Here is a 72,089-nt window from a genome sequence, read left to right as displayed (position 1 = left end):
AGTTGTTTTTTACATGCAACTGGGAAATAAGATATACAAGCAATGGGGTATAGAAATCTATCTTGCCCTACAAGAAAGTAAGGGGAAAGGGGATAAGGCAGGGATTGGGTGACAGAAAGGAGGGCAGACTGGGGAATATATGCCATCTTGGGGTGGGAGGGTAGAAATGGGGAGAAAATTTGTAACTCAAAATCTTGTGGAAATCAATGTTGAAAACTAACAAATATTAAATAAAGAAATAAAGAAAAAACTACATAATCAAAAATGTTTATAGTAGCACTTAATGCTAGATTAAAGAACTGGAAAAATAAGAAGGGGGTGTCTAATTAAGAACTGGTTAAACAAATTACACCAAGTGAAATTAATTTATTGTGCAATAAGAAATGATGAAAAGAATGGATTCAGAGAAAACCGGAAAACATATTAATTGATACAGAGTGAAGTGATCAGAACCAATAGAACAATGTTTCCAATAACCAGAACATTGTAAAGAAAAGAGACTTAAGAACTCTGATCAGTGCAAAGACCACTACTCCAGAGAACCCATGGTGAAGCATGATGCCAACCCTTTGATAGAGGGTGGGGGAGATCAAAGGGGAAAAATGAGATACACATTTCAAGACATGACCAATTTATGGGTTTGTTTAGCTTGATTGTGCTTGTTTATTAATAGGGGAAGAGAGGAAAGATTTGAGAGAAGAACTATGGATAAGGAATCCAAAATAAAGAAAAAAGGGATCATTGTAGCATTTTTAAGTACACAGAAGAGAACAGAAGGAGATACAAACAGGTCAGCTTTGCAATTAATGTGTTGAATTTATTATACTTCCTTTTTTAATGTAGACTGTACATAATAGATTCAGAGTTTCAAATATAATTCTCTTTTCCCTTTCTTCCATATATGTAGATGTATTTGTGAGTGATGGTATTTGTCAGATACAGAACAATAAAAAAACAATACGTATTTTTTAAAATAATAATCTCAAACCACTGACAGGAGAGAGAACACACAAGGAGGACTGTCACAGTCAGGAGCACTCTGGCTCCTAGAGCTAAATCCCAGTTGTGACCTGGGATGCTCCTCTTTGCTTCCTGTGAAGCTGCTGGTGTCATCTGCTGATCTGATGATGCCATCAGTCTGTGGATTGCCTTTTCTGCTGATTCGTACCTGGTCATTCACTCTGCTGCAGTGCCATCTGCTAGTGTCTCTTCAGAGCTATCTATAGAGGTCTTCCAATGCTGCCACCTTGTGGGGTTTTTTTTACTGAATTGTTGCAACTTTGAGCCCCATTTCCATAGTGAGAGATGTATTAGCTCCTTCAGTTCACAGTTTCAAGGACTATCTCTGCTCTTTTGAGATTCAGACCCAGAGCCAACCAGAAAAAGTCTTCAGTATTTCCATCATTTTAACTCCTTTGCTTCTGTCTCAACTGCTACTACCCTCACAATTCAATCAATTTGGTAAGTGAGAAAATTACTTTCAATTCCAGTCACTTCCTGGTCCATGCAGATCACTCTGAAAGCCTCCCTTAGCAAGACTCAAAGGGGCTGGGTAGAACCGATAACTTCTGCCCTGTCTTCCTGATGACAGCAACAAACAAAAAAATACTGTCTTCCTTATATGAGAATATTTTATTTGGTATGGAATGAAGAATCACTGAAGATTTAGTCAATTTAGTCAATTCAAGTATTTATTATACCTACTATGTACCAGGCATTGTGCTAAGCACTGGGGATACAGAGAAAGAAGAAGAAAACAATTCCTACCCTAAAGATCACCAATTGAAAGGATTGTTTTGGAAGAAGTATATTGGTGAGGCAACAGACTAGGGGCAAGAAAATTAGCTAGAAGGTTATTATTATAATCTAGGTGGGGAAAGAGGAGATCCCAAGCTATAGTAGTGACAGGTGAGTGGAGAAATGGTTTTGGATATCTAACATGAAGGAACTGCTGCTGTGTCCAGGAGACTGGAGACACTCTACCCATTTCTTTTCCACTAAAGGGGCTCTCTACTCTTGACATATACATACATAAGAGGTGGGGGGGGGGGAAGATGTACCAGCTACTATTTCTTCCTTGTGTTCCCCATTCATGGTACTGGCACAGGACCACCCACCATGGCACTCACACAGCAAAGAAGGTGCTGTGCTCCATGATAGAAGCAGGATCACAGTAGCTCAAAAGAAACACGAGATGCACAAATTTAGAGCCATCTCCCCTCCAAATACAGATTATTTGTGCCCAACCTGTGGTAGAGCCTTCTGTGCTTGTATTGGTCTGATGAGCCATAGTCAGACGCACTGTACTTTGACCCCAACATAATGATGCTATTGTGGTTCTCTTCAAGCATAAAGGACAACAACCAACATACAGTCCAGACTGGTTTCACTCCTAGGTGAGCTTCGCCTCTGAAGTGTCTTAGGTTCCCTATTCCAACACTGACTCATTAAGTCTCCCACCCCTTCTCCTCAAGAATGACTTAAAACTTAGATTTTAATTCTTATCCAAGGTATCTCAAAAAAGGGAATAGAAGAACAGTTAATGTGCAATATGAATCAGGTATAGGACAGGTATTTATTTCTTACGCATAAAACAGACAGCAAAACACAAAGATTCTCAGAAACACACATTAATAAGAAGTAAGCAATCTATAACCTATAATTATTCCTATATTCTACCTTTAAGTCATGTCTCAAACATTAGAAAAGGATTCTGCTTGATGGAGTGCTGAATAGGTTACATTTCACCTCACTTCTGTGCTTTACAAACAACCCTGGAGCATTCCCCTGCTGGTGGTCAGCTTCTCCAGTGAAGAAACTACCCTTGTCACCAGTCAACTCCACTTGATGAATCAGGACCACCCAAGCTCACAAGGTCACCTCCAAACCTGAGCATATCTTTCCCCAAAATGATGTTGGGTCACCTATTCAAGAAAGGAGCAGAAAAGATAGCTGGGGACCAAGGAGGAAGCTTACCCAGACAAATTCATAATCCATGTGGGCATGACTCCAGGGTGGTGAGAAAGAGCACTAACCAGTCCTTCACCCCCTCACTGGAAGTCTAATGACACAGAAATCAATTTGCCACATGGGACAATTGAAGGAAGAGAGTAAGTTAGAAGTCATCTCATCTTTTTAACCCCGTTTCTCTGCCACCATCAAAGGACCACCCAGGGTTTACCAAGTCATATCAAAATACTGGGTCCTTCTTAGGGCTGAATCACATACATTATTAGCCAGATGCAAGAAGGTCAGTTTTGCCCATGCATTCCCTATTCAATCCGCATTGCAAATGCAAGAGGTAGTTTGGAAATAGAACCCGTATATTGTGGTAACTGATTGGGGAGGTCCAATTAAAGTTGCTTTCGGAGATTCAAGTCCAGATGACTAGGGAAGTAGGGATGGTAGCAACAGAAATAAAGAAGTGAGATGGAGGAGTGGGTTTGAAGGGAGGAAGATAAGCTGAGTTTCTGAGGTTGAGAAGTTCAAAGCAAATGATGGAAACACCATGGGCTTGTAGATCTAAAGTTAAAAAAAGTCTCCAAGGTCAATACCATTAGATGAAAACAGTGAGGCCCAGGGACATTAAGTGACTCACCCAAAGTCACGCAATGTTACAGGTGGGATTTGAATCCAGTTCATCTGATTATAGAGACAAGAAACTTTCTACTAACTGGGAGCCATCTTCGTAAAGGCAGGAATGAATGAACTCAACAAGGGAGAGCATTGTAGAAAAATAAGAAAAGGGGACCAAGGACAAAACTTTGGGATCACAGATTTAGAGCTATAAGGAATGTTAGAAGCCCAAATGCAAACTTGATTCTTAGAGATGAGAAAACCAAGGCACAGAAAGGTTGTGACATATCCAAGATCATACAGCTAGTTTCTGAGGTGCCATTTCAATCCAGGACTTTCTGACTTCATGTCCAGTGCCCTATATACTCTACCGTGCTCTCTCTTCAAGGGGCAGGTGAGTGGGTTACATTTCGGAAAGTATGCACAATACTATATTTAGTGATCCCAACTTTCACTCTGAAGTGAAGCCCTACTTTTAAACAACATTCCTTCGGTTATTAATATTTAACAATGTCCCTATGACTATGAATGATGGGATATCATAACCTCCACGGAGCAGAATTTTGGGTCACTCAAAGGGCCATAGAGAGGCTCATGGTAGCTGTGCATAAATTGCAACTTATTACCACCACAGACCTGGCCAGGAAGAGCAGCAGAAAATTTGATATTGAAGAGATGTGCGATCAGAAATGGAAGTAAGTCAGCCACATGGTAAGAATGATATACACCCAAAGGACAGACCACTGGTTCCATTGGTAATCAAGCACTTGTCAAGAGATCTAGAAGAAGACCCCAGAGAACTTAAAGACATGGATGAGTGATAAAACATGAGAAGGCTTGGGTTGGTTTCTAGTTGCACCCCTGGAGGAATAACCATGTCAACAAAATTATAAATCACTTTTAGAAGCCATCTAGACCTGCCCACACTCAGACAATAATTCCTTCTAAGCTATTATCTATTATCTGTTCCAGACAAATTAGCCCATTGAGTGTTTCCCACGTATGACATGGCTTCTCTCTTCTCTTCCCATAACCTCCTCACCTCTTGGAACCCCAGGTTTCAGCTTGGATACCACCTCCAACAAAGGGACTTCCCTGATTCCCCCAGTTCACAATACCCACCACATTACTTAGTATTTGATTACCTATGTAGATGTTGTGCCACCACCCCACCCCACCCAGAGTAGGGCTTCACAAGAGCAGAGTCACCTTTCGTCTTCCTATGTCTAGTATTTAGCATAATGTCTGACACATAGTAGGTGCTTAATAAAGACTCACATGAGTTAACATGAGAATAGCAAACCTTAAAGTGCCAGATGATGCGAGCTAATGTTGTTGCTGCTGCCGTTGATGTTGTGGTTCTGGTTGTTGTTGTCTAATGAAATGGCATTGGACTCTGCCAGGTAACGAGCCATGCCTGCTCCTCGGCTGGCACTCACACCTAGAGCCAAACCCAATGTCGAACTCTTTTCTTCCAGGCTTTGGCTTGTTCGCTGCCCTTAAAAATCCCTGCAGCCAGAACCATAGTCAGCAGATACCCCAGCCAAGCTTCATAAAACAATCTCTAAAATCAGCTTTCTAAGGATAAATTCAGTTGTTAGGGAGACCCCAGGATACTGCCCTATGGCTGAGAGACAGAACCCCTGAATACAAGCTACTTTGGGCAGGAAGTGCAGAGCACTGTGAGGCTGATGCTGGGAAATTACCACCAGGGCTAGGGGCAGAAGGAGGGGGAAGCTTCAGGAAGCTGTTGCATTCAAACCCAGGAGATGTGTGCTTGGGGTGTCCCCACTGAGGGCCAGGAAGCCCACTTATCATTCTTGCTAACCAGGTGCCAAGTTCAAATGTTTCTACGCATCTGGAAAATTCTAGGTATTATAAGAGTCCTCTAAATTTCCACACATTAAGGCAAAGTTATAGTCACTTTACCTTGGTTATGACTGGGTCTCATGATGGGGACTATACCCAGCAATCCTCAGGCATTCAGACACTCAGCTCAGGTGCAGACTTCTAGACAAGCATCAACACATCCTTCCTCTCCTCCCCTAGTAGCTTCCCCTTTCTCAGCAGCCACCACCAGACCTGCCTTCTGCTCAATACCTCTCTCCCCCTTGGGCCACTTTCTGTGCTCCCTCATCTCTGAGCCCCTCCTTATGGGATTTCTCACAAACATAACTATAGCAAGAAGCCAAGGAGTTCAATCTTTCTCCAGCCAAAATCACTATGGTTGAGCCATAGCATTCCTGGAGAGGACGGGAGCTAGGTTAGATCAAGTCTGACATCCAGTGGTCTGTTTGGTTAATGACACTGATGTTCCAATAGCCCAGGGATCCTTGCTTGTCCTTTGCCCTTGTAATAAACAAACCATAGAGTTTGGCAGCCAGGAGAGAATCTTAGCAGCCAGTCAATCCAATCTTTTCATGTCACAACTGAGAAAAGTAAATACCAGAGAGGGGAAGCAATATGACCAGGGTCATACAGTTCTACAGTGGCAGAGTCATGCCTTGAGGAAGACCCACCTGCTCTTACATCTTCATTAAAAGCAGGATAAGCAATTCCAATCTAAATTGAAATACCACATTTCACTTAGTCTCCTAGATCGTTAGGATATTTCCTTATCATTAACAACAGCTAAGGACAGAAACATCCCTTAGCTACTTAGTTAAGAATTTCTTTATTCCTTCATCAAATATTGATTAAGCACCTGTTGAGTATGAGGTACAGTAGCAGGTGCTGGGGTTACAAAGATCAAGGTTGCAATCTAAAGAGGGAAGAAAAATTGATAACAAACTATGATCCAAATATTTGCACATAAATAGTTGTTTGCATGTTGCCTTTCTCATCGGAATATTAGTTCCTGGAAGCCAGGAATAGTTTTTGCCCCAGCACCTTAGCACAGTACTTTGCATATAGTAAACACTTAATAAATGCTGACTATCTAAGGGACAGGGGGTTGGACTGCATTTGAGAAATTATGTACAGTATTGCATTTCATTACCCCAACCTTTACTCTGAAGCAGTAGCCCATCTTTTAACAAAAATATTCTTATGGTGATGGATAGCTACAGATCATGAATGTCCTAGTCTGCATGGAATGAAAACTGTGGATCGTACAAAGGGCCGTAGAGAAATAACTGTGGGTAGGCTGTAGCTGATTCCTGACAGAGATGTGGGCAGGAAAAGCAGGGGCAAAATGATCTCAAAGAGATGCATGATCATGAAGCAGAAAGGATGCGGGTCAATCACATAGTGAGAAGGATGTACCCTCAAGGGATGGCCCATGTGTTCCACTGGTAACTAAGACAACTAAGACAAAAGTTTCTAGAAGACACTGAAGACAATCCCCGAAATTTGTTGTGACCAAAGCAGAGCATAGCAGGCCTCTCAACTCTCTAGTCCTGGATGTTAGGGCTTCTTAAAGCATTCTACAATCACATTCAATTTCTTGGCTGCCATATTACTCCATGGGTTCTCTTTTAGTTTGCAATTTACTAAGCCCCAAGACCTTGTTCAGAGGAGCTTTCATCAAGTCACATGACTCCTGTCTTATACTTATGAAGGTTACCTAAATGTATATTTATATATGCATTATATTTACATGTACATATACTTATGCTATAACATTTCCATGACCTACAAGTTGAGTGTATGCCTCTTCTAAAAAGATACAGGGTAAATCCAGCATGCCCTATTCCTGATGGAGCCACTCCAGCTTTTATAATTATCCTTTTCATTTTCCATCTCTCGAATAATACATACAGAATTTTGTCCAGAATAAAAGTCATGTTCACCAGCCTACAGCTTGCAGAATCAATTCTCTTTTCTGTTCCAAAAATTTAGACATTTGCCCTTCTCCAGTCCTATGGCAACTTTCCCTATACTCCATGATTATTATGGACACTGACAGTAGCCAACTATTCACATACCCTATTTTCTTGAGACCCTAGGATGTAATTAGTCTGGATCTGGCTGGAATCCATCAAGGACAGCAAGCCACTATGTTACTACTTCCCAACTTGTCTTGGGGATTCAACTCCCATTAGCCACTTTGTTCTGTCCTTTTCTGTGCAAAAATCATTCTCCTTGGGAGAGGAAATGCACCCATCCATCAAAACCAGAGTAGTTCACAAAACAAACATTGCTCCCTGGGAAGCTGAAGGACCTCAGGCTTTGTGAACCCAAGCATACTAGAGCATTTATCTTTATTAAATATCATCTTACTTGATTCAGCCTGATGTTACATTCTGCTAAGTTTTGGGGGGATCCTGACCCTATAATCTAATGTGTTAGCTACCTTTGTGTCATCTGAAAATATAATGAGCACACTGTGGATTCTCTGCTTTTCTCCAAGTCACTGAGAAAAGGCTAAAACAGCCCAGGGCCAAAGCACAGATCCCTGGACTCTCCCATTGAAGACTTCCTGCCATGTTGACATTGTTCAGCTGCCAAGTGCTGGACTTTCTGAGTTCCACCAGCTGCCCCAATTTGAATCCATATTATTGCACCACCATCTTTCCCATTTCTTTCCCTCTCTTCCACGAAGATAACATGAGATCCTTAATCAAATAAAGCTAAGAATAGGGATTAGACCTGTGACTAATTTCATTGCTACAGGAGACTCCCAGATAAGCAAACTCCCTCTACTGATGCAAGTTGGTACCTTTTCTAGAACTAAGAGTCTTAGCGAGCTGCTCAAGGCGCTGAGAATTTCAGGTACTTGCCCAGGATCACACACGTACATGTCATATGTGGGACTAGTACCCAGCTCTTGCTGGCTGCCAGGCTAGCCTTCTATCCATCATACCACATGGCCTCTCACTCTATTAAATACTTTGCTAAAATCTAGGGCTTTTCTTTGATCTACCAACCTAAGAACTATATCCAAAAAAGGAAATAACGTTAGTCTGGAATGACTTATTCTTAATGAAACCACAATGGCTCTTTGGGATCATTGTTTCCTTTTCCAGATATTCAGTGAACAACTCATTACTAATACAGCCTAGAATTCTGCCAGGGATCGAAGTCAAGCTCACTGGCCTATAGTTGACAGACTCCATATACTTCCTTTTTCTGACAATCAGGGTATTGACCCTTGTCCAATCCCATGATATTTCTTCCTTTCTTTTCCTATCAAATATTGCTGGCAGTGGTTCAGGAATCCAACCCTCCAGTCCTCTCATGGCCCAAGGAAGTGGTTCATCTGTGGCTAATGGCTTGGCACTCAGCCGCTCTCTTACTACCCATCTGCTCACATCTTTTGAATGTCAGCTCCCTCTTAGCCAATTTTGTTTTGTCTTTTCAAGGCCAAACAGCATTGTCCTTGGCAGAGAAAACAGAATTAGAATTAATTGAAACTACCTTCTCTTCGTCCAGTTATCCTCATCCCATTCACTCCCAAGCAGAGGTTTTATCCATTGCTTGAGCCTTCTCTTTTCCCCAATACAGCTAAGAAATAGGAACAGGGACTAGGTAGGTGACTCCACTGATATAGGGAACTTCTGGATGAGGAAATATCTCTCCCAATGAACATTGGCATTTTATCTACAACTTATGGTCTTAGAGAGATGCCTAGAGTGCAGAAAGCTTAATTGCTGTGTCACGAGGATATTACATGTCAGAGGAAGGACTTTAACTCAGAACTTCCAGATTTCTCAGCCAGCTCTCTATCCACTATGCCAGAGTGATTCTCTAAAATTAAAAAAATTGAAGAACTTTAAAAGGTCACAGAATCCTAGATCTAGAGTTGTATGGAAACTTAGAGGCGATCTCATCTGACGCCCTCATTTTCTACTAATAACCCCTCTGGCTACTTGTACTCAAACTCAGAGGCTGGCTCTCCACAGGGTGGTTGCTATTCTTGGTTTCTAGGAGTAACCCTGTCATGGCTATTCCTACTTCTGTAGCTCAGAAGCCCCCCCAGGTGTGCTTTCTATTAACAAGTTGCCGGTATACTTAACTTTTAGCAAAGACATTTACTAGGAAGAGTTCATACAAAACATTCCCTCCAGAAGCCTGAGTACACAGTCCTACAAATTCACATGGGATGAGTAAGCTCAAACTTAGAACACAATGGTCATGAGGCACACATGCGGAGAGTAACTCACAATTCGTGATTAAAGCGCCTTTGTAGAATCTTTATGAATCTCCCCTTTGGTCTAGCATCTTCTCTTCTGGTCAAGCCACTCTGCTGAGCCCCAGGTCTGCTCCTTTCTTGAGTTCATGGCTGACACACCTCTCCGCTACAAGCATCACACTCCTTTAAGCTGACTTCTCTCTCGGGTCACTGGGTTCTCACATCTGTTTCTATTATGATTCTCTGCTCCCAGCCGGCTTCATAGTCTTCTGCTGCTCATGATTTGGGATTGGGGAAGCAAGAGAAAAGTTCTGTCCTCTAGCATGCTGCCCTCTAGTACAAGGAGAAGATGTCTGCCTCCACAAAATGCTCCCCAGCCTGGACAAATGGCTGTTCCTACATATAGAGCTAAGAGACATGAGTGATTATCTCAATCACGAGCAACTTCCTACATGGTATCGGCTGCCTTCTTCCAATGACGGAGGCCCTATAATCTTCTCAAGTGCACCAAGTTCTTATTCACACCTTGTTTTGAGTTGGAGGAAATTTCTTCACACCTGCTCACACTCTGTGATTTCACTGCTGGTCCTCCACAATCCTAACACCTGAAATGGGGAGGAGATTTCTCTCTCACTCCCAGATGTGAGGACACTGAGCCCCAGGATGGGTAAGTGTCCAAACTTACAAGGGGAGCAATCTTCAGGCCTGGGACCTGAACACACATCCTTTGACTCTACATTTAACCCTCTTTCCACTGAAGCCCACTGCTTCTTATGTGGCTCAGTCCCAAGACCCCGGCTCTAAATTCCAAAAACCCGGGTTCGAATCCTGCCTCAGGCTTACTGCCTGTGTGACATTAGGCAAATCACACACTCTTTCTGGGCTTCAGTTTTCGCCCCTGTAAAATCAAAGAACTGGACTCAATCAAATGGCCCAAAGATTGCATTCACTCCTGAGTGTGGCCCAACCAGATGAAAATGTGATTGGAAAATATTTCATAAAATAAATAAAAATACAATAGAACATAGGTAATATTAACATGTGTTTTTTCTAATTCACCATGTGCAGGCAGGGACCCTTATGTGTGGTGTAGTAGCTTCCTATTTCTATTTGAGATTAGACTAAATAGCCCACAAAGTTCCTTTTAGCTCTAGACCTATGAAGAGAGGGAAGGAAATAAGTATTTGGTGCCTACTGTGTGTCAGGCTCTGTGCTAAGTGCTTTATAAATACTGTATTATCTCATTTTCTCATCTCAACAATCCCCATTTTACAGCTGAGAAAACTAAGGCAAAGGTTAAGTGACTTGCCCAGGGTCACACAGCTGATAAGTGCAAGTGTCAAAGGCTATATACGAACTCAGGTCTTCCTGACCCCAAGCCCAGTGGCCTAGCCACTATTCTACCCAGCTATGATTATGTGATCCCACCAAAGTGGGCACATGCACACACACACACACACGCACGCACACGCACACAATTTAAAAAAAAACCTCTTCATGAATAAATTGTTTAATCACTATTAACAAGTCTTCGGTATCTCTTGTCAAGACATCAGAGGTTTTGCTCTGAAGTGACCTGCCCTTCTGGATGGCATCAGCAGCAAGTCAGGAATGAAATCAGATGATTGTGGCTTTCTCCAGTGCATCTCACAGCTAGTAAAGCCATAGCGTTGCGTGATTCCCAGACCCATGCCCACGCACTCACACACGGGCATGTGCGCAGATACCATCTCATTAGCATCGAATGTCAGATTTGAAGGGGTGGATTGAAGATGCCAAGGTGGCGGCTTGTTCCATCCTCCGCCAGTTACAGAAGAAGACGGCTCTTTCTATTGGTTATTGGCTCATCATAGGGGCCCACAACCCAGAAAGGGGCCGAGGTGCCTTGGAAGGCAGGAAACACAGCTGGCTGCAGGAGAGTCTGCTGCCTGTTATGCCCAAAGTAGCGGATCCTGTAGAGGCCTGGCGGCGTGGTGTCCGCAATGTGCCATTCGATCGTCACATTGCTTTGACCAGAGGATCCTTTATGCCAGTAAAACCTGGTGGTAAAAATAAAAGAAAAAAAATACTTTTATCTTAATGAAATGAGGTATTTTTAGAAAGTCTGAAAGAAGGACGATGTCCGGAAGGGAAACCTCCTCCCTAGGAGCGACAAATAAGGAAGGAGTGTCTGTACCTTAGAGTCCCGGTAAGATGCCCAGGACAACTAGAGTGTAAATGATTCACTTAGAGTCACAAAGGGTGAAGGGGTGGGGAAGAGCCTACTATGTGTCAGGCGCTTTGCTATGTGCTTTACAAATATTATCTCATTTGCTCTTCATCATAACCCTGGGAGGTAAATGCTACTATTATCCTCATTTTATTCTTGAGTAAACTGAGGCAAATGGAGGTCAAGTGACTCGCCCAAGATCATAAAGTTAGTTCGAGTCTGAGTGGGATTTGAACTCAGGTCCTTCACTCGATCCACTGGACCACTGCTTAGCTGCCTCAAGCCAGTATGTGCCCCTAGCAGGGGATGAACCCAGGCTTCCCCATCCGAGATCCGTCCTCTGTAAATTGTTTTGCCTCTCCTACAGCCTGCCCTTTGTTCATATTCAGGTTTCACCTGAAGCTTTCAGAGAACAGGACCATGCCTTGTGCTTTCTGGTGTGACACTCGGGGCCTGGCGCATCGCAGGTGTGCAGCCAATACGTGGTGTCAGGGAGAGGAAGAGGGCGGTGAAGGATGAATCGAGCATCTCCATTGTTAATTGTTATTCTCATTTTCACATATCACAAATGAACCTCCTACATCCAGAAGTCCCAGAGGCCAGAAGAGCCCTGTCCTCCTAACAACATACAGCGACTTCTCTGCGGGAGAGATGTAGGGTCACACTTGGTTCTTAGGACGACGCTCTGGGAAACTGTGCGGAGGCTGGAGTGCAGAGGGCAGGACTGCTCTTTGAACAAGTGAACTCACCAACCAAAAACGCACACCTAGTTTTGTAGAAAGCCACAAATGAAGCATCTCGATACTTCAAGGCAGCTCGATGGGTCAGAAGACCTGAGTTCAAATCCTGCCTCAGACCCTTACACCTCTGCGGTCTTGGGTAAATCTCTTAACCTCAGTTTCCTCATCTGTAAGATGGGAATGCTTACAGCATTTCCTCCCAAGCCTGTTGTGAGGATAAAATAAAATCAAATTTGTTAAGTATGTTGCCAACCTTAAAGTGCTACAGAAATGCTAGCTATGTGGTAATTATTATTCCTTCTACTAACCTCGACCATAACCCTCCATGCCCTAGTAAGATCTTAGACTTAGCATTGGAAGGGAATGTGAAATGGGGAGTGGGTTGGGGTTGAACTCAATGATCTCTCTTATAGATCTTATAGATCTACAGATCTTATAGATCTAAGTCTCAGATCCTATGAACTCCCTCACCTTACATATGGAGAAACTGAGGACTTATCCAAGGTCACACAGGTAGTAAGTAGCAAAGCCAGCATTTGAATCTAGATCCCTTGGGTCTTTAAGACATGTACAATGATGTCCATGGAAGGAATAAAACATTAAATTTGACCTTGAAAGCTGAGACATTATAACCACCAAGTTTGGTCCCAAAGACGAGATGGAAAAATGTCCCTTCTTTCCTACTTGGTAGAAGTATGGACTGTGAGTGTGGAATACGGCACATGATGGCAGACAATGCTTTGCTGGGGGTTTTCCTCTTTTTTATTCTTTATTAAAGGGGATAGCTTCCCGGGGAAAGGAGGAAGAGGAGAGAGGAATTCATTTGGAAATATAGAAACAGAAGATATCAATAAAAATTATTTTTAAATACTTGCTATGTAAAATGATGTAAACATAAAGAACCAAAAAAACCTCTGATTGCTATGAAATGACAATGACCAAGCTTGACCCCAAAGAAGAGACAGGAGAATTCCTTCCCTCCTTCCCTTCTTTGCAGAGATGGGAGAATATGGGCCTGGAGCAGTGATTGTAATAGTGGGTTTGGTTCCTGAGTTGCTTAGTTTTGCTGAATTGTTAGGGATTTCTTTTCTTCTCTTTCTTTATTCTTTGCTATAAGGGACTTGGGGGCATGGGAAAGGATGCAAAAAAAATGATGTGAAAACTAAAGATGTCAATAAAAATTCTGCGGATGACATGCTTTGGCCCCACCATGCCCCATCCCTAGCAGCCAACTCAGCATGAGTCCCTCTGCATTTAGCTAGTCTGACAGACACAGGGCCCATCACCAGGGTCAGACCCAAAGCCTTTCATCAGAGCTTGCACCCTCTGTTGGAATGACCTTCAAGAAACTGGGGTCACCCCCGGGCCAAGGTGAGACGAAGTAGAGAAAACCATAGAGTCTATAAGACAGTTGGCAAACCCAATGCCATTCACTCAGCACCACACAGCCAGTGGGTCTTGTCCATTTCTCTTGCCTATCCAGGCTTCAGAAACCAATTCTTTTCAATGTTTAAGAGACAATACAAAATGACTCACCTGGTGTCCCATGAGGCATCATTATGTACTGTCTGCCACACCGCTGAAGTGTTCTCATATTTCTCAACTGTCAGGAAGGTGTGATCTGTCTGAAATATAAATAAGTTAAACAGTCGGACACTGAAAACGCGGAGCATGCCACCGACCCTAACCTGGGAAGAGGGAGTCATGGGTAGGAAATACAGAAGCCAATAAAAAGAGACCATAGAAACAGGCAAGAAGGAAGAGGAAGAAGACCCCATGAGTGGGGTGCTGGGAGTACTGTTGCAGCTGTCAGGGTGGTGCCGGCCCAAACTGTATCTGGGGCAAATCACAAACCGAGGATCCAGTTTGGGTCGATGAGAGGGACAGTGGCTTTCTTTCTCCTTCTCACTTCTCCTTTCTCCAAAGAAGGTCCGATATTTGTTGGGCCATTCACTGCATTCACCTTCACCCTTCTGGCTGGGTACTTTATTTCTTAAGCCATTCAATGGGATAAAGCTTTTGTTTACCAGAAGTATTAAACTATGTGTCATATATTCCATTAATGATTGCAAATTGAGAGGGAAAAGAAAGGATTCCTTTTCCTGGTTGATTTAGACTGAACGGCGGGGGCGGGGGGGTGGGGTGGAACGGCTTGTTTAAAAGAGCTGGACAACGGAGTGGGCTAGAGCTGAACCCTGATGAACCTGGCAATGACCTTGGGATTCCTGTGCCCTTAGAGGTTTTCCAAAGCAAGACAGACCCAAAGGGGAGTTGTGGGAGGGGGGGAGTGAGTTACTTTGAAAGGAAAAGCCCCTGGAGAGCATTGAGCTGCCCATGGGACGGAAGGAAAGCAAGGTCCACTAGGGCAGTGGTTAGTCAGCGGGTCACGCTGCCCGGCTCCCCAGCACCCTCTGCTGCTCACATTTGCTATAGTTTGGACTTTCTTGTGAAGGTGTCTCCTCAAATAGAATGCAAGTTCCTTAAAAGATATCAATTATGCATTTGTATCCCCACTGCTTCATGCAATGCCTAGTACATAGTAAGTATTTAATAAATGCTTATGCAATTGAATTGAATCAAGTCGAACGTGTCTGGGACTTGAATAGGTGTGGGAGGAATCCAGGAGCTCTGCTTTTTGCTGATTTGGCTGAGCACAAGGGCACAGGGCAACCGGGTGGTTCAGTGGGTAGAGCACCGGACTTAAAGTCAGAAAGAGCTGAGTTTGAATCCTGCCTCAGGTTGCTGTGCAACCCTGAGAAGGACCTCTCTGTGCTTTAGTTTCCTCACATGGAAAATGGAGATAACAGCACCTGACCTCACGGGGTTGTTGTGGGGACCATAAATAATCGAGCGTATATAAAGTGCTTTGTAAACTTTGAGGCGCTATGTAAATGCCAGATGTTATTATTAGTGAGGCAGAGGCTTAGTTAGCTGGGAGCCCTACGTTCAGGAAGCTGAGGGGCCTCTCCTCACCCCTGCCCGCTTTTCCAGAGGCATAATTAGTTCCCTAAATGCAAATGACCACGCAAATCATTTACCTGGAGGCGTCAGAGGCTCCAGAAGGAAGAGACGCTGTTTTCGTTGTTAGCCTTTCAACTTTAGGCTCTGCTACTTCTCCGTGGCAATGACAGAGAACATATTTCCCTGGCTGCCTGGTTCCCATGGATATCAGAGAGGCTGATTAATCATATCCTTTCCAAAGAGCCCTTTGATATCCTCCAGAAAATCGTTATATAAAAATGCAGATTGTATCAAGCATCATTAGGCATGGCTCTTACTTGCTTTAAAAAAAAATTTCCAAGAAGTCCAAAATACCCCACCAGAGCAGGCTTAGACCAACAATTGCCATAAAAGAATGACATTATTGTGACTGGTCAGAGACGGGAGTAGGGGCTTGACGTGAGGTGGTGGCGGTGGGGGGGGGGGGCGGTGGGAGGCAGTGTTTGAGCAGGAACATCTGCCAGCAAAAAGGCAGAATGACAAATGACCATGGAACCTGTCCAGACTGGCTAAACAGCAGAGAGCTGACTTTTCCAGGGCAGTGAGACCTAAGGGTCATAGATTAAACCAAGATCACATAGAGTCCAGGACAGTAATGATGCTACAAATAGCATCCCCTTTGAATAAAGTTTAGAGGCATCCAGACTCATGATGTCATGGGCATAGGGAACTTCTGGAGTGGATACTCCCGACACCAATGGCCATCAACAAGTCATGGGTCACTAAGAGTGTCAGAGAATTCCTGAGAGCACAGAGAGGTCCAGTGACCACGTAGCTTGTATCTGTCAGAGGAAGGATCTGAATCTAGGTCTTCCTGCCTCCAAAGCTAGCTCTTAATCCAGTAAGCCACTCTGCCTAGCCTTTGGAAATAGAAACCAAGTATAGACATTTATTCAAAGGACCAGCAGAATAGCATGGAGAAGCAAGGGCTGGCCTTGGAATCAGGAAGAGTGAGTTTGACCCATCCTGGCTGTGCGACCTTGGGCAAGTCACTAATCTCTCATCCCCAAACAGTGCTCTGAGACTCTGAGTGACTGAGGAGGTGCCAATTTCTGATGACAAAGAGAGTTTTCACAATGAAAATTGCCTAATGCCAACAAAACCACAAGTCTAGGCATCTGTGTGTGTGCATATATGTATATATGTACATATATGTACATGTGTGTTGTATTATCTATATGTATGTGTGTATATGTATACATATATACATATATATATATACATATATGCATATATGCATATATACATATATATATATATATATATATATATATATATATATATATATATATATATATATATATATATATATATATATATATATATATATATGAAAGGCAATTGAGCCTAGCAGATAGGAAACAGGCCATTGAATCAGCAAGATTTGGGTTCAAGTCTTGCCTCTGATACCTGTTGGCTGTGTGACCTTGGAAAAGTCCCCTCCCTCTCTTTTTTCCCTTCCCCTCCCCTTCCCTCTCTTCTCTCCCCCTCTCCTCCCCTCCCCTTATTCCTTCAACCAAAAATATTTGGCCCTCCAGTCCACCATTGCCCCTGAAGCTTCCAGCATGCATGTGAGTGCTCCCGCAGCTAGGCTAAGCCAGGCTTTTGAACGAGATCAGCTCCTTCCTTGTGGGAACTTTTTACATCCTCGTCCCCACGCTCCTCTTGTCAGGCAGGAGGAGCAGAAGGACTCAGAAGCCTGATGGTCAAGACCATGAGGCTCCATCCCAGACCAATGGCTATCATCCTGGGGCACTGTAGTTGACAGGAGACAGTGTCTGGGCACTGGGTAGCCCTGGGTGTGGGGAGGGGGCTGGAAAGCACAGGGAGGGGATGTGAGACACCCAAAGAACAGCACAGGAGTGCTAACTCTAGTTCCCCTTCAGACCCTCTCTGGGTAGTATTATAATGATTCTCACCAGGTCTTCTGCTGAATTCTTCGGGTTAGCACCCACAAACATGACCTCAGCAACGTCGCCCTGGAGAAAATGGAAGTTATCTGGTGAGACAGGACGAGGACATCTTTAAATGCAGCTAGCCTCTATACAGCACAGCAAGGTTTGCAAAGTACTTCACATATTGAGCCTCATATAACACTCTGGCAGGGAGATGTAATTATGATCCCCAGCTTACAGATGAGGAAACTGAGGCAGACACAGGTCAAGTGACCTACCCAGGACCACACAGCTAGTCAATGTCTGAGGCTGGATCTGAACTCATCTTCCTGACACCAAGTCCAGTAGAGTCTATACCATAACCATATTTTGTGAAGCTGCTACTGCCAACTACCCCTCATTAACTCATTGATTTTGTATGCAAGGTGGTGCAAGGTCAGGAATAGAAAGCCTGCCTGCCAGGTCCAAGCCCTGCCTTTGGCCCCTGCTGACTCTGACTAAGGACACGTCCCATGACTGAGCCCTCCGGGCCCTGAGCACCTGTCCAAGGCTCTCAGCTGCAGAGAAGGTGCCAACCTGTGTTGGTGGGGGGCTTTCCTCACTTCAAAGAAATCCCGGGTCCATTCCCTATCCCCCACATTCTGTACGTTCTCATGTTTACATGCTATAAGCTGCTTAAACATTAGGGCTGTTTCATTTCAATTACAATTTCATTTTTGACACAGCCTCTGGCATGCAGCAAACGTTTAATATGTGCTTGTTGATTGATCTGTATAAGATGGCAAGAGCGGGGATGCAGGAGTTGGAGAACCTGCATTTAAGTCCTCACCATGACACTCCCTACTTGCATGACCTTGGACAAGTCACCTACCTCCCCACATCTCCTCAGGTCCCATCCAGCTAGCTCCGGACTGATTTAACTTTACTTTCCAGGGCTCCCACTGGCCAAACAGACGCTATAGGGTGCATAGGAGAGAACCAAAAATAATGAGCAAATGTTGCCAAGAGCCAAACTCTGGCTGCACTTCAGATAAAATGCTCTTACAAGGTCAGCACCTTTAGCCCTATCCCAAAGGTAAATGAGACTGCTTTGGGCAGGAGAGGAGGGATGGCTATTTATAGTGGGAAGTCCTTGGTCAGTAGAGGCAGGATGAGACAGTCACTGGGGTCATTTTCAACTGAAGTTCTGTCCCCCTCCATCCATAGCAATTATTTTAAAAACCACTCAGTCTCCAGGGAGTATCCTACAAAGGTTCACAGTTCACTGGCCTCTCCAGAAGCCTGAGCCTACCTACAGCAGGCACTTCACACAGGGATGATGCTCAGGCTGAGGACAGCTCATTAAAATCAGTCCTGGAGCACAGAGCATCTCCCTGGGGCTCAAGGCCCGAGGATAGGCTGCAGGGCCTTGCAAAGAGATCTTTCCATTGATTCTGAATCCACTCAGCACGTCTGGGCCATGACCTTGGGCTCCACTCTGACCTTCTCCACATTCTGCTAACAAGATGGCCATTCTTCGATTGTCCATATAAAGATGGTAAGTAAACTCATTCCCTGTTCAGACACGCTGAAGTGGAGAGTTGAAATTCAACACAGCTCCAAGGCCAAGAGCAGGGAGCACTCAGGATAAAGGCCCTGCTGAATCCCTGACCCAGGTCCAGGACACAGCCAGTGCAAACACAGAGATGGGAAAGGGAACGTCATCACATTTCCAATATTCACATTTTCCAAATGCAAACAATACTGGATCTGAAGTCAAAAGATCTGGGTTTGAATTCCAACTGAGCCAGTCACTAGCACAGTGTCCCACACATAGTAGGTGTTCAACAAACACAACTTATTGTCTGGCTCCTTCCCCTGACCCTCTGCGGCCTTTAGTCTTCCCAGCTGTAAAATGAGAGGGTTGGGCCAGGTGCCTCCCTAAGCACCTTCCAGCTCAAAGTCAGTTAGTCTATGACTGGCCATTCATCCGCTTTGAGCCAAGGAGACCCGGGAGGCCTGTGGAGACAGACTGGGCTGGTTTTGTAGCAAAGACTCCCTTTCTCTTCATTCCTGAATGAAGCTTCTCATTACTGCCCTAGTATCTGTGTCCTAAGTGTTCAACACACAGAAGTGATTTGTCAGTCATCGCTGGGAGAGTCCTTTGAAAAGAGCAAAATGTATTTGGTTTTATACTAGCAAAGAGGAACAGGCCAAGCAGGTCTCTGAGTCTGATGGAATCTCAGAGCTGGCAGACACTCTTGAGGCCAGTGAGGCCAACACAAAGCTCCCTGTCAGCATCTGGAGGGCTCAACCAGCCTGAGCTGCAGGTGAGGGGGAACTCACCCCCACCCCGCCCCGACAGCAGCTCATTTATTCCATGCTGGGGGACCCCTGCTGTTAGGTTTGTCGTCGTCACAGCAAGTCTCAATGCACACCTCGGTAACTTTCACAAGTAGCCCTGGGGCTGAGCAGAAGAACATGCTTTCATTGATTAGAGCCTTCTTCGTTTCCTCACTCTCCTCACCTCTTTTATCCGGTCAGTCGCCAATGTTCCCCATCTGCCCTCACACAGTCAGTTAAGGCCTCCAATGCTTCTCACCTGGGCTATTCGGGAGCCTTCTAGTGCGTCTCTCTGACTCATCTTTCCCCTTCCATCCCATCCTGTAGTCACTGGCTGCTGCCAAAGGGATTTTTCCACAGGTCACATCATCCTCTTACTCCATCAATTCTAGCAGCAACTTCTTACTTCCAGGATCAAATAGAAACCAACCTTTGCAGTCTTCTTACTCTCTATCCTCCTCCGCACACTCTGCTTTCCAGCCATCTCCTCACTACTCTAAACACAAGATGATGCTGTATCTCCCAACTCCAAGCCTTTGCACTCCCTGACCCCCATGCCTGGAATGCCCTTGCTCCTCATTTCTACCTCTTAGAAAACGTGTTTTCCTTTCAAGACTCAGATCAAGCACCACCTTCTTCAGCAGGTCTCCAGCTACTTGGACCCCCATCCCAAAACTACCTGGGATTCATTTGTATACGGCTGAGTACACTGTCTCTCCCATTAAAATGGAAGTCCCTTGAGGGTACAGACCATTTCATCATGTCTACTTGCGTATCCCCACCTCCTGTAACTCAGTGCCTGGAATGCAGAAGGCCGTGATGAATGTTTGTCGAGTCTTCCTCAATTCTTGAAACTGTGAGATGTCATCAGTGGATGTAGTCCTTCTCCTAATACAGGTAGCAGCCCCTCTACCATTTGGTCATCTTTAAGAGTTCCTATGGAGAGGCAGCTGGAGGAGAGGCTAGAGAGATGGTCCCAGAGTCAGGATGACTTGTGTTCAAGTCCCACCTCGGAAACGTCTTAGACGTGTGGCCTGGGCAAGTCACTTCATTTTGTCTTGATGCCCAGGCACTCTCTAAGACTAAAGCCTGAAAATCTGCCTTGAAAAAGGGAGCTTCCTCATGCCAATTAAAATCACAAGTCTAGACAAACCAAGTCTGGCCAACCTGGTGATAAGAGTCACTTACCTGCTGCCTGCTTCAGCTTCCTCCTTTGTAAGATGGGGACAAAAGCAGCCCCTACGCCCCTCCCCCAGGGCTGGTAAGGACCACACGAGGAGTTTGTGAAATACTCTGCCAACCTTAAAATGCCATCAAAGTGCGAGCTATCACGATTAGCCTTCCTCCCTAAAGCTCGCAAAGTACTTTCAAGTGTCTATTATTCACACTTTATTTGAGGCTGCTGACTTCTCTGGAAGGAAGATACTTTGTACACCGTTGCCCCCTCCCCATTTTACCGTGATTACTCCCTCCCCATTCTACTGATGGAAAAGCAGGCAAAGAAAGATGAAGTCATTTACCCAGGGTCACACAAAAGCCTTGTGAAGTTGGTGCCACAGATCTTATCACCTTATCAGGGCCACTTACCTAGGGCCAAGCTGAGTCAGGCAGCAAGATTTATAAATACCTACCATGTGCCAAGCACTGTGCTAAGTGATAGGGATCTAAAGAAAGGCAAAAGTAGTCCCTGCCCTCAAGGAGCTGACAATATAATAGTAGAGACAACATATAAATAGCAAAACACAAATAACAGATAAAAATGTATATGTATATAAATATATACAAATGCGTCTATAATTGTTTAATATAGTCTGTATCTTGTTTTATATATATAAATACATATAAAATATATGCATATATATATAATAAGGTACAAACAATCTGTGTATATATACAAATAGAAATTGTCTGCACCTTGTTATTGATAAGATATATACATATATGGTATATAAATATACCTAATTCACAAGACATACTCTATATATATAAACATGTATACATATACAGATATGTACACACACACACACCCATGCATCACACATAAGGTTGATGACAGTGATCTGGGAGGGGAAAGCACTACCAGGAAAGGCACCATACAGAAAGTGGGATCTGAACTGAGCCATCAAGGAAGTTTCCAGGCAAAGGGGAGGAGGCAGAGTGTTCTAGGCAGAGGACAGGTGGAGGAGAGATCCGAAGCACCGTATTCTTGGTCCCATAGCTAATAAATGTTGGAGGCCAGATTTAAACCCAGCTCCCTCCTAACTCCAAGGACATCATTCTCACCACCACTGCCTCTCAAAAGCAAAGGATTTTAAAGAAACCGTTGGAATATTTCCAAAATGTCACCACCAGTAGCCCCATCTCTCAGGATCACTTCCTAAGAGAAGGCTTGCCTGCAAAAATGGTCACTGCCAAGAATAGACATGAACACTGTGCCATCAGAAACAGGAGAAATAAAACCCCAGACGGGCACAAAAGCTCAGAAATCAAGTCGAAATGCTGATGTGTCTTGAAGGTTCTTACCCTTTGGTACTCCGGCTTGGCTGGCTGTAGCACATCCCCAAATGTTGTGTCCTCTGGGGTTTTATCAACTTGATTAAGTATCAAAGTAGGGATCAGCTGGCTAAAAAAGGGTGGTTCCGGCCCCTGGCTTAAATTTGCAACCGTGTCCTGCAGTAGAGAAAATGTACTTAGTTTGGAAATCCAGTGCATGAACACTCACTGAGAGGATTTGTTGATTTTATAATTAAAAGGGAGGCTTTCTGAAATTTCAGCTGGGGGTCTGTTCTTTTAAACATATGTCTTCTCCCGGCAACATGTCCAAGGTAATACTGTAATACCACAAAGATGGTGGCCTGCATGATGTCCCAAAACACTAAGCATCTGCTGATGTTCGCCCACTATCAGCCATGGAAGAGAGCACTGCTCCATCCCAGAGATATGTCTCTGTAATAGCAGAAGTTGTGAGCCTAGAGGAGGGATGCCTCAGAAGGACAACAGAGCTGTCATTTAAGATCAGAACATTTGTATAGCTGGGGAAACTGAGTCCCAGAGAACTTAAGTGACTTGGCCACAGAGGTAGCAAGTGGTAGGGCAGGGATTAAAACCCAGGTCCTCTGACTGTAATGCCCAGCTCTCTTCTGGCTGATCTGGCTCCTGCAGGGAGATTTTCCTCATCCCTTCACTCACCAGTGCCCACCCTTCCAAAACCATCTTTTATATAATATATGTATGAAACACACATGTTTCAAAAATAAATATGTATATATGTATATATTATACACCGCTATGTGGATGTGTACATGTGTATGTATGTATCATATGCAGGTATGTGTGTATGTATACATTTGTGTGCATGGTTTCCCTCATCACTCAATAGAATGCAAACTCATTGCAAGTAGGGACTATTTCATTTTTGGTCTTCAAAATCTCTGCCCTTGAGATGGTACCTGGCACATAGTGGACACCTAGGTTCCTGTGAAGTGAGCCCCAAAACAAATCTACTCAAATCAAATCACACTTTCTTATTGACTCTCAATATTGTGTGGATGTGATTGGCTTAGAATTTAATAAAAATAATGTTTAATGCATCGTACCTTAAGTATGCTGAAATATATACTTAATTGGAAATAAATTTATGAAATATAATAATAAAACAAATTTTACAGGCTATGTTTTGAAGCGAAAGTTAAGATGTCATACTAAAAATTATGTTCCCTATAGATAAATCTATGGGTACTGTTCCCCCCACCCCCACCAATAGGCTATCAGCTCCTTGAGGGCACACAATGTCTTTTGCTTCTCTTTGCATTTCCCAGTGCTTAGTCCCTCGGCCGGCACACAGTAGGTCCTTAATAACTGTTGATTGATTGATTAATTGGAATATGCCTGATGAGTTACCTGGACCTTTAAATTTAGTCCTTGGCGTCCCTCTACTCCAAGATTAAAATGTTCTTTGAAAACCCTAAGCTAATTTTGTGTGTATTAAACGTATATGTGTCCCTGTTCTCCCCTCGTAGAACATAAGCTCCCCTAGGGCAGAGATTGGTTCATTTTTGTCTTTGTGTCCCCGGCACTTGGAACACAGTAGGTGCTTAATAAATGCATGCTGATGGATGGATGGATGGCTTAACTGATTGAGAGGTTTATCTTTGGGAACATTTCTTCACCATTTCACCGACTTCTGCTGGGGCTATGGGCATCTCTTGATGGGCTTAGTCTCCTAAATTCTTCAAGCTCAGGGCTATTTCCCCAAATAGCCACACTTATTATTAGTGATCCATGTTGTGGCGGTAAGTGCACTCAAGATAGAATGAGGTGCGATCCGTGTTTGAATCCTGCCTGCAACACTTACTGGAGAGGTTAGAGTGAATGTTAGAAGTGGGTCTGAAATGGAGAATGGATGCTATTAGTTTCAATAGGGCAAGGGATCTGATTAAAAAAATGGCCATTAGATATGGAATTAGATACCGGTCCAATAGGTTAGAGACCTATTGGATCACAGTTGATTCACTTAAGTTCCATGAGACTGTTGCTTCATGTGCAAAATGGAGAAAATGACACCAATATTACCTGTCTCACAGGCTCCTCGAAGCTCAAGTGAGATAATGTATGTAAAGCACCTTGCAAACTTGCCAAGCCTTAACATCACAGTTGGTTACTAGTAATATGATCATTATTATTACCATGGTCATTACCATAATTAGTTATTTGCATTAGGAAAGATTTTTGACTATTTGGGTTCCCTTAAGTAGAAATACTTACGTAGTATGTAGTAGATATGCATTTGTTAAACAAATGGATAGTTATTTTTTGTAATAAATATTACAATATATTACAATATATATTACTATTTTTGAACATATACATGTGTATAAATATATGTGTATTTACATATGTATGTATATATATATGTCAGTTAAACTTTTGTGAAATCTATTTTGATACTTGTAATAAATTCTTTTGCTGATTTCTCATAGGGAGATGAATCTCTTTTCAGATGATCCCCACCCCCCATTAAAGCAAGATCAATACTTTAGCCAATTTCAAACTACAGAAAAGAAATTCACACAAAAGGAGGGCACCAATTCACTGGTCCCTCCATTGTACCACTATATCCACTGAACCCCTTTGAATATATAAAATACGAGGTGTTTGTTTAAGAAAAAAATTCGGTGTCGTTCTTTTTAGAGTCCCACCCACCTCAAAGATGTGTGACTTTTAAGAGAGAAATAATGAAATGAAAATTATTGGAATACATAAATCAAAATCCACGAAACCATTCCTCTTCCTCTCCACACACATGCAAACATCAGCATTACCGTGGCTATGGCCCTGGCAAGACCTCTGAACAGCTGGATGTAGGCAGAGAGAGTATGGGGACCGTAAATTGTGGACGCTGCCTCATAGCGCTGAACCTGCGGGAAGAGGACACAGGCATCTGTAACCCAAACATCAATGTCCACCAGAATGGCCCCATGGGTGTGTGAATGAGCTCAGAGACATGGACCTAGAGGCAGCTAGTGCTTCGGGCTCACCTGGTACTCTTCATAGGTTGCAATGTAATGTGTATAAACATTGCAGAGTCCAGCAATCACCACACTCATGTTCTGCATTCCGCTAGTCTCGAATTCCTGGAAAGGGAGGACAAAAGAGAGAAGAACATTATCCAAGTCCACCTTAGGGCAGAACCCAGTCACACGATAGGCTTTCTTCATTCTAGTCTCACTTAGCGCCTTGTCCGCCATTAATGAACTCAAATATTCCGTGTTAAAAGTTCTTGAAGTGACCCAGCTCTCCTGCAACACACAGGGGCTCAGGTGGAACATTCCATGTAACTATGCTATGTGAATTTTAACTTCTGTGTTTCAATTCATCATTTTTTTAAAATAAACATTTCATCAAAAAAAACCACCTTGCATCTGGTTGGTTGGTTGCTGTCTTTCATGCTCAAAGACAACCTAAATGACATCATTATGTTGGAGTCAAGGTACAGTGTGTCCAGTTGTGGGCTGATCAGACTCATACAAGCTTGGAAGGCTCAGAAGGGACAGGTTGGGCACAAATAGTCCACAAGAACATTTGGGGTGGATTCTCTAAATTTGCACATCTCTTTTGAGCTACTTCAATTAAGCTTCTTACTATTTAAGGTTAATATTTTCTTAAATTCTCTGAAACAAAGCAGTCATAGTCATAGCTAACATTCCTATAGCATTGTAAGGGAACTCATTCAACACGCATTTATTTATCAAGCACCTACTATGTGCCAGGTTCTCTGCTAAGTGCTGAGGATGCAAAGAAAGTCAAAGGCCAGACCCTGATCTTGAGGAGCTCACAGCTTCCCATAAGGCTTACAAATTTCTTTCTCCATAAACAACGTTAACAAAGTGAGATCAGTTATTTAGCAATTTTCAATCAGACTACAGAAGATAAATTTACACAAAATGAATATCCCAAATGCACTGGTCTTTCCATTATACCACAATGCATCCCTTTTTGAATGTATAAATTATGGGATGTTTATTTAAGGGGAAAAAATGTCAGTCTCATTTTCTTAGATATGGTTTCCTACCTCCAATGCTTGCTAACTTTGAGACCCTGGATATGTCATTTAAAGTCTCAATGACTGCTCCCTAGTCACAGACAGCTTGAAATCTGTTCCCTCACCGAGAGATTCCCAAATCACAATCATTTGTGTGGATTTTAAAAATTAAAATGCAGTCAAGGCTAACAAAGCTGTAAAGGCAATCAATAAGTGAAAAGACCTCCCCCCACCCCAGCATTTGAATAGGCTTCAGGTGGGTCTCCAGGTGGGGCCAACAAAGGGAGGTCTGATTAGATCTTTGCTCCTAAGTAGGCCCCAAACCCCTACTACTAGATGCTAAGCCAATGTGGGTGAGAAGTCCTCAGGGCCCTAAGAGGAGTTGCTAAGACCAGAGCCAATGGTATGTGCCTAAATTCTGGTCAATCAGATGATGTTCTAGTCAATTGAATGATGGATGATGTCTAAGGACTGTATAAAAAGAGAGAACAGAGCTTGGAAAGGCAGAAACAGGAGAAAGAGGAGCAACAGAAACAGAACCAGCAGAAACCAGAGCAGTAGAAGCTGGAGGAACGGAAGCTGAGGAGCAGAAGAAGTTGAAGCAGCAGATGCTGAAGAAGCTGAGAAGCTGAAGGAGCAGCAGAGGCTGGAGAAACTGAGGACAAGGAGGAGCAGAAACTGAGGACTGAGGACTGAGAGCAGGACAGAGAGCATAGAACCAGCTTCCAGAGCATACAGACTGGAGAGTGCTGAGCAGGGATTGGGACTCATGAGTGATCTTACAGGAGGGCCCTAGTATTGGGGGGATGCACAAGTATGGTTTGGCTTGCTGCCATAATATTTTCTGTAACCTCCTGGTTACTATTGTGAGGTGGGTTTGTTGGTTCTGGAAGGTTCTTGCCACAATATCAAATTGGGGGCATTGGTCCTTGGGTCTGGTCCTTTGGAGTTTAAATAAATGCTTTGATTCCTCTGACTTCTACTTAGAGAATTCCTTACATCCTATGATTCTGAACAATTCATGCATGCTCACAGTCCTCTTCAAGGTCATGAATTTTGTCTTAATGATATAGAAGGCCAGTTAAAATCTTCGTTTTTATTTCTCCTTAACACTTACAGCTAACTAATCCTCTTAAGAGAGGTGGGGTTTCCCAGGATGTTAAGCAACATCATAAGAGAGGCACTAGGGTAGAAAGATCTGGAATTCTTTACCACTGGAGACAATAATGAAAATGCCAAGATTTTAGCTTTTCACTTACTTTTTGAACAGCCTCCCGAAGTCTCCTTCCAGACATTGTCCTGAGCCGTGGAAAGAGATGTTGGAAATCAAAGGAAGATATTTTAAGAACTGAAAAGCACAAAATAGGCCTCAACATTGACCTGTTTCAACAGTAAAAACCTCTGTTTCCCCACCCCTACTTTAAAGCTGCTGCTATGAATCACTGCTTTTTTCCACTACTGCTGATGCCTTCCCCACTAACGTGTCCTTCAATTTCCTCTGTATTTATACTATATGTGCTGATATGTATGTATGTATGTATGTATGTACACACACACGTTGTCTCTCCCATTAAAATGTAAGGTTCTTCATAAAATGATGACTTTGATTACATAATTTTTTAAATTATACAAACAAAATCAATGCAGCTAAAATTAGAGGAAAAGTAGGAAATTGAGGGGAGGAACCTTTGCAGCAAGTTACACGGATAAAGGACTCATTTCTAAGATATATAGAGAACTGAATCAAATTTATAAAAATAAGAGCCATTCCCAATTGATAAATGGCCAAAGGATATAAAGAGGAAATTTTCAGAGAAAGAAATCCAAGCTATCAGTAGCCATATTTTTAAAAATATCTAATAATTAGAGAAATACAAATAAAAACAACTATGAGGTATGACCTCATACCCACAAGATTAACTAAATTGACACAAAAGGAAAATGACAAATGCTGGAAAGACTATGGAAAAACAGGTCTTTTAATACACCCTTGGCAGAGCTGTGAAGCACTCCAACCCATCCTGGAAAGCAATTTGGAACTATGCCCAAAAAACTATTGAACTCTGTATACTCTTTGACCCAGCAGTCTCGGTCCCCTGAACCACTACAATGTCTGTATACCAGAGAGATTAAAGAAGAATGAAATGACCTCTATGAACAAAAATATTTAGAGCAGCTCTTATTCTGGTGGCAAGGATTTAAAAATTGAAGGGGTACCCATTAATTGGAGAATGGCTCAGTCATGTATGACTCTTTGTGAGCCCATTTGAGGTTTTCTTGGCAAAGAAGCTAAAATGGTGAGCCATTTCCTTCTCCAGCTCATTTTACAGATGATGAAACTGAGGCAAACAGAGTGAAGTGACTTGCCCAGGGCCACACAGCTGGTAAGTGTCTGAGGGCAGATTTGAACTCATGAAGATGAGTCTTCCTGACTCCTGGCCCAGCACTCTATCCACTGCACCACGTAGCTGTCCCAAACAAGTTATAGCATATGAATTTGATGGAATACTAAGAAATGACAAGCAGGATGGCTTCAGAAAAATCTGGGAAGATCTCAATGAACCACTGCAAAATGAAGTGAGTAAAACCAAGAGAACAGTTTATGAAATAGCAACAGTATTAATAATAAACTTTTTAAAAATTAATGAGTTTTGTTTTTCTTGCCTTCTCAATGAGGGAGGGAAGAGAGAGGGAGAGAATTCAGGTTAAAAATAAAATTCACGTTTAACAGAAAGGAATGTAAGCCTCTTGAGAGCAGAAGCTATTTTGGCTTTTTTTTAAGCACCTGGCTCAGTGACTAGAGCATAAGTGCTTAATGCTTGTTGCCTGATGATTGATGGAGAATAGCTGAAGTCAAGGAGAGAAGGTACAGTCTGTGCCAAGGGGAGAGCTCAGTAATGTCATTGACAAAGGACTCTCAACATTCTTAATGCCTAATTCATTTATCACACTGTATATAATGCTGGCTGGTTAAAGTACTATCATCAATTGCTCAATCAGCCACATGCCAGGCACTGTCCTAGGCACAGTGAACACAATGACAAAGAAGGAACCAATTCCTCTTTCCAAGGAGCTAGCATTCTAATGGGTGAGACAGCAAGGACCTATAAGAATAATATTAATTCTCACCGCGAGGCTGCCTCCACACTGTGTAACAGCATTTTAGTCTTCTCAAAGGACAGATTATATATTTTCACTGCAGTATCAATACAATTCATGCTGACAACTTTTTTTTCTTAGAAGGATTGTCTATCCTTCTCCCCTAAACCACATTGGTGTGCTCACTGCCTGACTGAGGTCTGCATCTCCACTGACATTATCTTCAGTTGATGCTAACCAAGAAAAGGCAGATGTACATTCTCCAGGGGCACCCTAAGAGCCTTGGGAGTTTGGGAGATTTTAATCTGCTTATTGCTCCTCGATGCTAATTCTAATAGAGTCAGATTCTTGTCACGGAGCAGAAGCGTCCAGTTGAGCATCTTTTGTCACCTATCCAGAGTGGCTCCAACAATGAATAACATGCACTCAGTTAACATTTAAATCACTGCCAGCCAAAACGTGGGAGGGGGGAGGGAAGGAGGACCATACGTCAGCTCTCCAGGAATAGCAGCTACCGCCAAAGATCCAAGAGTAATGATCTGGACGTCAACAATCTCAGGATGCCAGGGGTTAGGTCTCGACATCTTCAGGATAAAAAAGAAGGAAGGGGTTTAATTTTTGTCTTGTTAGATGGATAGCTATATTTCCCCTCCAGTCACTTTCTAAATAGAGGATTTTGTATTGGAGACTTGTTCCACATCCTGCTTCCGACACACATTAGCTGCGCAACACCCCGCCCCGCTCTGTAAGTCAAGTGTAAAGGCAGGGATCGATTGTATAGATCAATCACCCCACCACCACTTTAATAAACATATGGCATACTCTGGCCCTGACACCTTTATCAGCTGAGGACAAGTCTATTGAATAAATCAATTAAAGGCGTTAAGCTAACAGATACCATGTTCTACCCTGTGGATCTTCTATAAAATATCAAGCCAATGTAGAACCCAGAATAATTCAAGAGTCTGCCAGCAGAGAGGAGAGAGCAATGCCAGCCAAGCCCCTGAGAGGAAATGTGGAGAGGGGGAGGTGAGGAATGGGGGGGGTGGATTTCCTCCTCTTTCCCCACCCCTCCCTTGAGCATTGTGAACTTTAGAGAATCGGAGAATCTCACCAGCCTCCTAACCAGGTCTCCAGAATAGGAGTGGCTGGGTGTAGTGTATTGCATTCGTAAAGGACAAATTTCTCATTTCATCCTTACAACAGCCCTGGGAGATGAGTGCTATTATGGTTATCTATTCCATATCATGGGGGCTAGGGGTGCAGTGCCCCCTCAATCTGGATTTTTATGCATTTCTGAGATTCTAAACTTTTTTTGAGTTGTCCACTGGCCTCTGTGTGTCATCCACAGCTTCCACAAAACTCCCAAAAAAGTCTCATTTAATTTCTTATGGCAGCCATGATCTATCAAAACCGTGATGGGGAAAGCCATGATATGGAAGGGATAACTGTATTATCTCCATTTTGCAGAAGAAGATACTGAGGCAGATAGAGATTAAGAGACTTGACCAGAGTCACATAGCTAGTGACTGAGACAGTACAAAATTCTTGAAAACAAGATTGTATATTTTCATAGATGCTTATCATGGATCGCATTAAAATCCACAATGAATAAAAGCAGATATATGTTTCTAGCACCTCGCCTGTACTGAGGAGGATGGGCTTCGGTTTATGACAATCCTTGGTCTCATCGGATGGCTCTCCCAGTAGCTGGTCACGGATGGTGTCCCAAAAAGGGTCTCCTTCAGTTGCCCCTGTGAGAAGCCACACAGTAAGTAAGATGCCTTGAGTGTCTCCTCCACCAACACCACCCCCAGGGCTGATGAAATCATCACTTTCCTAATGTTTCTTTTGCCTGATCACACTGGGTAGATTGCGCTCTGATAGTGCTGCTCCTTGGCTTAAAAACAAAGAAAAATTCAATGGCTCCACTTTGCCTCATGAACAATGTATCAAATTGACTCTAGCATTCAGTCAGCTGGTCAATTAGTCAATGGATCAGCAAGTATTTATTTAGCACCTGCAATGTGCCCGGGTTTGTGCTGGGTGGGTGCTGGAGATCCAAAGACACAACACAAAACAGCTCCTGCTCATTAGTCCCCGACATTCTCTCAGCTATAAGCATTGTCTTCTCCTCCCAACTCAAAGTGGGAGATTCATCAATGAGAATAAAGGTGAGATTTCTCTCTTCTGAATGTGATCATGCTTTATGCCTATGCTCAGCTGCCCTTACAAAGTCAGGAGGCTTCTAAGAGGATTCCACTTTTTCCCTTCCTGGGAGCCGGGACTGTGTGGAGAACCAGTTTCCCAGGATAGTTGACTAAGTTTGGGACATGCCTACGCTATATATTTAGTTTATGGTTATTTTATGTTTGTCGTTTATGGTTATACTATATTTACTATATATATACTATATACTATATATGGTTTAGATATGGACCCTAAATCATAGATAAATGAGCTTAGGAAAATACTATTTCAGAGCCAAAAGGGACCTTGGCGATCATGTAATCCATTCTCCTTAATTTACAGATGAGGAAGTTGACGCCCAGAGAAACCTGGTGTTAGGATTAAGGACTGTCCACCCTTCTCCTCTCAAGCCACACACTTCCTCTTAGGAAGTGGCAAAGCCAGGAGAAGGACCCGGTTCTCTCTATTCCCATGCCAGCTCCACCCATCCCATACCCTCCACATGCCCACCTGCCTCTTGGACATCTGTCATCCCACATGCTCCAAGCTCTGCACATATCCCTAGTGCCAGCCATCCTCGAGAGGGAATTTTAATGGCCTTTGACTTTGGCCCAGTGAAGAACCACATCCTAATGGGAACAGTGTTGTCCTTATAGTTGGAAGACCTAGATTAGACTCTGGTTCTTCCATGTCCTACCAGTGTGTCCCAAAGTAAGTCACTAGCCTCTCTGTATCTCTCTGTAAAAAATGGGCTGAGGGTGGATTGGGGATCTCTCAGGTCCCTGCCAACTCTGAATCCTATAAACCAATTGGGTGACCAAGGAAGTCCTGTAAAAGGTGGTTAAGATGACAAAGAATAAACATCCTTGCAGACACAATCAACCCGCCCTTTCGGGTCTGATCATAGAGTCTTCACAGTCTGGGCCCAATTCAGACGTCCTCACCTTGTGTAAAATTTAGGCCTCCAACGCCATCGATGGTGCCAGCTGCGAAGCTGTAGCCAAGGGCGGGTTTACACGTTTTTGCCTAAAGGAGTGGTTTTCAACAAACAAGAAATAGAGGTTTGGTCACATAAATAATTCATTTCCAAAAGTTCTTTTCAATTAAATACACATTTGCTATGAACTTACTATGTGCAAGGCACTGGGTGGGGAGTCAAAAGCAAGAATAAAAGGCAGTCCCTGTCCTCAGGAGGCTTAACTTCTTCAGGGGGATACAAACAAATGAATATAGATAATTTAAGGGCAGAGAAGAGGGAGAGAGAGAACTGATAACTGGGAGAACCAGGGGAGGGTAACGCAGCTTCAGAGCAGACCCTCGAGGGAAGGCAGACATTCCAAGCTGTGGAGTCAAGGTCATGGAAGAGAGCCTATGCCAAGGTTTACGGGCAGAAGATGGCCTTTGGGGTAGAACGAGTTGGCCAGTTTATCCAGAAAAGAGTGCATGAAGAAGAGGAATGTGTACTATAATATGCATAAGTACTAGTCGGCCAGAGCCCCACTGTGGAGGGCTTTGAAGATCAAACTGAGGACATTGGGTCTTATCCTAAAGGTAATAAGGAGCCAGGGATGATTCTGGAGCATGGAGGTGACGTGGTAGGACCTGAGCCTTAGGACGATTCTTGGGGAAGATGCATTGGAGAGGAGGGGGACCAGAGGCAAGAGGTCCAACCAAGAGTTTTGTTGCTTATTGCAGGGCCTGAGCTAGGATGGTGAGGACGGATGTGAGACATTCTGCACCTGTTGCTCTGCCTGGTTCCAGCCCCCACCCCCCATCCCAGGGGAATCTCACCACTAAGCCACTAACTGAAGCTGTGCTGGACCCTGCCTCCCTCAGCCTCCTCTCCCTTCTGCTTGAAGAACCAGAAGGTGGAGTACCAAACCCCTCCCAACGCCTTCCTTTATAGAGGGCAGACTCAGCTTTCTCCACTTTGCATTTGCTGCTCTTCCTGGTTTCATCTCCATGGAGCAAGATGCCCCACCCCAGGTGCCCCCAGCATCCCCCCCCCAATTTTCCTGCTTCCTTTTGTGCGTTGTCTCCCCCTCCTATTAAAGTGTAAGTTCCTCGAGGGCAAGAACTGTCTTTCTTTTTGTCCTTTTTGTCCCTGGCATTTAGCACAGTGCCTGGCACATGGAAGGCAGTTAATAAATGTGAATTGGATTGGATTTATTGGATTGGAGGTGAGATAGACGTGACACAGCCACTGGTTGGTCACAGGCAATGACAGGGAGCAAAGAATAAAGAATAACTTTGAAAGCACTGGAAGGATAGTAACAGTCCAATGGAAACAGAGAATGTTGGAGAAGAAGCGGGTTTAAAGGGGGAGCCGATGAGCTCTCTCTCAAAGGCAGCATGCTTGAGATGGCAGTGATACAGGCAGGTAGAGCTCCTGGCAGGCAGCTGGACCCATGAGCCAAGAGCTCAGGAGAGCAGCGAAGAGGGGATAGAGAGGGACAGCTGGAGAGTAGAATAACACGGACGTGCATGTGGGTCTTACATAAATATGCATGGAGGTGTATCGATATAAGTGTGTGTATAGATATGTATATCTACAGACGCACAGATAGATACCATCCCTATACAGAAGCCTCATACATATATACACATATATCTATACATGCACCTCTCATATACACATGTATACTCAAACATGTGTGGCTCATCTGTGTGTGCATACACGTGTGTATGAGGCATGTGTCATATATACCTACATGCATACATATATACCAAGTCTCTTACAGGGATAATATATGTGCAAGTGTGTATACATTTAAATGGGTATGCATTAAATGTATGCATGCATTCTATACAGGGATGATAACTAAGTCCACAGGAGCCGGTGAGATCACCAAGAGAGGGAATAGAGAGAGAAAGGGAGAAGCCCCAGGACGCGGCTTCAAGGGTCACCCACACTTGGCAGGTGGGAGACGCCCGACATCTGCCAAGGAGGCTGAGTGGCTTGGCTGTCTAACTGAGGGGCACTCACCGTGTGTGTGGAATTGAGCTGCACAGTGACATCCGTCATGTTGACCCACTGGTGAGCTGCAGACACAGGACCCAGGACCTCCTGGGAGGCTGCAGCGTACAGTTCCTGAAATACACAAGAGCGTCAAGGAAGCAGATCCGTTCAACGGCCTTCAGCAGTCATGCATCAATACCTGTGTGATCAGCCCGGAGGTTACAAAGGAAAGAACTGCTCCTTTCAAGAAATGGGCAGGTGGAGGCGGGCACTACAACTTGGGTGCAGATAAATAAATACACATTATATACCAAGCAACATGAAGTGATCTCAAGGGGAAGAGTGCATTGAAAATGGTAGGACCAGGAAAGGCCTTGCTTGGGAGATGGTTGTGCCTGAGCTGAACTTTGAAGAAAGCCAGGCACTTTACAAGATGGCAGCCAAGAGGGAAAGAGCTCTGAGCATGGAAACTGAGCCAAGACTAGGAAAGGAAGAAGACCAGAGGAAGTCCCACTCGGCAAGTGACAGTCAGCACAAGCCCATGACCCCCTAGAGACTTGGAGGCCCAAAGCTGGAAACCCAGTGCAGCAGACTACATCGTCATTCCTTGGTTGTAAAGGCCTGGGAGAAAGAAAGTTGAGCTTGAATTCAGGAGCAGACCTGAGTTTGACACTTAGCAGCTGTGTGTGTGTGTGTGTGTCTGTGTGTCTGTGTGTCTGTGTGTGTGTCTGTGTGTGTGTGTGTGTCTGTGTGTATGTGACTGCAGGCAAGTCTCTTAACCTTGATGAGCAAGCTTCAGTTTCTTCATTTTAAGGCCTGATGATGATAATGTCTATTTGCATGACCTATTTTGTAGAGCTGCTGGAAGGAGAACATTTTGTAAAACCTTAAAGTATCATACAGACCTGAGTTATAATTATTATAGATTCTGCCCTTATCCCCCTGAATCTGATAGGTGAACTCTGCCTATTATGGCTAGGGCCCAGGCCTCTGCACAAGCTTGTCCTCACCTTCGACAGGCACTCCCCTCTTCCTTTCCAGCTCCTCCTTGGTTGTTGTCCTCCCCACTCAAGAGGAAAGCTTCCTAAGAGCAAGGATTGTCTTATTTGCCTGTATTTGTATCCCCAGTGCTTAGCCACAGCAGAGTATATATTAAGTATCTAATAAATGCCTTAACCAGTTACCTATCTCATTAGATCACATGATGTGTACATATTATCTAAGAAATGCTAATAAGTGTCTAACAAATAATACAGTCTAATAAAATGTCTAATAAAATGCTTCAACTAGCTACCTGTCTCATTAGATCACATGATGTGTACTTATAAATGTCTAAGAAATACTAATGAGTACCTAATAAATAATAAAGTCTCATAAAGTGTCTAATTCACACTAATAAGTGTTAATAAATGTCTAATTTATTAGTGTCTAATAAGTGTCTAATAAATGCTTTAGCTGCCTATCTCACTAGATCATATGAAGTGTATATATTAAGTGCCTAAAAATACTAATGAGTGCCTAATAAATAATAAAGTCTCACAAAGTGTCTAATAAATGCTTTAATTAGCTACCAATCTCATTAGCGCACAGGATACCAGAAAGAACACTAAGTCCAGAATCAGAAGACACGGGTTCAAACCGATCTATGAAACTCATTGCCTCTGTGACCTTGGGTAAGTCTTATGGTCTCTCAGCTTCAATTACCTCCATGTCAAAGGAGGGGGGTGTCCTAGATGGCTTCGGAGGTCTCCGTCTGCTCCAGATTCATGATCCTTTTTTCCTACAGTCTTGTGAGGACAATCACAAGGAAGGAGGAGCAGGAGACTGAGGGGAGACAGAAGCCCAAAAGGCATCGCTTCCCCAGGGGTCAGGGAGTGCTCTCTAGAAAGAGATGGGAGCCAGGAGGGATAGAGGCTTTGAACCCACAGCAGTGATGATCTACACGAGCAAGAGAGAGAGCTCAGCCTTCATGGTCTTAACCAAGGACAGAGAGAATACTCACTCTTCCCACATGGCAAAACCGAGGAGCTTTAGCTAGGAATTTTGGTGGCTGAGGCACCCAGCACAAAATAGATGAACTTATGATTCATCATGTGAAACTAATAGAAAACTTAAGTCATTAAAGCCAATTCAGCTGAGTGGAAAGTGAAATAAATTGTTCTCAGGGGCATCTGGCTGCTTCCTATTTTAAATAATTAGTCTGGCTAATTAGGCCACCTTGTCCTATACCCTTATCTTCAGAGAAGGAAACTGAGGCTGAGTGATTTGCTCAAGATCACACAAGTAATAAGTGGTGATACTTGAACTCAGATCCAAGCCCTCTCACTCCAACACCAACATTTTATTGTGACTCTAAGCCAGTCTGGACAGAGGGGAATGGGAACCCCCTGTCCTCTTGTTCTATCTCCTGAACGGTCCTGATGCTGGATAAAACCCTGTTTTACTTTGATTCAGAACAAAGGCCTCTAGATCATTGGAAACATCTAATGGGGGAAGGGTTGCAGTCTGTGCTGTGGAGGAGGGATCCCCACTAATTAGACCATAGGTTCATTAGCAGTAATTATTGACCTTTCTAGAGCACTTTTTGGGGTTTTCGGCTTTTTCTGAGTCTGCCAACAACCCTATAGGCCAAGTGCTACAGGTGATACTGTCCCCTTTTTCCAAACGAGGAAACTGACCATATACTTGCTAGAATCTAGTCCATTTTTTATTTAATAGCATTTTGGGGTTTTTTTTCCAATTACACATAAAGACAATAGACAACATTCATTTTTTGAAAGATTTTGAGTTTCAAATTTTTCCCTCCCCTCCCCCCTGCCCAAGACAGCAAACAATCTGATATTGGTTATACATGTGCATCTAGTTCATTTTAAAGAAGAGGAAACTGAGGCCTTTCGAGGTTAAGGGACACACCCAAGGTCACACAGAGTGGCCGTGCCAGGAATTGATCCTAGTTCCTCTGACTGAAGAGCCAGGGCTCCATCTACTGTCCCATTGAGGCTCTGAAAGGTTGCACGACCAGGGTCCATAGCTAGGGAGTATCAGAGGCAGGGCATGCACCCAGACCTTCTTGACCCTAAGCCTAGCATTCCCTCCAATGCTTCTAGGAAGTGTCTTAAAACCCATGACGTAGCTGTGAATGGGACAGCTCAGAAAACAGGCAAGAGGCGCACTTATCTGTGCTAGGAACATATGCTGCCAAGACCACTCTGCCTGCTCCTCAATCAGGGATAATAATTCACAGATTACAGATCACAATACTTGTGACCCTCAGTATCCCTTATACATTTAGAACGATTGTTCCCAGGGCATCATTGCAAACATCTGGGCACACTTGATCCTTGAAACTCCCCCGAGAATCTAAAAGGGCAGGATTATTATTATTAGTTGACATTTTGCAGAACTGATGAAAAATGATTGGCCCAAGAAAGATTTAAGAATGGGGGCAGGAAGAGCAAAGGATCAGGAGAAATTCCTGTTCATGGAAAGAAATCTGACCATTCTTTTTTTATCTCTGTTATCAGCTGGGAGGGGATAAAATTCCCTGGAAAAAAATTAAAATCTTTACCAAGTCAGAAAATATTAGAAAATAAGATGAACTAGATTCATAGGAAAAGCATTTCTTCTTGGGTCACTAAGAGACACATCGCTTCTGTGATGACTAACTTTGATAGACTTGGCCCTTCTCAGCAATACAAGGTTCAAAGACAGCTCCAAAGGACTCATCATGGAGAGAGCTATCTACATCCAGAGAAAGAATTGCAGAGTCTGAATGCAGACTGAGGCAAACTATTTGCTCTCTCTTTCTTTTTTTTTCTTGTTTTTTGGTTTTGTTTCTTCTTTCTCATGATTCATTCCATTGGTCGTAATTCTTCTTTACAACTTGACTATTGTGTAAATAAGCATAATGAGAAGGTAGAACATATATGGGATTCCATGCCATCTTGGGGGGGAGGGGGGAGGGGAAGAAAATTTGGAACTCAAAAACTTGTGGAACTGAGTGTTGTAAACTAAAAATAAAAAATCTAAAAAGTTTTAAAGAAAAAGAGACACCTAGTAATCTTCCAGGATTGTCCTGCCTGATGTGGACCACAGAATCACAATTCAGAGCTGGAAGGTCCTTGCGGACCACCTCTTACCTGAGGGCACACAGGTAGGAAGCAGCAGAGCCAAAGCCAAGGCCCTGCCTCCAAATTCAGCTCAACACCATATCATGGAATGGAATTTAGGAATCAATTAATCCAGGGCACTCATTTTACAAATGAGGACACCGATGCCCAAGGAAGGTTCATGACCTTCCCAAGTTAACATAGATTTGAACCCAAGTCTTCTGACTCCCTGTGAAGAATTCTTGCTACTAGACCTTATCTGTTCTTATTTGATAATGTTCCTTGAATCCTACAATACATACTCAGTTTTATACAATAATCTGTAATGTCTTTGCCCTGCTATTTGGTTCTAAGGGGCTTTGAATCCTAAAACAATCAGCGAGTGAAAAGCATATGCCCAATGCTGCCTATGTTCCAGACACTGTGCTGAGCACTGGGGATACAGAGGCAAAGGCATCAGTCCCTATCCTGTATCGAGGTGCTTATGTTCCAATGGGAGAGGAAACACATAAAAGGGAGAAGGGGCACAGAACGAGAGTTCTGATCTGGGGAGTCACAGGGAGGGAGACTGGAGCCGTGGGGGCCCTTCCGAGACCCAGGGTGATTATCGTGATTCCAGCACTAACGTGATTAGTTTACACAGAGCAGAAGATGAAAAGCAAGAGAAGGACTGGAGGGGAAGATTGCTCTGGCTACAATCTCTCAGCATTACCATCATATCTGGCACATTCTCTCCCATAGCCTCTTTGGCAAATCTGGAAACTGCTGACTTCCTTATCATCGCTGAGCTCTTAATTACCCTGGTGTGTGGAATGAAGTCATACAATAGCCTCAGTCACTGCTAGGCTGGCGGCTAGGACGTGTACGGGAGGACAGAGTCTGATCCCAGCTTACCTTGGCTTTCTGATAAATGGTGTCTCCTATGATCCGGGTGCTGTCAAACATATCCTCTCCAGGACCGGCGGCCATGCACATGTCAGACTGGCAGGAAATCAAACAAAACCAGGACTAGTTGAAATACAAGGAATCTCTTAAGGACAGCAATATTATAGACCAGAAAAGGCCTCTCCAGCCTGATCAAAAAGCTCTACAACCCCTGGAGACCCCTGGGGCCATTTTCTGCCTTGCCAATGACCATATGCCTCCCCCACGGCCCACAACCACCTTTCCCTCTCTTTCTCTGAGAACCATAATCAAATCAACAGGTCTAGTGCCTCTGCATACCAACCCTATTGTTCCCCCTCTTCCTTTGGCCTTCCTTTTCCTGGACACTGTTCCCTTGAGGTTTCATCTCCCTGAGGACAGGCCCTTTCTTCTCCAACACTCAGAAGTCAATAAATGCCTTTTACTCATTCATTCAAAGCACTAAGACCAAAAAGTCATCTCTCCACTAATATCGCTTAAACATAGAATCTGAGTTTTAGTAGAAAAGTGCAGAATCCTGGAATTTAGAAACAGAAAGGGACCTCAGATGGAGTCTATTTTAGACTCATCATTTTTAGAAGAGATTAGCAAATGTCAGAGCTAGAACTGAAACCAGGGCTAACCCCACAGTGTGTCAGTGTGAAGAGAGACCTCAAAGGTCAGGGGCAAAGGCAGGATGTCTTTTGACACAGCACTAAAAGTGCTAGCAATAGCATCAAGAACAGAAAAAGAAATTGAGGGAAAAAAAGCACAGGCAGAGAGGAAGCAAAATGATCAGTTTTTGTAAATCACAGGAGGCTGTACATAAAGAATCCTAGAGGAGCAACTAAAAATGATTGAAAACAATAGCTTCAACAAAGTAGGAAGAGCTCCAAAAATTAAAAAAAAATAAGTAAACCCCCGAGTCTTCAGACTTCGAAATGCGGCCAACAAAATTCAGAGGGAAGGAAGCAGAGCAAGAAAGGAACACTGTCTCGGGTGGCAGTAAGACAAGCTACATGTCCGGATTGGAAGAGGTGATCGTGGAACTGTCCCTCACCCTGGTCAGGACATTTCTAGAGGGCCATGGGCAGTCCTGGTCGTCCCAGTTAAGGAAGGATATTGACACGCTGGAAAGTGTCCAGAGGAGCACAACAAGGGTGGGGAAGGGTCTTGAGTCCATGCCATGGGAAGATAAATTGAAGGACTGGATAATGTTTATTTAGCCTTCAGGAGAGAAGATGCAGGGCCCTCTGCATGACAGATCCCTTTAAGTACTTGAAATATTGTGAAGTGGAAAGGGGATTAGGTGTGTTTTGCTTGACCCCCAAAGACAAAACCAGGGGGCAAAGAGACAGATTTAGACCTGAAGTCAGTCTGACTGAGGCCTGGCACATGTGCAGACTCCATCACCTTGCTCAGGTGCCATACCCTCTCCATGTTGAGAAGTTAAGGAGCTTGCTTCCAGGAAAGACACAAAGATGAATAAGGGAAGTGCCTGTGGAACATGTGCAGAAATTCTGTAACTAATTCTGGTCTGCCAACCATGCAGTGAAGGAAGGGTACTTTGATAGGCTGCCAAGGTGGATAGTTTCTGCCATCCGTTTCTTGCTTCCCTCCTTTTAGCTATGCTATTTCTGGTGGTGAGACTCCTTTGCCCACAGCACTAGCAAGAAAGCATACTGCAAGAAAGAGATCATTCTTCCTTCTGAGGCCACAGGGTCCCAAAAAATGGGCCTTGGCCCTTGGCCTTTGGATTTTTCCTTTTCTACTCTATGTGAATGGGGCCTCTTCAACCTAACAAGTTTCAAAAAGTCCAGAGGGTTCCTTGACATTGCCATGTTCCAGAGTCTGAGTCCAGAGTCAGCGAAGCATCAAAGCTCAGAGGAGCAAGGAGAGATCTTTGGGAGTGACCATCAGGTCCCCAGCCCAATGGTTGCTAAGACAAGAAATGGTCTAGCAGAAATGCCACCTTTGTCTGTAAATTGGATTTCTAAGTAGGTACTGAGCTAAGGAGAGCCTACTCTCCCCAGCGACTGAGATGATATAGGGGAGAGTGTATCCCCAAAGGCTTACGTTCTTGTCATTGCTCTGAAGTAAGTGTCTCTTTATAAAAGCTATGTTTAGTGGCTAAATGGAAGTGGAATCACAGGCCATTGGGAGAATTCAGTCAGCGAATCTTTAAACTGATGGCAGCAGAGAAGGGATCCCCACAAAACTCCTCTAGGTTTCCTACAAACCTAAGAAGCAAGGCCTGGCATTAGAAGAGGAAGCCATAGAGCACCTTACCTCATTAGGAAAAAATGCCTTCACAGTTAAAACTATCAGATCATGGTATTATTGAATGAATGGGGTTATGAGACAGGGACCATTGGGCTATAAGACCTGGGCCTAGGCTGGAAAGAGACCTACAGGGATCTCCAGTGGCCAGGGGTATTGGGCAATGTGCAAGCCCACAGGTTATGGCTACATTCTTTGCTAAGTCCACCATTCCTGAATGCAAAAGAGGCCTGGAGAGTAATACCAAGACAGGCATAGATCATTCATTTCCTATCCTTTACCACAGAGTCTGGTCAGTACTACCAGAGAGCTATGAATTTGTGCCTGGTGGTGGTAAATGTAGGCAGGAGTTAGAGAAGAATTTTCCAAATAGGTTACAAAACTCAATTGTATAAAATTCCCCTAAATAAGAACATAGAAAGAACAGCAGGAGTGGAGGGAGAGGAGAAGAAAAATGAAAGCAGAGGTGGAAGGGGTGAAGTCAAACAAATGAAAAAAAAAAGAAGACAATATCACAAAAGATTAGAGCAGCCAACATTTCCAGAGCAAAGAAGGAAATGGAACGAGACAGCATGGCCTATTTCAAAATGGAACTTAAAGAAACACAGTGACTTTTGGCTTGGAAATTCTCCTGAGTGGCCAAGATGAACTCCTCATTCAAGAAGACTTTACAGGTAACATCATTGATGTAAATTAGGAGAAGCAACCACAGGTGAATGATGGAGGCACTGAGGAGCTTGGAAAAGTAAAGGAATGTGGTTGTGTGTTTTTTTTTTAATTTGCTTGTTTTTAATGATCTAAAGTCATACTTGACATAGCCAAAGGGAGGAGGATAGATAGATAGATAGATAGATAGATAGATAGACAGACAGGTAGATGATAGCTAGACAGACAAGTAGGATAGATAGATGATAGATAGGTAGATAGACAGACAGATGATAGATAGATAGATAGATAGATAGATAGATAGATAGATAGATAGACAGACAGATAGATGATAGATAGATAGATACTAAAGCAAAACAATAGAGTGAGTGCCCTCATGCTAGCCATTTCGTTGTTCTGTACGAGGCTGTTTATTGGGTTTTGCTTATTGTTTATTTCGTTTTTCAATTGCCAAAATCCAATAAACTGGTGAAATCCATTGTGCTTATTTATGAAAGAGAGATTTAGTTGCACAAAAATGTTGGCCACGTGCAAAAATAACCACTGCTGTCCAAGAGTGTAACGGGCTGTCCATGGTAGTGGCTTCTCCTTCCCTGTTCCCTTGATCAAAGGCTGGATAACCATTCACCAGAGTGATAAAGAAGGGATTCCTTTTTAGATATTGGCTAGACTAGATGGCCCCTGAGGTCACTTCCTACTTGGCCATTTGGTGATTCTGTAAAAAGGTGAGGGGTTTTTCCCCCTATCTATTTCACCTTCAGTTTTTCATGGTATAAGCATTCAATGGAATATGGGAAAATTATAATCTTATGCAGTGGACCACTGAGGATTCATTTTGAAAACAATATTCCATCAAGAAGCAGAGTAGACATTGGGGAGCCCTGCTGATCATGCCATGTTGGTGACCCAAGCTGAAGAATGCAAATGAAATGAATATCTGAGCCCTGAAAGGCTGTACTGTGTCTATTACTTACCCCACCGATTGGACAATAGCTGTTGAAGTTGTCACATGACTCCCCAGTGTTGATGCAGTGAGGTCCGAGAATATTGGGTGACACATCCCCAAGATTTGAGGAGGCAAAAGCAGCTACGAACGGACCCTGCCGAAAGAGAAGCCCAAAGACTTTTTTATGATTCCTTACTTCCCATACAAGGAGTATTAAAAATGCAGACAGCAGATTCTATCAATCTCCCCTCTCCAAACCATTTGCAAACAATAAAAAGATGAGATGGGGAAGTGTTCTGGATAAAGTCAAATGTATGAAAATTCTCACACTGCAGGAAGTGTGAATATTGTCAGTCATACTGTGGCTAAAATATATATATGTCACTATCAAGTGGAAGAATTTTTTCTCCAAGGAGTCAGAAATGTCTTCACATTGAAGACCAACAGCACGTGTAAATGTAAGATGAATAGATGGACAAATGGAAGGATGAATGAATTAATTAACAAATGAAAAACTTATTAAGTGTTTACTATGTAGCAAACACTGTGCTGAACTCTAGGAAGACAGAAAGAGCAGAGGAGTCAACCCTGTGTCTGGTGACTTCTCCTGGAAATCAGAATACCTACTGGTCTTTTAAAAACAAATCGTTCTGGGCTTCTAACAAATTCATACACACAAACACACACATCTGCCACAAAGCTCAATCTAAACAGGCAATTCCCTGCCAATGTTTGTGCTCCATCCTATCTCAGCTGATGAGATTTTTTTCCTTCTGCCCTCTATTTGGAGGAGAAAGCAGGTAAGCATAAAAAAAAGTGTACATATAACAGAATTAGTAGATTTGAATGATCTTAGAATCATCAACTTATAGTGGATGGTGGAGTGGAGGGTAAAGCAGTGGAGTGCAGGGTAAAGAATGTAAAAATGAGAGGGTTTTTTTAAAAATCTGAATTCAAATCCTGACTCAGCTTACAGATGATTTAAATGACCATAGGCAGGCTGGTTGCCTCTCTAGGCCTCAGTTAAGTCATCTAAATGGAAGGTTGGACCAAAGTCTCTGTGGTCCCTTCTAGCTCTAAATCTATGGTCATATGATCTTAGGTTGACTTTGACAATGACGATGAGGATGGGGATGGAGGTAGAGGTGATGATGACATCAAGCATTTTCTACAGGGTGTTCATGAAGTCTGGACACATAGGCAAAAATGCATATTTTCAAGAAATGAAATGAATGAAGTTTTCAACAACATTTTATTTAATTGGAATATTAACAAATAACATCTTCAACATGATTTCCATCATTTGTGATGCAAAGGTTGATGCGCTTTGCAAGATTCACGTGAACTCAATGCAACAGCTCCACCTTTCCTATGTGTCCAGACTTTAGGAATACCCTGTAGAGAGGCAATCTGTGTAGTGAGTAGTATTCTGGACTTGGAGTTAGGCAGACCTCCCATTAGAGATTGGCCCCAGGGAGAACATAAAAAGTATTTCACTGGGAACCCAGCCTGGAACCAAGAAGTATCTCAAGGGTGTAACAAGCAGAAGGTCTTGCCCCTACATTTTCTTATCCACTAAGCCCATAGGACCCTCATTCACATTCATGCCTGCACCCGTCCATTCTCATGATAGCCCCTCAGCCTTCTGAGCCCCTTCCCTTGAGCCATGGGAGCCAAAGCTGGCCCTAGCAGAGCTGGAGAAGTCCTGCCCCCTATTCCACTCAGGTGGAGATTATTACAAGGAGAAACCATTGTTTCCGTGGCCAAGATGAGGGAAATATGATGATGGGATCCATCCCCGAAGCTGGAATTCCAAACCACAGTTGGTTCTCATGTTGGCTAGGCCAGATCTAGAATCATACGTTTCAGGCATACTCTACTGCTGCCTAGCTGCGTGGCCCCCAGCAAGTTACCTGCCCTCTCTGAGCTGAGGCTTTTTCACCTGTAAACTGAAAGTCTTAGACAGGATAGTCTTTGAGATTCCTTCAAGCTTTTTAAGACACAGGTTTAACAGGCTGGTTTTATTCTTCTACTTCTATGGTTTTTGTGGATGTTATGTCAAGTTTCCATAGGATAATTTATACTAATATCTAAATAAACAACTTAGAAGTTGTCCTGGAGGATAACCTGCCATGGAGCCTGGTTACTGTATACTGAATTAGCCCTTGCAAAATCCAAGTGAAAAGTTTAAAAAATTAGGAAAAGGTCATTTGGGAGGCAGAGCAGATACTCTGGAATTCTTCATTATCCTTTTCCTTATGGGATTTATTGGGTTATTGCTAACATGTGCCATTCGCAGACGGTCACAGGATAATCCAACTGGAACTGGGAAGGGCTTTGGAATGCATCTAGTCTAACCCTGTCATTTTACAGAGCTCTCTTGGGAATTTTCTTCTGCGGAAAATAATTCAATCTTCTCAGCACTGTATGAATGACAATGATAATTCAAGGGATTCGGTCAAGTCACAACCTCTCTGAGCCTCAGTTTCCCCTACTGTAAAATTAGGGTGTTGACCAAAATGACCTTCCATGACCCTATGATGTGATAAACCAAAATGGAGTTGCCACTCGCATCCCCCAAAATGGGGAGGAGATAAGGAGGGATCTCACCTGTCCAGGCAGCTGTCCTTGGTTCTTCTCTTGCTCAAACAGGTAAGAGGCATAGCCAACGTTGTCACTGTTGACGAGGTGGTTTGTATTGTTCATGCTTACTGGATGTACTGCAAACCAGCTGAGAAGAATAAGAAGGCAGAAGTGAGGTGTGAGGTCTGGAGTGATCGCTGCGCCAAGAAAGGGGGCAGCTGGTCCTTATCTCACCGCAGAAAGAAGACACAGTAGAAATGGTCATCATTTCAACATGGCGGCCACCGCCACAGCACCTTGACGCCATCGTGCTGTTTTCATTCAGCGCAATGTTTCTGAGTTTGATGATTAAGATAGGCTGAAATTACAGAACCCTCATTCTCATGAATGTTTGGTCACCATTCACATTATATAAATGTGAATTGTAATTATGGTTGTTGTTATCAACAGCCTTTATGATATCTAATTACATGTGGTACAATGCCGAGGGCTATATGCAGGTAGGCATAGACCATTCTCTCCAAGGAATATACAGATGCAAACCATACAGAAAGCTGGATAAAATCAATGAATGGAGGGAAGATGGAGAGATCATAGATATATGTATTTTGGGTGTGACGGGTAAGAATTTTAGTCTGCTTTCCTGCTTTTGTAAGTACTTTCTAAGTCAAAGTTCCTTGATTAACAATTTATATAATGCCTGAATCTGGAAAATCACTTCCACTTCTCTCCTACAAAATGGGAGAAGCTCTGTTCCCAAAATTAATTAAGGCAAAGAATGCGTAGCATTTTATCTTCTCTGCCATCCCTTGCATTGCTTGGTATTCACAGAGCAGATTTGTGGTAACCCCAGAGTCTCCTAATGAGGAGTCATATCATAGGAACAGGAACAAAGATGAAGGGACAAAAAAGGCATTGCAATCAATGTGTCCCATGAGAATTTTGCACAACTTCACCAAATTAGAAAACATTCATCAAATTAAAGAGAAAAAGAAAAAAAGTGAATGTTTAGTTGGGAGGCAGAAATGAAGCATCACTGATTTGGAGCTGAACAGGATCTTGGAGGTCATGGAATCCATTCCCCTCACTTTCCAGATGAGGAAAGTGAGGCCCAAGAGAAGGTAAGTGAATTATCCAAGGTCACTCAGGTCATAAGAGCTATAGTCAGAATTTGGACCCAAGGTCTTTGAATCCAAACCCAGCCCTCTTCCACTGTACCAAGAGATCATCTAGTACAACCCTCTCCTTTTACAGAGAAAGAAACTGAGGCTCAGAAAGAAAATGTGACTTGCCTGAGGCCACACAGGGAGCAAGTACTGAGGCAGGATTCAAACCCGGGCCCTCTGATTGAAAACCACTCCTTATTCCACATGTCGCACTGCTTTCTATCAAGGACCTGCCAGCTTGAGAGCAGGGCATCACGGACAGAAACATGAGATCCTGAATAATGGACAGAGAGCCAGCCTCCAAGTCAAGAACTAGGTCCCAGTCATGCCTCTGAGATACCTAGGTATGTTTAGCCCTGTGTAAGTCACTTAATCTCTCTCTGTGTGACTCTAAGGTGTGGAAGAGGTGCAATCTGCATCAGTGGAGAGAGATCGCACACCAAGAGCTCATTATAGCCTACAGCACTCAGACCAAAACAGAATAGCCTTGCAACAAAATCGTAGCTAGGTGAAAGGAAAAGAAAGCCCAGGCTATGTTTGTCTGTAAGAGCTTAGCTTACAAGTACAAAGTGCCTTTGTTGATTGGTTGATTAATTGATGTGGATTGAGAAAGGAAGGCTCTGAGCTCTAGGCGCACACCTCCCACTGGTTACAATGGGCAATGAATTTCTCTCAGTCTCAGTTCCATAGTCTGTAAAAGGCAGGACTCAGGCTCTGAGGTCCAGTTAGAACTGGAAGTTAGAAGTTAGAAGTTAGAAGTTAGAAGTTAGAGTTGTACTCTAGATTCTTAGTCCCTTCCCCTCTTAGGGGCTGTTCTCGATGATGCTGAAGATGTCTTCCAGGCCTAAAATTGGGCATTTCTTCCACGCTATGCACTACCACTGAAGCCACCCTTCTGAAACCCATTAGATTGGGAACTCATCTAGGGCAGGGACTGTTTTTTGCCTCTTTTTGTATCCCCAGCACCTAGTGTGGTAGCTGATACATATTAGGCACTTAATAAAGGTTCATTACCTTCTAAAAGAGAGATATATGAGACTGGCCATCAGACTCTGGTTGAATGAAATGATAGACTCCATATTTCCAGGAGGAATAATACCCAGCTGCCTGTGCATGACCATCCAAGGAAAGGCCATGATTGGGGCCGGCCATAGCATCTGTACCATATTACTTAGCCTTGACCTCTGAACTTTGAACAGGCAGGTTTACAGATTATCAGCTTGTGACTCACTTGAATCAAATGGTTATCAAGAAGATTTAGATAGAACCATCCTCACCATCTACTCCAGCCGGGGCAGAGAATTAAACAAAAAACAGTGAAACTATCAGAATCCATGTCAATCCAGTCCTGGGAGGAGGAGGAAGAAATTGACTAAGTTCAGAGCTTCCCCTACTCAGCACCTCTGGGGAAGAGACTTTACAGTAGCATGTCTCAATGAGGCAAATAAAAATCCAAACTGGCTCCTCACTTTCCATCTCTTGGTACCTTCTGCCCCTTTTCCAGAGAAAACCTGGTAACTCTAGTCCTATCCCCAGAGACAGGAAACCTGGGTTCAAACCCACCTCTGACACTTGCTAAGTGTGGGACCCTGGTCAGTCTGCTTCACCTCTCACCTCAGTTTCCATATCTGTAACATGGAGATAATAATACCTATTTGACTTAGTTCCACAAGTTGTTGAAGGAGTTGGAAGGGACCTGGAGATCCTCTAGTCCAGGGGGTCTTAACCTGGGGTCCATGGAACTCCCCAAAGGTTCATGGATAGACTTCAGATGGACTGAGGCCTCAGATGGGAAAAAATTACAACTTTAATTTCAAGCCCAACCCATTCATTTTAGAGATTAATAAACTGAGGCCAGAATGTTGACTTGCCCAGGATGAAACAGGTAATAAGTGGCAGAACTCAGATTTGAACTCAGGTTCTCTGACTGCAAGCGCAGTGTTCTTTCCACCACCATAGAGCCCCCTATGTAATGTGCACAAGAGTCATTAGCAGTTTTTAAAAGCAATACCAGCAATCAGCATCATCATTTTTATATTATTATAATTTCTCTCCTCAGCCAATATCCTTGGAGAAGCAGAAGGGAGTCAAACAGGACTCTTCATTTTCCTTCATTTCAGTGGTTGCCATGGCCAAAGAATTCATCTGCCAGTGGCCCTCCTAGTGATGATGGTCATGTCCCTATTTAGCCTGCCTGGTCTTTGGATGATAAACATGGCATCCATCATGGGCTCCATGCCAAAGCCTATGCCTCTTGGTTGGGCCTGTCAAAACTTGTTCTATAAAGGCATAGCCTTCAAGGACCCACCTCTACGCTACCGAAGTAGGACTTCAATAGAGTCAATATCCTCGAAACAAACTGGCCCTAATATTGTAAGAAATTGAATTTTCTAAGCTTGGTCCCATACTCGGAATATGATCTAAATATTTTAAAGAACGTTTTTTTGCTCTCACTTTCTCCTCTGCCCTCTTCCTTTGCATTGAGATATTTGAATGGAGGAAAGCAACCCATCCTTCAGTTCTAACACCTGTTCAGACTATACCCTAGAGCTTCCCAAAAAAATCCGGAGACTAATGGATGACATGTTCTACCAGCCCCTGGAGCAGGAGGGAGAGAATAGTGAAAGCCTGGAGCTGACAAAGTGAAAGATGTCCACTGTACGTGCAGTCTCCTGAGAAAACCTGTCTTGCTTCAAGAGATAGAGATAATGGAATACAAATGCAAACCCCCTCTTTCTACAGCTCTAATTGGAAAACAAGTCTTAAACTCTTGGCTCAGAGTAAAGAACCCCAGGAAAGAGCTTCACTCGGCAGGTAAGGATGACCTTTCTCCTTGATTCCTTCCAAATGCATTGAGAACAGAGTTGAAGCCGTTACCAAGGGTCATATCCCAGCTTGGCCACCTCGTGGAAAGCCTATCACCTGTCTGGGCCTCAGCTTGCTCCAATCTAAAATGAAGGTTTTCCCTAGACCATCCCTTGGGTCTCAGGTTCTTTTCAGTCATAACAATCCATGTTCTAGGTTTTCCAATTCTTTTTGGCTCTGACATCCTTACATTCTCTTTTCTAAGGTCCTTCTCAGCTCTGATCTAAGGTCCCTGCCAGCTCTGACCTGCCATGTTCGAAGGCCCCTCCAGCTCTGACATGCTGGGATTCTATGATTCATCAGATCTAACGCCAAGGAATGTGCTATGATTTGTGTAAACAGATACAGAGTGAAGTTAGCAGAAACAAGAACAATATGCCTAAAGAACACAACGGTGCACACGATATCAGTGAGGCGGGCTAAATTCTGAATAATTTTAACAGCTGCTGGTGGCTTTGGGAAAGAGACAGTGAATCATAAAGCTCTAACGTCGGTAGGGATTAGGGGGAAGACCGTTGTATGCATCGTAGAGGCTGTTTTTGCTAGGCTGCTCTCTCAGCTGGTGATGGTGAATCTCCAGAAATTACTGGGATGTAACAGAAGGAAGGCATCAGTAGAACTGATTTTTTTTAAAAATCAAATCAGATCTAGCTGACTTCAAAAAGTAAAAAATTAAATTGAGGAAAATCAACAAACAAATCTACCTCGGTCAGCCTAAAGCAGTCTGCGCTCTCTGCAGCCACCAGAGGGGCTGGATTACTCCGAAACAAAGGTCGCTGTTTTGTGTTCTCTGAACCTCGCTAAATAGACCCAAAGAGCGATTTTGATAGAGCAGCGAGAGACAGCAGCAGGAGTGTTACATTCCAGAGGACCACTTGCTGGATGAAAGCCATCACCAAGGGCTCTGGAGCGGATGGAAAAGCTCGGCTCTGACCCCTGCCACTCCTGCAGCCTCCCCTCAATATCTCTCACTCAGGCGTGAAAACGAAGGAAAGAACATCCCGCAGCCCTTGGGCCTCTCTCCCACCTCCTTCTATGATTCCAAGATGCACAGACGAGCATAGTCCTGCACCGACTCAGGCACTGAACAAACAGTTAAAAGAAGCGCGGGGCTTGGAATCGGAAGTCCCGAGCTTGAATCCTGAGCCTATGACTTGCCCAAGGAACCAAGGCTCGTAAATCTGAGCCTCGGTTTACTCGTCGGTAAAATGGGAGGAATAATTGCACTGTCTGCCTGTCAGAGTTATTTTGAAGATGAGATGAGATGATTAATGTCTGTGAAAGTTCTTTATAGGTACAAAGCACTCTACAAGTGTGAGCAAGGAGCAACGGAGCGCCTGGTGACAGAATAACCGTTAACAACCGCCATGGTCATAGAATCTTATGGTCTGCCGATTACTTAAAACGACGTTGCTGTCTATAGTAGATGCATCCAGAACTTGAGATCGCGTGGATTATTACAAATAGAACATCCCAGACGGCTCTCTAGCGGCAGAAAAGAGAAGTCTTTTTTTTTATTTTTGAGACTGGGGGTCCCGATCTTGCTGGGACTAGAAATGCAGCAGCTCCCCCGGGCCATCCCCTCCATCCATCGGCCCCAGAGGCTTGGACAGGACGTCCGTGTCCTCAGACAGTGCCTTAATTCCCATCCAGCCGCATTCGTTCTAGATCCCTTTGATTTCACCATCACGCCCCCAAGGGCACCTTCCATGTCCCTCTGCTGGATCAGCTTTCTTTGGGGCATTTATTGTCTTCTCCCTTTAGACTGTAAGCTTCTCGAGGGAGGGAACTATCTTTTTTTTTTTCAGTATTTGTATCTTTAGTGCTTAGCACAGTACCTGGAACATAGCAAGCTTTTAGTAAATGACCACTGACTTGCTGACTGACATAAACAGGATGAGTTCTGTTACCACCACGTCAAACTTAATATATCCTTTAAATAAGCTGTACATAACATTTACAATTTCAGGTGGAATCTTCTTCTTTTGTTGTTTTCCTTTGTATTTTAAGTGGTCATCTTGTTGATTGTTTTTTAAGTTCATAATTTTTAAAAGAAAGTATTTTAAAATAATCATAGACTAGTAACTTGTCCCAGGAATGTTTCTGTCTGAACTCCACTGGGGGGAAAAACGAGGCTGTAATCACAGCAACAGTAATAGTAATAACAAGAAGTCTTTCTGGTGTGGCGGACAGAGGGTTGGCCTTAAAAGCAAAAAGATCTGGTACATTGGTGGTACACTAGGTGGTACACTGGCTCTAGAATCAGAGGCCCTGGGTTCAAATCCCACCTCTGATACTTACTGCCTGTGTGACCTTGAGGTAGGTCACTTAATCTCCTTGCGCCTCAGTTTCCTAATCTGTAGGTAATAGACAACCTAGATCACCTAATGATGGATGGGCCCATCTGAGTTAGATTGTGAAGGGATGGAAATTTGTCTTCACTGACCCTAGAGGAAGAGGCTGCTGCCTGCCCACGCGGGTCCAGCGTCCTGAGGCTACGCCAAGATGCCCACGGCTGATTCTGACAGTGCTCGATCTAGAATCCCCTTAGTGTTGTAAAGAGCGCTCAAGCCTTGGAGGCACAAGCCCTGGTTGATGTTTGGCTCTTTCTCTTGCCAGCAAAGTCCCTTCATCTCCGGGGCTCAGCCCCTTCATCTATATCACAAAGATAAAAATAACTTCCCTGCTGACCTCATAGGTTTATAAAGACAATGTTTCATAAATTGCTGAGTAATATAGAAAGGTGAGTTAATGGAATTATTACTTTTAAAAATTGATGTGCAGTTGGATGGCGAAGTCCAAGAGGCCGTCTTTCAGTACGTGAAGCCAATGACAATGATAACAATCCGGTAGCTCCTTAAAATTGGTAAAGCACTTCCTATCTTTGACCAGATGTTGGACAGATGCTGCAGATGGACAATGAGCCAGGCTCAGAATGGAGTAAGAGAAGGAAAAGAGAAGGAAGTGGCCTGTGGGAAATTGCACAGTGATTTTAACGACACCCATCTCCTCCTTGGGACAAGGGTCCATTTTTTAAAAGCAATATTCTTCAGGTGAGGCACATAGTAGGTGCTTAATGAATGCTTGTTCATTCAGAAAAAAGTTTTTTCCCCTCACATAAACATTTATGATTCTCTTTTACCAGAAAACAAAAACTGCAAAGAATACGTCTCTCTTTTTTGCCTTAGCTCTTGGAAAGCTTCAAGAACCCAATTGTGTCATGTTTCCTTTCAACAGCATCTTCAGTTTTATCTGAAATGGTGGTGAATTTGTGTTTTATGTTCTTTGAACATCATGCAAAAAAAATCTTCAAAGGAAGGGAGGGAGAGAGGAAGGAAAAATGACGATATGAAGGAGAGAGAGAGGAAGAGAGAAAATGGGAGGGAAGGAAAAGGAAAGGGGGAAAGGGAGGGGAGTAAAGAGAAGAGGAGAGGAGAGGGGAAGGTAAGGGAGGGAAGGGGGAGGGGGGGAAGGAGAAGGGAGTAGTGATAAGAAAGATGAGGAGAGGGAGGAGAAAGAAAAGGAGAATAAATATAGCTTAATTTTTTTTCATTTTTTCAGAGAGATGGAGAGTTGACCTCAATGGTCTACCAGTTTGGCTGGATTCCTAGGTACCAAGAGACCATCACACACTTTTCATTTTGTAAAGAAGGATGATCTTTCAAATTTAAGTTTAATTTTTTAATATGGTACCTGATCATCCCTAGGTCTTCTCCATTCAGATCCACCATCTTCAGGACCAGCATTTCTTTATCCGTGTTGGCAGAATACCTAGTCAGTAAAATAGAGTAAATGTGATCAGCTCAGCCAGTTCCCCTCTTTAGTGGCCCAGAGTTGGATTTTTCCTGCCTAAGAGCGATGAACATTGTATGTTGACCATTGTGTTTCTGAAGATCTCACTCCAGGAGTTGTGATGAAGGGCCATAGTATTGATGTTCACAAGTGGTAAAGGAACATTATTTCCTAATGTCATAGCTACACATGGTGTAGAAAATTGGGTTTTACTTGAATCTTGAAGGAAGAGATAGATTCTATGAGGAGAGGGTGAAAAGAGAGTGGATTCCAGCCATGGGAGATGGCCTGAGCAAAGATACAGAGACGGGAGATGGAGTATCATGTGGAAGGAAGAGAGAGAAAACCAGTTTGACTGGATTACAGCATGGGGAGAGGGGAGGGATGTCCACTGAGGCTGGAAGGATGGGTTGGAGCCAGAGCATTAAAAGTCAAACAGAGGAAGCTCCATGTTATCCTAGAGTCAATAAAGTGTTTATTATACGGTTGGGGGTTTGTTTGTTTATTTTTTAAATTATTCTAGTTTCCCCATTTTCCACCTCACCTTTCTCTCTCAGATAGTGGATTCTCCAGGTAAGAATAAGGACTCCGGTTGATCTGGGCACCTTCCACATCTCCCTTATTGACAAATATCTTGCCTGGTTTCATATTGCTGTGGGCCATATCAATGCTCTGAGGATGTAAAGGAAGAGACATGTTAGCAACAATGGAAAAATAACCATAGCTCACATTTCCACAGCTCTTTAAGGTTTGCGACAACATACTTTTCTCTCAGAACAGAGGAGGGGGCGACAGAGAAGGTCTGCCTGCCTCTGTTTTAGAGATGAGGAAGCTGAGGTCCAGAGGGCTTTGAGTAACCTCACCAAGGTCACACAGCTAACTAGCTGCAGTGCTGGACATCTCCAGCCTAGATCCTCTGATGCTAAAGCAGTTCTCTTTCTACTAGACTAAGCACTGTCCTCATAACAATCCTGGGAGGTTGGGACAACAAATAGGAATATCTGCATTTTCCGGACGAGGAAACTGAGGGTCAGCAAGATGAAGTGACTCGCCCAGGGTCACAAAGATAGAAAGTATTGAGGAAGGGGCTGGAAACCTATGCTACACAAAAGCTCACCATGCTAACCTCGATATGTAAAAAGTGAGAAGAACTAACCTTTGGACACTAAACAGTCCTCAAAATGAGGGATGACCATGATAATAACCTGCATAATTAGGGCATTCAGCTTCAGGACATGGCTGTAGGGCAAGCCACCATCCTGCCACAGGCTCACCCATGCACATGCACAAGCACACAGGCACACTCCTAGCCTCACTTCAGATGTATTTTCCAGTAAGAGCTAAGTTCCTTAAGGGTACCAACAGTCTTGCTTGGTTGTATTCTTATCATCAGTGCTCAGCATAGTGTCTAGCATGGTGGGGAGGGTTGAGGGGTGCGGAGAAACCCACCACACGTGACCTTAAGGCCCCAGGTCTCCCCACCACCGGTAGCATATACTAAGCTTTTGTTTGAAGTTCACTCTCTCTCCCTATATCTCTCCATCTCTCCATCTTTCTCTATTTATCCATCATCTATCTTTCCATCTATCCCATCTATTCATCCATCTGTCTACCTCTCTATCCTTCCATCTCTCCATCTGTCTTTTAATCTACTCATCTCTCCATCTATCTCTGGAAGATCATGGGCTTTTATTGTCTTCCTTCAGCAATTAATAAGATGGCATTATGTCATCAAAGTGGAGCCCTCAGAGGTAAGCAGTTAAAATCCAGTGAAGATATCAGAGACTTTTTTGTAATCACCCAGCTACCATATTTTTAATGGTAAGGAAACCTTACAGTAAAGAAGCTTGCTGGCACAATACAGTTCTGGGTCTGGTCAGGAAGACTTGAGTTCAAATCCAGCCTCAGATACTTACTAGCTATGTGACCTTGGGCGAATCACTTAAGCTCTATTTTCCTCATTCCCACAACTGTAAAACGGGCAGAATAGCACCTACCTCCCAGGGGTGTTGTGAGGATTCAATGAGATAACACTCAGTTATCTAGAAGTTCTAGAAGGCACTGTGCAAACACTAGCTCTCATTACCATCACTATCATTATTATTATAAAGGGACCCCGGAGCATCAGAGCAGAATTCACTCTACAATATTCCCCAGAGGTCATCCAGTCTTTGGTGAAAGGTGCTGAAGAAATAGGAATGGAACCACGGGAGCCTTGGCTGAACGGACCGGGCTTGCGGAGCCCGGAGAGGAGAAGATGGGGAGGAAGATAGTGACCGTGCCTGAGGACCTGGATGGCTGTCCTGGGGAAGAGTAATTAACGAAACTTGCTCTGACTGGGCTCTGAGGCCACAGTGATGAGCACAAAGGTGCAACGAGGCAGATTTGACGTGATATAGGTTAGAGTTTCCTAACAATCAGAGAGGGACATGGCATGGGTTGTGATTTCATTGGTTTCTGGAGCTGCCAGTGTGGGTCAGATCTGCAATTTCTCATCTAAGAATTGCCTAGAGCAGCAAATGGATGAGTGAATGGTCCAGGGTCACACAGCCAGTAGGGGTCAGAGGCAGGATTTGAACCCGTATCTTCCTGGTTTCTAGGCCAGCTCTCTATCCAATATCCTAACTAGCCTCTCGATGACAATTAGAGCCTTTCACAAATGGAAGAGGTTGGCTCAGTTGGCAGCAAGTTCCCCAACACTGGAAGTCTCCAAGCAGAAGCGGAAGGTCCGCTTGTCAGGGCTGTTAGAGAAGGGATTTCTGGATTAGATGCCCAGAAGAAGCACCTCCCAATGGGGTGTTGCACAGAGTGCTGGATCACTGAGTAAAAGAGGCCATTCTTTGCCGTATTTTTTACCTTAAACACTGAATGGGTGTTGCCTCAGTCAAACTGACACCTGTTAAAGACCTTAGCTTAAAAAGGCCAAGGTCTTCCACTGCCTCCTGGGCCATCTCCGGTTGTCCTAATCTATATCTGGCCACTGGACCCAGATAGCTCCAGAGGAGAAAGTGAGGCTGGTGACCGTGCATAACCCTCCCTCACTTAAATCCAGTTCACCTGCATGAGTCAGGGCATCACTTCCCTGATGTCATGGTCATCTTCTAGAACAAAGGACAAAACAATAGCTGGGCTTGCAATCAAGGCCTAGTCCTAACACCAGCTGTGTGACCTTGGGTAAGTCACACTCCTAACCTCAGTTTGTTCATCCGAAAATGAGAGGGTTTGGACCATATGACCTCCGATGTCGCTTCTAACTTTTGATCCAGGATCCAGGATCTCATGCTCTGGTCATTCCTCTGAGGTCTCTTGTAATTCTGAGAATCTGAGGGTCCCTCACTATTCCCCTCTCACCCCACAGAAGGGTCCAGCCTTGGTTTTTAGAAGCTGGGTGGAGGGTAGGAAGTGGGGAAAGGACTGCCATCCACAGAGTAGCTGCTGTCACCCAGGAATGAGGAGCGAAGCCTTCTTGGCCAGTTCAGAAGGAAGGACCCAGGCCCACCATATTCACTCCTTCCTACCTCTCCAGGCTCTTCAGTTAACTTACCACCCACCAGGCCCCCACTCCCCTAGCTTCTATAGGTTACCTTTTCCCATTGAAATATAAGCTCCTTGAAGGCAGGGACAGATTCTTTCTACTTGTATTTGTATTCCCAGCAAGTGCAATGTTTAGCACCTGTCTGTTGTTCAGTTGTGTCCAGCTCTTTGTGAGTTGGACCCCGTAGACCATAGCACACCAATACTGTGTATGGGTTTTCTTGGCAAAGCTATTGGAGTGGTTTGCCATTTCCTTCTCCAGTAAATCAAGGCAAAAAGAGGTTAAGTGACTTGCCCAGGGTCACACAGCTAGTAAGTGTCTGCAGTCAGATTTGAACTCAGGTATTCCTAACCCAATTCTCTATCTACTGAGCCACGTAGCTCCAGTGAACACATAGTAAATGCTTGTCGATTCCTGCCCTTTGGACCTGGCCTCTGCTTATCTGTTTGTGAGGCAAATAACTACGTGATAATTCATATCTATAATATAACTTAGCCAGAGCCTCCAAGTCTAGCTTGGGTCTGATGAGTAAGTCATCCCCCTCTCCCACTCCAGACCTGCCTTCACCCCGCTACTCCAAACACAGACAAGAGGAGCAGAAAAGTACAAGCATCTGAGTCGAGTCAGAGGACCTGGGTTCTCCTCATGCTTTGTCACTAATTAGATGTGTGGCCCCAGGCAAGCCACTCTCTGGGTTTTGGTTTCCTTATCTAGAAAATGAGGAAGCAGGCCTAGGTAATTTCTCAGCTTTCCTATCCTCTCCCCCCTCCCCCATTTAGGGGATGGGCCTGTGATTTCATCAGTGTGGGGAACTTCCAATGTGAAAACATCCCTCCACCTATACAGATCAGCAGCTGTCTTCCACTTAAAGTCTGGGAAGGGGAAGGCAATGGGGGAAAGGATGAGGAAGGGGGACCCAGGGTAGGGTTGACTCTGGTAGCCCTTTGCTTACCTTCACAATGCCATCCACAATGAACTCAAAAGTCCTACTGCTAAATCCTCCACTGGAAAGCACAAAGAGGGTATACTGGAAATAACCGGCAGGCCCTGAGTGTGTGTGCGTGCCGCTTAGAACCACGTTCTCCTGAGTGTACAAGTCACCATATGTACTTTGCAGTCTCCTCAGCACCTTTAAGGGAAGCATCACAAATGAATGGTTGTGGAGATCTTTAAAGTTTACATTCTTGACCCCCAAAACTTAAAATCCTGCAGAGTGCCTCCTTCCCCTTTGCTGTGCCTGAGCCACCCAGATCTTCAAAGGATGCTCCTGCTGGCATTCAGTCCTATACACAAGGGAACACGGTTCCTGAAATCATGGATCCCAGAGGTACAGGGCTCAGAAGATAATCCTGGAAGCTCTTCTCTCCAGGGGCTTCAAGGGTCACAAAGTACTTTCCTTACATAATCCTGTGAGCCTGAGAGGCTCATTGTCCATTTTCCAGATGAGGCAAAGACTTCCACTTTCGTCTTTAGATCACCAGAGCTTAGAACCATACTTGGTGTGTTGGAGACACTTAAAAATGCTTATTAAGTGATTGATTGGGTAGGTGTTCTGAAGCACTCACAATGAGTCCGTGGTAGGACCAGTGTCTACCAGGGTCCTTGTCAGGAGATTAGACCAGTTTGTTTCTTTGTAAGGCAAGGAAGCCATTCCTGAGACTTGGTTAGTCTAGAGCAGAGATGCGGAACTCAAATAGAAAATTGAAAGAGGCATTAACCCTATATAAGTAACCCTACTGCTACATATTGTCTTAGAAAACCACATATTAACATTATCTATGTTCTACTGTATTTTTATTTATTTTGTTAAATGTTTCCCAGGCTTCATTTCTGGAGTATTATGGGCCACATGGAGTCAGCAGGTCACTTTGTTTGCCCCTGGTCCAGAGGGCCAAGGATCAAACCATCGGGACAGCTTCCTCGTTTCTTGGAAGCACAGAAGAGGCTAGCCCACGAGGACTCAGCAACCCTCAGCTTTTGTGGGTGTCACTTGGCCATGCAAGTCACCTACACAGCAGAGAAGCTTCCATATGAAGATATGGGTGCCACAACTACCTGGACCAACGCTGTACCCTTGCTGAGAATCCTTTCCTTGCTATAGCAAAGCAGACCTCTTTAGTTACCTGTTAGATAGTCTACGTGTGTCTCATGTCTCATGGGATCTAGTTCCCAAGAAATGACCACTCATAGCAGAACCTAATCTAGCTTCGGTTTGAAAGGAAACCCTACAGATAAATAATGTGCTCATTTTCCTTCTCCTTAAGTGGGGGCATTTTCTTACCTCGAGCCTGATTCGCTGGGACACCATGCCAATGTCGATGCTGACAAACACCACTCGCTTTGAGGCATCTGGTTCAGCCAGGACAAAAGCCCTGCTGTAGAGCCGGGTGAGAATCCCGCTAGCTGTCTGGCCCGCCTTGGCATAGCCCATCTGGAGAGGAACAGAAGCAAGTTTTCCGTAGTTAGGAGACCCAACAAATCCAAGAATCCGGATTTGGATGGGAGGCCAGAGACCACAAAGTGCAACCACCTGAACATGGATCCCCCATCTCCAACAAAGGCTAAGCTGGTTCCTGCTTGGAGACACCATGATGGGGAATTCACTAACTCCTGAGGTGGCCATTCTGCCTTTTTGAGACAACTCTAGTTAGGAAGTTTTTCTTTGGACTAAATCTCCTTCTCTACGTCTCCCACTCATCATTCCTGGTTCTGCCTTCCAAGGCCATTTAGAACAATTCTGGTCCTTCCTTATGGCAGCTCTTCAAATATTCAGGAACATGTAGCTAGAAGAGACATTAGAGGCGATTGGGTCCAACATCCTCATTTTACAGATGCAGAAAGTGAGACACAGAAAGGGCACATGACTTTTGCAGGATCACATGGCTAGTGAGAATCTAAAGAGGGATTTGAACCCAAGCCCAGCGCCCTGTCCGATACACCATACTGCCCCACGTTGCCCCATACATCTTCTCTTCTCCAGATTAAACATCTCCAGTTCTTTCATAATGATCCATACAAGGGATCATCCAAACAGATTGTGTCCATGTGGAAGTGCTCCCCCACATGAATCTACCCGTGAGAGAGCAAGGTCAGCTGTCTAACCCCCTCTCCAAATATGTGACAGTACCTAGGGTGGCACCCATGTCACCTGGATCCGCCTTTTTACCCCTGACAAATGGTGCTTTCTCAGACTTCATATTCTCAGGTCCTTTATAACACAGGCTGCAACCAACAACCTCTGCAGTTTAGAGGGTTAAGTGGAAGCAGGTAGAGAAGGCTATTGGATAACCTATTCACCTCCCAGAGGCAGTGTGGTATAATGGACAGAACACTCGACTTAGAGTCAAGAAGAACTGGTTTGGATCTCATCCCAGACACTTCTACTGCATGACCCTGCACAAATTACTCAACCTCCCTGGGCCTCAGACAGGTTTCTTCCTCTGTACAAGGGGAGTATTTAAAGCCCTTCCTTCACAGGGCTCTTGTGAAGACCGAATGAGATCACATCTATAAAGTGCTAATGAAATGCCAAGTATGGTTCTTTTTATTATTACTAGTCCTGTGGGGATACGAGTTCCTTCAAAACCCAACTCAAGCAGCATCTTTTACATGAGACCTTTTCTGATTCCTCCCCCCAGGGCCTCTCCACTCTTGTCATCTTGTATCTATCTTTCATATATATACATATATGTGTGTGTGTGTACATGTGTGTATGTATGTATGTGTGTGTATATATGTGTGTATATATGTATGTATATATATATATATGTGGGGGGTGGGTGTGCCCCCACTGGATAGAGGGTAAACTCCCTGAGGTTAGGGACTGTTCATCTTGGTCTTTGTATTTCTGGCACCTTGCAGACACAGGACCTGGCTTACTGATTGTTTGATGTCCTGTGGCCATTTAGATATGATGGTGGATGACAAGTTGACTTTCCAAGGAAATCATTGGTGAATAAAAGACTCTTCCACTTTTACATCAACAGCTGGATCTATTCCTATGCAGAATAGGTCGTCTGGAAGTAGTGGGATCCCCATCACCAGAGGTCTCAAGCAAAAACTGGATGACCAGTTGTCAGGGATGCTCTAGGAGGGACTCTAGGCAGGCAGGCAGCACAATAGAGAGAGCCCTGGACTGAGAGTCAGTAAGACTGGAGTTCAAATCCTGACTTAGAGGATTACTAGCTCTGTGACCCTGGGCAAGTCACTTGGCTGCTCTGACCCTCAGTTTCCTCATCTGTAAAATGGAACTGATAATAGCACCTACCTCTTAGGATTGTCGCAAGGATCAAATGAGATCCATAAAGGACTCGGCAAACTTTGGAATCCTACATAAATGTTAGCTGTCATTATTATCAGTATTATTGCTGTTATTCATTATCACTTGGGACCGGGTTGAATTCTATGGCCACTGAGGTCTCTTCCAACTCGAGGACTCTGGGATTAATCTGTCCACCATGATAGGTATCAGTGAGGTAACAGGAAAAGGCAGCTCTGTGTGCCGGTGTAGAATGCAATCTGACACCATCACACACTTTGCTAGAGGTGACCCAGAGCTCTCTACGGAGAGCTCTAATACAACTCCTAGCAGGTCCAACTTGGCCAAAAATTTGGTCCCAGATTGTGTCTGCCTCTCAAGGACTAGCCCATCCAAATTTGGAGAGACATCACTCAGTTTGCCAGAGAGTAATGAATTTTTTTCCGCCCCAGTAGTGCCCCCTCTCCACGGATAGAGAGAATAACCCCACCAAAAGGTCAGATCCTGAGTCATTGCATGGAGTCTGTGAGCAGCACAAGGCATTCCTACCAAGGGGATGTCTGCCACTTGTCCTGTGCAGTCAGCTCGCCCAACACCAATATAGTAGCCACTGAAGTTCTGGAGTAGAATGGTAGTTGCTGAAGGACCATGGGTGACCAGAGGCTGCTGGGTGGGCAGAGGACCTTGGGTTGTTGAAGAATCTTGGGTGGCTGTAAAGCCCTGGGTGGCAAGAGAACCGGAACCTGTTGAGTATAAATATAGAGCAAGACATTGCAGGGAACATGCTACAGTGAACATCAAGTGAATATTTAAGCCCTCTCCATGGTTGCCTCATGGATTTAAGACACACAAATTATGATTTTATACAATCTCTCACATTGAAGCCAGTCATATGAGAGATAACTGCAGGCATCCAATTAACAAAGGCAATCTTTTCCCAACTCAGAGCCAAGCTATTTCTTGGATGGGAAATTTTCTTGTATTATTTCTCAAGCCAAAGAAAAACAGAAGGGTACAATGGAGTCAGACAATCTGGGTTCAGATCCAGGCTCCCTCAGTTACAGCCTGTGTGACCTGGGGGAAGTCACTGAACTCCTCAGGGACTCATTTTTCTCCCCTGGAAAATGAAGTGGTTGGACTAGATGTCCTCTAACATCCCTTCTCAGTCTAGAGCTATGATCCTAAGCCATTCCACTTCCTTGGGCCTAAGATAAAAAGGGGAAGGTCCCTTTGGTTCTAAATCTCTAATTCTATGGTCCCTTTTCCTTCATCCCACAGATTAAGCTCATCTTCTGTGGTTCAGTATTTCCATCTTTCCACTCCACTTTCCCAGAAAACAGTTTGTTAAATCCCACCTCATCTCATTCTCTCAAGCATGACTCCTCCACGGAGCCATCTCTAGGATCTTAAGAGCAACTATGAAGCATATCCAGTACGATACTCTCCCTCCCTCCCCGGGGAACAGCAGTTCATGTTCCCTGCTCATTCTGAGGTTTACAAACTGCTTTCCACACAACGGCTGATAAAGTGGGTAAAGGGCAGATCTGTCTGTGATGCTATTGGGATGAAGAATTCTGAGAGGAGAAACTTCAGGTCTCCCACTGCATCGTGGGCCATCCCCAGTCATCCTAATCTATATCTTGCCGGTGAATGCAAACAGCTCTGGAGACTTTACGCAGCCCTCCCTCACTTACATCCAATTCAATTGCAAGTCATGGCATCGCCTTCCTAAAGTCATGGTCCTCTTTGAGAACGAAAGACCAACAACAATGACTTGTAAGTAGGGAGCTGCCTGGGATGCTCAGTCAGTATGTGCCAGAGTCAGGATTGAAACCCAAACAGTCTGTCAGCCAGTCAACACGCATTTATTAAGTGCTTATAATGAATGACCAACTGTGCTCGGGACACACACACACACACACACACACACACACACACACACACACCCTGCCTTCAAGGAAGTCACATTCTACTATTAATTTTACCTTTGCAACTTCTCTTGAACACGGCCTCTTCTCTCCTCTGACATGGCTCCCATCCTCTCACACCTGAACTATGGCAATGCTGCTGGGGGGTCTACCTGTGTCCAGTCTTTTCCCTCTCCAGTCCATCCTCTATTCTATCACTAAAGTGATTTTCCTAAAGCACAAGTCTAATCATGTCTCACACAAACACACTTACTCTGTAAACTCCAATGGCTCCCTATCACCTCCAGAATCAAATACAAAATGCTCTGTTTGGCATTCAAAGTCCTTCATAACCTGGCCCTTTCCTATCTTTCCTTTTTTAAGTTTAATTTTTATTTTATTTTTTTAATTACATGTGAACAAACTTTTTTCTATGTTCTTATTTTTCTAAAATTTTAAATCACAATAATCAAAGAAAAAGAAACATTATAAACTTAAATATTAAAACAAATAAAAAACAAGACAAGAAAAAATATCGTGTACACAGCAGAATGTACAAGAGGATTCAAAATATATGGCAATTAATTTGCATTTCAAGAAAACCTATGTAATAAATACTACAAGTTGTGTTGAGAGCTATTCATCTTCTCTTTGCTTCCTTATAAGCTTTCTTTTCTTCTCTGCTGTGCACTGAACAAACATTTTTAACATTCTTTTTTTAAATTTTGGATTTCAAACTTTTTTCCTCTCTCCATCCCCTCCCGCCTCCTTGAGAAAGCAAGAAATTTTACATAGATCATACCTGTACAGTCATGCAAAACATTTTCTTATTTTCCATGTTGCAAAAGAAAACATAGACCAAAACAACAAGAATGAAAAGGAAATTTAGAAGTATGTGTTGATCTGCATCCAGACCCCATCGATTCTTTCCCTGGAGGTGGACCGCATTTTTCTTTCTTTTTATAAATGTTATTTATTTTATTCTGAACTTAAGAAATAAGATAAGCATTTCCACAACATATTAGAATAGAATAGGGAAAAAAGATGACTGCACATGAAATTGTCAATCTATTACCTACAACTTGCTACTCCTTTTAAATATATAATAAAGTTATGTAAATTTCTTTTTTTTCTTCCCTCCCCACACTCTACAGATGGCTACCATTAGACATATATATATATATATATATATATATATATATATATATATATACACATATATATGTTAAATCATTTTATACGTACTTCTATTTATCAGTTCTGTCTCTGGATGCAGATAGCTACTTCCTTCATAGGTCCTTTGTAGTTAATTTGGGTATTTGTTACAGCCAAAATGACTTTGTTGGGGCAGCTAGGTGGTGCAGTGAGTATAGCACCGACCCTGGAGTAAAGAGGACCTGAGTTCAAATCTGGCCTCAGGCACCTGACACTTACTAGCTGTGTGACATTGGGCAAGTCACCTAACCCCAATTGCCCTGCTTTCCCCCCTACAAAAAACAAAAACAAAATGACTTTGTTGCTCAAAGTTTAGAAACTGTTACTATAAACAACGTTCTCTTGGTTCTGCCCATTTTACTCTTCATTATTTCATGCAAATTGATACATGTTTTTTCTAAGATCATCGAGTTCGTTGTTTCTTATGGCACAGTACTTTTCTGTCATGATCATATCCCATAACTTGTTCGGCCATTCCCTAACTGAAGGACATCCCTGCAGTTTCCAGTTCTTCGCCATCACAAAGAGAGCTGCTATAAATATTTTATAACACATAGCTTGTTTTCCTTTTTGTTTTTTCCTTGATTATCTTGGGAAACAGACTTAGTGGTGATATTGCTGGGTCAAAGGGTATAGGCAGTTTAATAACTCCTTGGGCATAATTCCAGATTGTTCTCCAAAATGATTGGATCTGTTCACAGTTCCACAACAGTGAATTAGTGTCCCAATCTTTTCATATCCCCTCCAACATTTGTCACTATCCCCTTCAATCGTTTTAGCTAATCTGATAGGTATAAAATAATATCTCAAAGTTGTTTTAATTTGCATTTATCTAATCAATAATGATTTTGAGCATTTTTTCATATGACTACAAATTGTTTTGATTTCTTCATTGGAAAACTACCTGTTCATAGCCTTTGACCATTTATCAATTGGGGAATGGCTTGTATTCTCATAGATTTGACAAAGGTCTTTGTGTATTTGAGATATGAGACCTTTCTCTGAGAAACTATAAATTTTTCCCAATTTCTTCATTTCTTTTTGATCTTGGCTACATTTGTTTTATTTGTACAAAAACTTTATAATTTAATATGAGCAAAATTATCAATTTTACACCTCACTCTGCTCTCTATCTCTTATTTGTTCTTAAACTATTCACCTATCCATAAATCTGATGGGCAATATGTTCCATGTTCTTCAAATTGTCTTGTAATATCTCTCTTTATATCTAGGTCATGTATCCATTTTGATCTTATTTTGGTAAATGGTGTAAGATATCATTCTATGCCCAATTTCTGCCAGATGCTTTCCAGTTTTCCCAACAATTTTTTTTAACCAAATAACAAATCTTTATCCCCAAGACTTAAGTTTTTACACTTGTCAAATACAAGGTCACTATATTTATTTGCTGCTGTAAATTGTATGTTTACTCCATTCCACTGACCTACCTTTCTATTTCTTAGCCAGTACCAGATAGTTTTGATAATTACTGCCTTGTAATATAGTTTAAGATTTGGCAAAGCTAACCTATTTTCTTTACATTTTTCATTAGTTCATTTGATATTCTTGACTTTTTGTTCTCCCAAATGAATTTTGTTATTGTTTTTTTCTAATTCAGTAAGATTTTTTTTAATTTAATTGGGATGGCATTGAATATATAAATTAGTTTAGGTAAAATTATCATTTTTATTGTATTATCCCTGCCTACCTATGAACAATATTTCTCCAATTATTTAACTCTGATTTTATTTGTACAAAAAGCTTATAATTTTGGAATTGTCTTAGACCATTGTATTGCTGAGAATAGCTAAGTCATTTGCAATTGATCAGTGTACAATATTGCTGTCACAGTACAGTGTTCCGGTTCTGCTCACTTCATTTTGAATCAGTTCATGTAAGTCTTAACCAGTTTTTCTGAAAGCATCCCATTCATCATTCCTTATATCACGATGGTATTCCAACACAATCACATACCACAACTTGTTCAGCCCTTCCCCCATTGATGGATTTTCCTTCAATTTCCAATTTTTTGCCACCACAAAAAAAAGAGCTTTTATAAATATTTTTGTACATATAAGTCCTTTCCATTTTTCCTTGATCTCTTCAGGACACAAACCTAGTAGTGGTATTGGCCCTCCTACTTTTCCAAGCTTCTTTCCCCTTACTCTCCGATATGCACTCTTCCATCCAAAGATTCTGGTCTCCTTCCTGTTCCATGAACAAGACCCTCCATCTCTCAGCTCCAAGCATTTGCACTAGCTATCCCCCATGCCTGTTGTGCCCTTCTTCCTCATCTCTATCTCCTGGCTTTCCTGACTTCTTCAGGAAGCTTCTTCATTCTAGTGCCTTCCCTCTGTGACTTGCTTCCTATTCATCCTGTCAATAGTTTGTATGTATTTGCTCATTTGTTGTATCCCCTGTTCAGTTGTGAGCTCCTTGACAGAAGGGATGAGTTTTCACACTTCTTTATGTCCCTAGCAATTAATATACCACCCAGCATGTGTTGTTGTTCAATCATTTCAGCCATGTCTAACTCTTTGTAATTCATTGGGGGGGGGGGGGGAGAAAAGGGAGGTGGTTCTTGGCAATTACTAGCTGTGTGGCCCGGGGCAAGTCATTTAACCCTGTTTGCCTCAGTTTCCTCATCTATAAAATGAGCTGGAGAAGGGAATGGCAAATCACTCTAGTATCTCTGTCAAGAAAATCCCAAATAGGGTCGTGAAGAGTTAGATGCAACTGAAAAATGACTGAACAAAGAGTTTATCGAGTTGGCAGGGTGGGGATGAGGGTGGGGTATGGGACAGCTGGACCTCCACTTTAGGAAAATCATTTTAGAGGATGTACTGGAGTGGGATGAAGCTTGAGGAAGGCAGACCTCGACCCTGCCCCCCAGCAGCTATTGCAATATTCCAGGTGTGAGGTGATGAGGGTCTACACTGGGGTGGAGGTGGTGTCCAAGGAGAGAAGGGGTTGTGCATATACGTGACAATAGATTGGATCAGGGTGGGGGGGATGGAAAGAGGTGCTGAGGAGTCAAAGACTATGCCAAGGTTACACACCTTGGTGACTGGGAGGATGGTGGTGCCCTTAATAGGAATTAGAAATTTGGGGTGAAGGGAGGGCTTGGTGGGGAGAGGTGATGCTTTTATATTAAGAGATGGGCTAATTCCTGGAAAGGAAGTAGGGAAACAAAGACCAGACTTAGACTCTGAAGACTCGAGTTTTGGGTTGAGTTCCACCCACTGCCAGTTGGGACTCCAGAAAAATCACCTGGTGCCTCAGTTTCCTTCTGTGCCAAATGGAGATGGCACTCGTTGCAAGGTTGTTGGGAAGAAATCATTCATAAAGCATTCTATAAAAAGGGGACATTATTATATCAATGCTTACCTTCCATTTTATTCAACAAATACTTATTAAGTGCTTGACTGAGGGAAAGAATGTTGGGTTTGGAGTCAAGAAAGACCTGCCTTGAAATTCTCCTTCCGATCCGCACAAGGTGTGTGACTCTGGGCAAGTCAGTTGTGCTTCTCTGAACCTGTTTCCCTATCTGATGTAAAAAGGAGATGCTAATACATACAAAACAAGATGGCCAGACATGGCCATAAAGCAAGGTCAATGTTCTCCAAGGTCTCTTACTAACTGACTGAGATTGTCACTGGGGCAGCTTCAGGCCATGCTATCTGTCTACCTCACATGGTTTTGGGAGCAGAGCATTTTGAAAACCTGAAGGTACTGTAAAAATTTAAGTTATTTATGCAGAAAACTCCGGCCATGTGGAAGAAAAGGACAATCTCAGGACTCCTTAGAAACAGAGCAAACTGGAGTTCTGGCTGCCACATATCATAGACAGAGCTGAGAGAGACCGTGGGCATCTATGAGAGGCAGTGTCCCCAACAGAGGGGGTGTTGGACTTGGAGTCAGGAAGACTTGTATTCAAATCTTGCCTCTGACATTTGCCAGCTGTGTGACAGTTCACTTCTCTGAGACAGTAAAATGGGATAATAACATCTACCGTGAGGTAAGATTCTAAGATTCTAAATATTCTAAGATTCTAATTATCAGCTATCCCACTACCCAACCCCATTATTTTTCTGTTAAGAAAACTGAGGTTTTAAGAGGTGTATTGACTCACTCAAGGTCATACAAAAGTAAACAGCGGAGCTGGGATGGGAAACCCAAGCCCTCCAGTTCCAAAGTCAGATCTCCTGCCACTCTGCTGCCCACCTAAGCAGCTCTTGTCCAGATAAGTCCACTGGGGGCTCCCACTGGGTCAGCATCAGTCCCTTATTCCATGCTCCCAAATCTCCAGGTCTTTCAAGGTCTGATGCTTGGGGACCACCCAAGAGATCAAGAGAAGTAACATCACTTGCCTTTATTGTCTTCCGAGGTCCCAGTGGTGGTGAAGAGGAGAGTGAGCAGGGTCACTGTGATCGCTGTCATCAGCAAAAGGAGGAAAATTAAGGAGATCTCTAAGCTGGAGAAGGTTCGCTTGGCCATTGTTCTCTTGCAGAATCACAGCAGGAAAACAGGGATCAAGAAAGGAATGTGGAGGGAATAACAGAAGAGGAAAGTCAATTACAGCCACAAATCAATAGGCACACGCTCCAGAACCCACCCTTCCTCCTAATTGTCTGAGATTCCCAATGGGGCGGGCATCCTCAAGTTAGGGGGATTGAACGGTGCTGTCTGTCAGTTAGCCAGTTAATCACTGAGCACTGCGTGTCAGCCATTGTACTAAGCACTGGGGATGCAAAGAGAGCAAAAACGTGGTCCTACCCTCAAGGGGTTCACATTCAAATGGGAGAGACTACCCAGTACTTAGCACAGTTCCTGGCACATAAGGAGGCATTTAATAATATGTGTTGACTCACATACAAAAAATTAGATATGTAAGATATATACAGTTTCACTCTAAATTTAAAGTCCATTAAGCTGAAGATACTGCCAACCCATCACAGATTTTGAGCTGGAAGAGAACATAGATGTCATCTGTTGTGAACTTTGCACTACGAGCTCAAACATGCTCTCCAAACATCAGCTATCACAATACCCAGCCCCCTCATTTTACTAGTGAGGAAACTGAGGCGTTTTGGATTTTGTGGAACTATGTGCACACTAAGAGTCTCAGCCTTCGTGGACCACTCGAGCCTAGGAACATGCCTGGTACTTGAAACCAGGGTAGACAAAACTCTTTTCAGAATGAACCAGATTCAGCTCAAGCCAAATCTCATTTACGTATGATCCTCGGTCTAGAGTCCTAATTTAATCATAATTCCACCCCACACCAAAAACGTGGATGTGGGTGTACGTTGGGAAGAGAGGGTTAAGGACCATGACTTCATCCTCTCTAAGAGGCGTCCCAACTTGTGTGGAGCAGATTCCCATCACTGAACATCATATCCCCGCAATGTAGGGTGTTGCAAGGCCAGGAGAAGTGTGCAGTGTAGCTATGACTGCTTAGGGCCAGCTTGAGGTAGCTGATCTGCCTCTCTCCTCTGTGCATCCTTAAATAAAACCCAAACAAGCTAAGTCTGCTCCATCAGTTAGACCCCAGGAACCCTTGGAAGGAAGTTCTACCCATGACAACATCCGACCTAATTGTGCAAAGGAGAGGTGACAAAGCTTGTCCCAGCTCACACTTGGTCAGTGTCAGGCCAGGGTTCAGACCCATACCTTCTGACTCCAATCCCGCACTCAGTCCACTATGCCACTGACTTCATCGGGAGGTCATGGGCCAGTACTAGGGATGGATTTGTGCTTGTCCATCTGCCCTAAATCATTCAGTTCCACTCTACCTTGGGCCCAATGACAGGCACTGGAGAGTTTCCCAGTAGGGAAAAAGCTTCAAGCTATGATGTTTCCATATCAAATACACCCGTTATACAGCTCGACATTCTCACCCAACCCAGGGAGGTGGGTAGAACAGGTGTTACTTTTAGCCTAAGGGCATGAGTAAGGAAGGCAGTACAGTGCAATGGTTAGAAAAGCAGCCTTGGAGTCAGGGAAACCCAAGTGAGAATGTGATGTTTACAAGCTGCACGACCCTGGGCAAGTCATTTATCTTCTCTCAGTCTCAGTTTCCTCATCTTTAAAAAGAGGAAGTTGAACTCAGCCAAAGATGGGGGTTCAAGTCCTGCCTGAAGCACACACTCTAGGCAGGTTGCTCTCAGTTGTATCAAGGGAAGCCAAATAGCTTCAGTAATGAACAGATGACTTTGGTCCTCTCAGGACTCAGTCCTAACCAATCGTTAGTTGGTCAAATCACACAAGGAGAAGATGTGTTCTCTCTTGTCTCCACATCCCATCGTTTGGGCAAATTGACCCTCAACAACTAAAGGGAGCAAGGCTTGCACAGAGGGGGTGGGGGTGGGGTGACCCAGAAGCCCACCCAGACTGGCCCAGGGCTTCAGGGGCTTCCGAAGGGCGCTTTATTTGTGGGGATGAGGGGGAAGATCCTCCCCACCGAGGGACCATGGGAGGTGATGTTGTAGAAGACATAGCGTTGGGCTTCGAGGAAGTCCAGATCCAAGCTATGTTATCGTGGGTCAGTGACAAGCTTGCAGAATACTTCTCCTGCTGCCCACCCCACTCTGGTAAAATGTCAGTTCCTTTGAGGTGGGCAGGGGTGAGGGAGAGAGAACTGCTTTGTTCTTATCTGGTATGTCTAGTACTTCCCACAGTGCCTGGCATAGAACAGATGATTAATAAATGTTTGTTGAATTTAATTAAATTGCTCCTCAGTTTTCTGATCTGTAAAATAGGGATAAAAACAGTGTCTGTCTCATGGGATTGTTGTCAGCCCACCACCTTGTAATCTCTTCAACAGTAGGGGTGTCAGCATCCCTAATAGCACCTGGCATGGCAAAGAGTTGTTGTTTTACAGATTCCTCTAAATTGCCAGGGGATCTCTACCTCACTCCTGCACTTCAAAAGAATCTAATATTATGGTGTTTCGGGGGCTCTGTGGTCATTTCCTTCTGTCCACCCAAAGCTCCCAGAATCCCTATACAAAAAGAAAGCGAGCTGACCGCTGAATCCTTAGAGGCAGAGATATGGAAGGATTACACTTGAAGCCTGAAGGACAGCCTATATAAATGCCCAGAGGTGGGAGATGGAATGTCTAAATAGCCTAATCATTAAGTCCTTGCTGTCCAAAAAGAGAGCAAGTTTGTCACAACTCCATCTTTCTTGGTCCCACTTAGAGGCTGAGTGGGGATGGACAGAGGTTCGAAGCTGTCTCTCCTTCTCCCGATCCCTTAT

General features: G+C 43.6%; 1 protein-coding gene across 1 annotated transcript; it reads right to left on the bottom strand.

Annotated features, from left to right (window-relative positions):
* Nucleotides 1–11,456: 11,456 nt before the first annotated feature.
* ASAH2 (N-acylsphingosine amidohydrolase 2) lies at nt 11,457–69,326 on the bottom strand. The gene is made up of 21 exons (XM_036736456.1): nt 69,196–69,326; nt 63,476–63,480; nt 62,257–62,408; nt 59,731–59,880; nt 58,402–58,578; nt 54,459–54,586; nt 53,816–53,893; nt 46,119–46,239; nt 43,537–43,662; nt 39,608–39,694; nt 34,632–34,736; nt 32,590–32,671; nt 31,094–31,209; nt 29,945–30,039; nt 27,616–27,655; nt 25,353–25,448; nt 25,137–25,232; nt 22,339–22,485; nt 17,518–17,577; nt 14,135–14,223; nt 11,457–11,688 (listed from the first exon to the last, which is right to left on the bottom strand). Exons 1-21 carry the CDS (start codon nt 69,324–69,326, stop codon nt 11,457–11,459), a joined length of 2,313 nt encoding a protein of 770 aa, XP_036592351.1.
* Nucleotides 69,327–72,089: the final 2,763 nt, after the last annotated feature.

Source organism: Trichosurus vulpecula, chromosome 8 (genome assembly GCF_011100635.1).
Source record: "Trichosurus vulpecula isolate mTriVul1 chromosome 8, mTriVul1.pri, whole genome shotgun sequence".
NCBI lineage: Eukaryota > Metazoa > Chordata > Mammalia > Diprotodontia > Phalangeridae > Trichosurus > Trichosurus vulpecula.
The sequence above is the reverse complement of the archived record's forward strand: the minus strand, read 5'-3'. Positions and strand labels throughout refer to the sequence as shown.

Excerpts from the sequence above, each read along its gene's own strand:
- ASAH2 (XM_036736456.1), bottom strand. The coding sequence starts at position 69,326 with ATGGCCAAGCGAACCTTCTCCAGCTTAGAGATCTCCTTAATTTTCCTC. Across the intron at positions 46,240-53,815 it reads GAAGACCTAGGGATGATCAG|CTGGTTTGCAGTACATCCAG; the intron begins GTACCATATTAA and ends TATTCTTCTCAG. Across the intron at positions 14,224-17,517 it reads AGAATTCAGCAGAAGACCTG|ACAGATCACACCTTCCTGAC; the intron begins GTGAGAATCATT and ends TTTATATTTCAG.